The 67,734-nt window shown below is 42.4% G+C and overlaps 2 protein-coding genes and 1 pseudogene across 11 annotated transcripts in view; 1 reads left to right on the top strand and 2 right to left on the bottom strand.

Moving 5' to 3' along the window:
- Positions 1-15,950: 15,950 nt before the first annotated feature.
- On the top strand, positions 15,951-60,724 carry AFG3L2 (AFG3 like matrix AAA peptidase subunit 2). 5 transcript variants are annotated; one of them, XM_021683040.1, is made up of 17 exons: positions 15,951-16,226; positions 20,589-20,688; positions 21,284-21,359; positions 24,398-24,506; positions 24,645-24,797; positions 27,475-27,549; positions 30,823-30,947; positions 32,737-33,010; positions 34,206-34,343; positions 37,136-37,289; positions 44,734-44,841; positions 44,942-45,067; positions 47,427-47,537; positions 50,254-50,369; positions 53,875-54,075; positions 56,041-56,235; positions 57,306-58,221. In XM_021683040.1, exons 1-17 carry the CDS (start codon positions 16,110-16,112, stop codon positions 57,327-57,329), a joined length of 2,202 nt encoding a protein of 733 aa, XP_021538715.1. In that variant the 5' UTR covers positions 15,951-16,109; the 3' UTR covers positions 57,330-58,221. The 5 variants fall into 5 exon arrangements, with proteins under 5 accessions (XP_021538715.1, XP_044776832.1, XP_021538713.1 ...); XM_044920897.1 differs by lacking the exon at positions 57,306-58,221 and adding an exon at positions 59,893-60,724 and having other exon boundaries at positions 15,952-16,226; positions 21,284-21,382; positions 24,400-24,506; XM_021683038.1 differs by lacking the exon at positions 57,306-58,221 and adding an exon at positions 59,893-60,724 and having other exon boundaries at positions 15,952-16,226.
- LOC110574354 lies at positions 37,905-39,747 on the bottom strand (annotated as a pseudogene).
- Positions 60,725-63,436: 2,712 nt separating the features above from the next.
- The window catches only part of TUBB6 (tubulin beta 6 class V), a 16,834-nt gene continuing 12,536 nt past the window's right edge, over positions 63,437-67,734 (bottom strand). For all 6 annotated transcript variants that reach the window (XM_021683006.2, XM_021683008.2, XM_044921303.1 and 3 more), the window contains one exon: positions 63,437-64,938. In XM_021683006.2, the coding sequence (XP_021538681.2) occupies positions 63,875-64,938 (1,064 nt within the window). In that variant the 3' untranslated portion in view covers positions 63,437-63,874. The remainder of the gene's footprint in view (positions 64,939-67,734) is intronic.

Raw genomic sequence — 67,734 nt, forward strand, 5'->3', positions numbered from 1 at the left:
CATGGCCAAAGGCAAGGGAAGCAAGGGCAAAAATGAACTATTGGGACTTCATCAAGATAAAAAGCTTTTGCACAGCAAAGGAAACAGTCTACAAAACCATAAGACAACAGACAGAATGGGAGAAGATATTTGCAAATGACATATCAGATAAAGGGCTAGTATCCAAAATCTATAAAGAACTTATCAAACTCAACATCCAAAGAACAAATAATCCAATCAAGAAATGGGCAGAAGACATGAACAGACATTTTTCCAAAGAAGACATCCAAATGGCCAACAGACACATGAAAATGTGCTCAACATCGCTTGGCATCAGGGGAATCCAAATCAAAACCTCAATGAGATACCACCTCACACCAGTCAGAATGGCTAAAATTAAGAAGTCAGGAAACAACAGATGTTGGCGAGGATATGGAGAAATGGGAACCCTCCTACACTGTTGGGAATGCAAGCTGGTGCAGCCACTCTGGAAAACAGTATGAAGGTTCCTCAAAAAGTTGAAAATAGAGCTACCGTATGACCCAGCAATTGCACTACTGGGTATTTACCCCAAATATACGAATGTAGTGATCCAAAGGGGTCTTGCACCCCAATGTTTATAGCAGCAATGTCCACAATAGCCAAACTATGGAAAGAGCCAAGATGTCCATCAACAGATGAATGGATAAAGAAGATGCGGTATACATATATATACATATACATATACGTATCTGTATATATACATATATATACGTATATGTATATGTATATATATGTATATATATATACAATGGAATATTATGCAGCCATCAAAAAAGAAGAAAAAAAAAACAGCAAAATCTTGCCATTTGCCACAACGTGGATGGAACTAGAGCGTATTATGCTAAGCGAAATAAGGCAATCAGAGAAAGACATGTATCATATGATCTCACTGATATGAGGAATTCTTAATCTCAGGAAACAAACTGAGGGTTGCTGGAGTGGTGGGGGTTGGGAGGGATGGTGTGGCTGGGTGATAGACATTGGGGAGGGTATGTGCTATGGTGAGCGTTGTGAATTGTATAAGACTGATGAGTCAAATACTTGTACCTCTGAAACAAATAATACATTATATGTTTAAAATAAAATAAATAATATATTATATGTTAAAAAAAAGATAGTAGGAAGGGAAAAATGAAGGGGGATTCGGAGGGGGAGAAAAACCATAAGAGACTATGGACTCTGAGAAACAAACTGAAGGTTCTAGAGGGGACGGGGGTGGGGGGATGGGTTAGCCTGGTGATGTGTATTAAAGAGGGCTCGTATTGAATGGAGCACTGGGTGTTATACTCAAACAATGAATCATGGAACACTACATCAAAAACTAATGATGTAATGTATGGAGATTAACATAACAGAATAAATTTTTTAAAAAACTGAAAAAAAAAGAAAGGATAAGAACCATAGGATCTTGTCAATAGATGCAGAAAAAGCACTTGACAAAATACAGCATCGTTTCTTGATAATAACCCTCAACAAAATAGAGATAGATGGAACTTACCTCAACATCATAAAGGCCATATATGAAAGAGCCATAGCTAATATCATTCTCAATGGGGAAAACTGAGAGCCTTTCCCCTATGGTCAGGAAGAAGAAAAGAATATCCACTCTCGGGCGCCTGGGTTGGTTGGCTCAGTTGGTTAAGCGACTGCCTTTGGCTCAGGTCATGATCCTGGAGTTCCCAGGTTCGAGTCCCGCATTGGGCTCCCTGCTCAGCAGGGAGTCTGCTTCTCCCTCTGACCTTCCCCCCTCTCATGCTCTCTCTATCTCATTCTCTCTCTCAAATAAATAACATCTTAAAAAAAAAAAAGAATATCCACTCTCATCATTGCTATTTAACATCGTACTGGAAGACTTAGCCTCACCAATCAGATAACAAAAAGAAATAAAAGGCATCCAAATTGGCAAGGAAGAAGTCAAACTTTCACTATTTCCAGATGGCATGATACTCTATGTAGAAAACCCAAAAGACACCTCCAAAAAAATGCTAGAACTAATACATGAATTCAGCAAAGTTGCAGGACATAAAATCAATGTGCAGAAATATGTTGCATTTCTTTTTTTTTTAATTTTTATTTATTTATTTGACAGAGAGAGACACAGAGAGAGAGGGAACACAAGCAGGGGGAGTGAGAGAGGGAGAAGCAGGCTTCCCGCGGAGCAGGGAGCCCGATGCGGGACTCAATCCCAGGACCCTGGGATCATGACCTGAGCCGAAGGCAGACACTTAAGGACTGAGCCACCCAAGCGCCCCCGCATTTCTATACACAAATAATGAAGCAGCAGAAAAAGAAATCAAAGAATTTATCCCATTTGTAATTGCACCAAAAACAGTAAGATACTTAGGAATAAACCTAAGGAGATAAAATATCTGTACTCTGAAAACTATAGATCGCTTATGAAAGAAATTGAAGAGGATACAAAGAAATGGAAAAGCATTCCGTGCTTATGGATTGGAAAAACAAACATTGTTAAAATGTCTATACTACCCAAAGCAATCTACACGTTTAATGCAATCCCTATCAAAATACCACCAGCAGTTTTCACAGAGCTAGAACAAACAATCCTAAAATTTGTATGGAACCACCAAAGATCCCAAGCAGCCAAAGCAATTCTGAAAAAGAAAAACAAAATTGGAAGCATCACAATTCCAGATGTCAAGCTCTATTACAAAGCTATAGTCCTCACGACAGTGTGGTACTGGCACAAAAACAGACACATAGATCAATGGAATAGAATAGAGACCTGAGAAATGAACCCACAACTATATGGTCAACTCATCTTTGACAAAGCAGGAAAGACTATCCAGTGGAAAACAGACAGTCTCTTCAACAAATGGCATTGGGAAGACTGGACAGTAACATGCAGAATAATGAAACTGGATCACTTTCTTACACCATACACAAAAATAGACTCAAAATGGATGAAAGACCTAAATATGAGGCAGGAAACTGTCAAAATCCTAGAGGAGAACACAGGCAGAAACCATTTTGACTTCAAGCCATAGCAACTTCTTACGAGATACAACACTGCAGGCAAGGGAAACTAAAGCAAAAATGAACTATTGGGACTTCATCAAGATAGAAATCTTCTGCACAGCAAAGGAAATAATCAACAAAACTAAAAGGCAGCCTACAGAATGGGAGAAGATATTTGCAAACGACATATCTGATAAAGGGCTAGTATCCAAGATCTATAAAGAACTTATCAAACTCAACACCCAAAAAACAAATAATCCAGTTAAGAAATGGGCAGAAGACATGAATAGACACTTTTCCAAAGAAGACATCCAGATGGCTAACAGACACATGAAAAGATGCTCATCACTCATCATCAGGAAATTACAAATCAAAATCATGATGAGATACCACCTCACACCTGTCAGAATGGCTAAAATTAACATAAGAAACAAAGTTGTTGGTGAGGATGCAGAGAAAGAGGAAGCCTCTTGCACTGTTGTGGGAATGCAAACTGGTGCAGCTGCTCTGAAGAAGAGTATGAAGTTTCCTCAAAAAGTTAAAAATAGAGCTACCCTATGATCCAGCAATTGCACTACTGGGTATTAACCCAAATGTCCATCGACTGATAAATGGATGAAGAAGATGTGGTATACATATACAATGGAATATTACTCAGCCATCAAAAAAATGAAATCTTGCCATTTGCAATGACGTGGATAGAGTAGAGTATATTATGCTAAGTGGAATAAGTCAGTCAGAGAAAGACAAATACCACCTGATCTCACTCATGTGGAATTTAAGAAACAAAACAGATGAACATATGGGAAGGGGGAAAAGAAAAAAAGGAGGGAGGGAAGCAAACCATAAGAGAATCTTCTTTTTTTCAAGATTTATTTATTGGAGAAAGAGCAGAGGCACTAGGAGAGAGAGAATCCTCAAGCACACTCCTTACTGAGCGCAGAGTCCAACACAAGGCTCCATGAGGAGATGGAGATCATGACCCTGAGATCATGACCTGAGCTGAAATCAGGAGTCAGATGCTTAACTGACAGAGCCACCCAGGCGCCCCCAAAAGAGACTCTTAATGATAGAGGACAAACTGAGGGTTGATGGAGGGAAGTGGGTAGGGTGATGAGTATTAAAGAGGGCACATGTGATGAGCACTGGGTGTTGTATGTAAGTGATGAATTCCTGAATTCTACTCCAGAAACCAATACTGCATATTGTATATTCAAAATTTAAATTAAAAAAAAAAGAAAAAGGGGTACCTGGATGGCTCAGTCGTTAAGCATCTGACTTGATTTCATTTCAGGTCATGATCTTAGGGTCATGAAATCGAGCCCCACATAGGTCTCCACACTCAGTGGGGAGTCTAACTGAGATTCTCTCTCTCCCTCTCCCTTGGCCCCTCCCCCCCACTGTCTCTCTCTCTCTCTCTCTTTCTCTTTCTCTCAAATAAATAAATAAATCTTAAATAAATAAATAAATAAATAAAGGACAAATAAATAAAGTCTTTGTCTAGTAAGTCCAATGTCTGGGTTCCTTTTTTCTTTTTTTTTAAGTAGGCTTCACACTGGGTGTGGCCCAATGTGGGGCCTGAACTCACAACCCTGAGATCAAGACCAGAACTGATATCAAGAGTCAGACACTCAAACAACGGAGCCAACCAGATGCCCCCAACATCTGGGCTTCTTAAGGAATGGTTTCTGTTAGGTGATTTGCTAATATTTTCTCCTGGTACATGCCTTGTCTTCTCATTCTTTTAATGATCCATTCATTCTTTCAAAGATCCAAAGTTCTCAATATTGATGAAGGCCAATTTATTAAATTTTCTTTTTTGGATCATGTTTTTGATGTTGTACCCAGGAAATCTTTGCCTAATCCAACATTACAAAGATTCAAAATGTATTTTCTGCTACAAGTTCTATAATTTGGGGTTTTAGATCTATGATCCATTTTGAGTCAAGTTTTCATTATGTTGTAAGTTATGATTCAAATTCCATTCATTTTGCATGTGGATATCCAAATTTTCCAGGACCATTTATTGAAAAGTCTGTTCTTTTTCCACTGAATTAGCTTTATACCTTTATCGAAAATCAGCTTAGCATGCATGTGTGGATTTCTGAACTCTATCTCATCCCATTGATCTATTTGTCTATATTGTCACCAGTACCCACCATTGTGACTACTGTACCCTTAAAATAAATCTTGAAGTTAAGTAGTATTAGTTCCCCAACTTTGTTCTCTTTCAAAGTTTTTCTAATTTAGGCCTTTTGCCTTTCTAATTAATTTTAGAGTTAGTTTGTCAATTTGTAACCCTCCTGGGCATTTCTAATCCTGCAGGGATTTTGATTGGGTATGCATTGAACAGATACATTAATTTGGGGTAGAATTGACATCTTAACAATATTGAGTTTCCCAATCCATGAACGTGCTATATATTTCCGTTTATTTAGGTCTTTAATGTTTCTTAGCAATGTTTAGCAGCTTTCAGTGTTCAGGTTTTAGTCAAGTTGGGCTGCCATAAAAAATACCACAGATTGTGTGGCTGAAATTAATTTTCTCAGTGTTCTAGAGGCTGGAAAGCCTAAGAAGAAAGACCTGGAAGATTTAATTCCTGATGAGAATTCTCTTCTCGGCTTGTGAATGACCACCTTCTTGCTGTGTCCTCACATAGTGGAAAGAGAAAATTCTGGTGTCTCTTCCTCTTCTTGTAAGGGCACCAGCCCTATTAGATTAGGGCCTCACCCTTACGACCTAATTTAACCTTTATCATCTTCTATCTCCAAATACAGTTATATTGGAAGTTGGGGCTTCAAATATGAATGTTGGGGGAACACAGTTCAGTCCACAGTGAAGTCTTTTACATATTGCTATATTTATCCCTATTTCACATGTTTTTCTGATATTGTAATGGAATTACTTTTGAATTTCAATTTTCAAGTGTTTGTTGGTAGTAGATAGAAGTACAATTGATTTTTACAGGTTGCTATTGTATCCTGCAACCTTGCTAAACTCAATTATTCTAGTAGCTTCTGTAGCTACTAGTAGCTTCAATCAGATTTTCTATATAGAAGATCATGTCTTTATAAGGGATAAAAATAGTTTTATGCCTTCCTTTCCAATCTGCCTTATTTTCTTTTCTTTCCTCAATGCACTGGCTAGAACTGCAAGTACAACATTGAACAAAAGTGTTAGGAATGGACATCCTTTTTTTTTGTCCCTAATCTTAGGGGGGAACATTCAATCTTTCTCTGTTAATTATGATGATAGCTGTTAAGTTTTTCATAGCTTTTTTTTTTTCTATCAGTTTGGAGTTTCCTTCCATTTTCAGTATGCTGAGAAGTTTGTTTTGTTTGTTTGATTTTAATCAGGAATAGATATTGGATTTTGTCAAATGTTTTTGTTCTGCATCTATTCAGATGACTATATGGTATTCTTGTATATTAGCTTTACTATGGTGAATTACACGAATGATTTGAATGTTAAAACAACCTTTCATTCCTAGGATAAACCCCACTTGGTCATAATGTATTATGCTCTTTCTATATTGTTGGACTCAATTTGTCAAGATTTGATTAGGAATTTTTTTATCTATGTTCATGAGGGATATTAGTACCTAGTTTTCTTTTCAGGAATGTCTTTGGTTTTGATATCAGGATAATGTTGGCTTCATAGAAAGAATTAGGAAGTATTTCCTCATTTGAATTTTCTGTAGAACTGGTATTATTTCCTCCTTAAATGTTTGGTAGAATTTCCTAATCGAACCATCTAACATGGACTGTTCTTTGTGGAAGGTTTTTAACTAACAAATCAATTCTTTTAATAAATATATAGTTTTTAAGTTATCTGAAAAGTGAGCTTTGGTAACTCGTATCCTTTTTTTTTTTTTTAAGATTTTATTTAGTTGAGAGAGAGAGAGACAGAAATAGTGACAGAGAGTATGAGTGGGAAGGAGAGGGAGAAGCAGACTCCCCGCTGAGCAGGGAGCCTGACGCGGGGCTTGATCCCAGGACCCTGAGATCATGACCTGAGCTGAAGGCAGACACTTAACTGACTGAGCCACCCAGGTGCCCTGGTAACTTGTATCTTGTAAGAATTTGTCCAGTTCATCTAATTTGTCAAATTTATTGGCCTACAGTTGTTCATAGTATTCCATTATTATAATTTTAATGTATATAGAAACTAAAGTGATGTCAACTCTCTATTCCTGATATTGATAATTTATGTCTTTTTCCTGATAACTCTGGCTATTGATTTTCTCAAAGAAACAGCTTTTAGTTTCATTCATCATTCATTCTCTCCCTGCTCTCCCACCCTATTTTCAATTTCATTGATTTTTACTCTGTCTTATCCTTTCTTTTTTCTTCTTCGGCCTTATTTCCTCTCCTTTGTCTAGTTTCTTTTTTTTTTTTTTTTTTTTAAAGATTTTATTTATTTATTTGAGACAGAATGAGAGAGAGAGAGAGCTCATGAGAGGGGGGAGGGTCAGAGGGAGAAGCAGGTTCTCCGCCGAGCAGGGAGCCCGATGTGGGACTCGATCCCGGGACTCCAGGACCATGACCTGAGCCGAAGGCAGTCGCTTAACCGACTGAGCCACCCAGGCGCCCTCCTTTGTCTAGTTTCTTAAGGTAGAAGCTGAGATCATTGATCTGAGAACTTTTTCTTTTCTAATACAAGCATTTAGGACAATAAAAATCCATCTACCTACTGCTTTAGATTTATCCCACAGGTTTTGATGTACTTTAATTTTTATTCAATTTTTAAAATGTTATAACTTCCCTTTTGATTTCTTCTTTGACCTCTGTGTTATTAAAAGTATGTCTGAGTTTCCAAGTATTTTCCTGATATATTTCCAGATATATTTCCTGATACTGATTTCCAATTTAATTCCATTGTGGTCAGAGAATACACTTTGTATGACTTGATCCCTTTTAATTTATTTTTTTTGGCCCAGAATATGGTTTAACTTAATAAATGCTCCATGTGCACTTCAAAATAATGTGTATCCTGCTGTTGTTGAGGGCTGTTTCCTATAAATGTCAAATAGATTAAAATGGTTCATCATATTGTTCTAGTCGTCTCTATACTTAACTGATTTTCTGTCTAATTGTTCTGTTAATTATTGAAAGAAGGATTTTTTTTTAAGATTTTATTTATTTATTTGACAGCGAGAGAGAGAGACAGCAAGAGAGGGAATATAAGCAGGGGGAGTGGGAGAGGGAGAAGCAGACTTCCTGCTGAGCTGGGAGCCTGATGCAGGGCTCTATCCCAGGACCCTGGGATCATGACCTGAGCTGAAGGCAGACGCTTAACGACTGAGCCACTGAGGCATCCCTGAAAGAAGGATTTGAAGGCTCCAAATATAATTAAGTTGTAGTTCTGTCAGTCTTTGTTCCATGCATTCTAAGGCTCTCTTAATGGGTGCAAAGATGTTTAGGATTATTATGTCTTCTTGATGAATTCACCTCTTTATCTTACAAAATGATACTCTTTATAAATCCCTGGTAATATTACTTGCTCTGAAATTGACTTTTTCCTTTCTTTCTTTTTTTTAAAAAATTTTTTATTTATTTATTTGACAGAGAGAGTAGCAGGCAGAGTAGCAGGTAGCGGGAGAGGGGGAAACAGGCTTCCCGCTGAGCAAGGAGCCCGATGCGGGGCTTGATCCCAGGACCCTGGGACCATGACCCTAGCCAAAAGCAGTTGCTTGACCAACTAGCCACCCCAACGCCCCTATATTTCTTTTTTTTTTTTTTTAAGATTTTATTTGAGAGAGAGAGAGAGAGCAAGAGAGAGCACAAGACGGGGGAGGGTCAGAGGGAGAAGCAGACTCTCCTCTGAGCAGGGAGCCTGATGTGGGCCTCCATTCCGGGACTCCAGGATTATGACCTGAGCCAAAGGGAGTCGCTTCACCAGCTGAGCCACCCAGGCACCCTGTCCTTTATTTCTTTTCTTTGAAATCTACTTTGTCTATTCAGTTTTCTTTTGATTAGTGTGAACATGGTATATCTTTTTCTATTCTTTCATTTTTCACCTATTTGTCTTTATATTTAAAGTGGGTTTCTACATGCAGATATGGTTTTTGTTTGTTTGGTTTTGGGGTTTTTTTAGCCATTCTGAAAATCTCTGCCTTTAAATTAGGCTATACAATCTACATTTAATGTGATTATTGATATGATTAATTTTAAATTTACCGTCTTGCAATTTGCTTTCTCTTTGTTTCAACTGTTCTTTGTTCTCTTTCTCACCTTTCTTCACTCTTCTTTTGGATTAATTGAGTATTCTTTTATTCTATTCTTTTTAGCTATAACTCCGTGTTGTGTTATTTTAGTGGTTATTTTAGGTTTTACAGTATACATCTCTAACTTACCACAATATAATATCGTGATAATATACCTCTCTGCATATAGTATTAGAACATTACAACATTATATGACCATTTTTCACCTCCTGGCCATTCTGCTTTTGTGGCCATACGTTTTACTTCTATGTATGTTATACAACCCAGAATACATTCTTACTATGTTTACTTTAACAATAGACTATCTTTTAAAAAGGTTTAAATAATAAGAAAAAACCCCTCTTTTATTTAACTACATAGTTACCCTCCCCTGTGCTCTTCATTCTTTTGTGTAGATCTAGATTTCCATCTGAGAACACCTTTCCTTCTGCTCAAAGGACTTTTATTATTTGTTTTAGTAGATCTTATGATGAATTCTTTCAGCTATTGTTTGCCTGAAATAGTCCTTAATTTGCCTTTGATTCTTTTTTTTTTTTAAGATTTTATTTATTTGACAGAGAGAGACATGGCGAGAGAGGGAACAGGGGGAGTGGGAGAGGGAGAAGCAGGCTTCTCACTTAGCAGGGAGCCCGATGCGGAGCTCAAACCCAGGACCCTGGGATCATGACCTGAGCCGAAGGCAGACGCCTAACGACTGAGCTACTCAGGTGCCCCAATTTGCCTTTCTTAAAGATATTTTCACTAGATAAAGAGTTTTCAGTTGACAATAAAAAAAACCATACTTCAACATGTTGTTCTTTGATGTCTCTTGGCTTTTATTGTTCCCCACAAGCTATCATCCTTATATTTGTTCCTCTGTACCTGTTTTCCTTCTATGGATGATTTTAAGATCTTTTTTTTTTTTTAAAGATTTTATTTATTTATTTGACAGAGAGAGACACAGCGAGAGAGGGAACACAAGCAGGGGGAGTGGGAGAGGGAGAAGCAGGCTCCCCGTGGAGCAGGGAGCCCCATGCGGGGCTCGATCCCAGGACCCTGGGATTATGACCTGAGCCGAAGGCAGACGCTTAATGAATGAGCCACCCAGGCACCCCTGTTCAATTTAATTTTTATATTTCTGAGCTCCAAGTGTCTATTTAATATGTTCAATCTTTCCTCTTATTTCTTGCAGATGTAGCAAGAAACATAAAATTATAACAAAAAAATAGTTATAATAACTCTTTTATGTGTCCTTGTCTACCAATTCTATCACCTGTGTCATTTTGGGGTTAATTTTCTTTGCTTAGTTTTTCTCCTCATTATGGGTCTTCCCAGGTTCCTAGATCCATATCTTCAACTCAGAAAGACCACTGGGCTCTGCCTGTTTCCCCTCTGTGCTTCATTGCCTGGAGACTGTCTTCTGTAATAAGGTGGGGTAATCCTAGGGCTCACCTTGTTTGTCCCCTATCTCTCAGTGATTACTGTCTTTCATTGCCTGATGTTCAATGTCTTAAAAATTGTATTTCATATATTTTGCTTTCCTCCCCACCAGTTGTTTCAGGCTCTATTGCTCCTTCTTGTAAGGGAGCAGAAGTTTCTCTCACTTAAAAAAATTGCTGCTATATCAAACATCTTTTTACCCACCATAACGGTATGAAACTAGAAATCAATTACAAGAAGAAAACTGGAAAAACCACAAACACATGAACACTAAATAACATGTTACTGAACAACAAATGGGTCAATGAATAAATGAAAGAGGAAACCAAAAAAATACTTTAAGACAAATGAAAACGGAAACACAACTTTCCAAAATCTATGGGATGCAGCAAAAACAGTTCTAAGAGGGAAGTTCATAGTGATACAGGCCTACCACAGGAAACAAGAAAAATCCCAAATAAACAATCTAAGCTTACAGCTAAAGGAACTATAAGAAGAACAAACAAAGCCCAAAATTAGTGGAAGGAAGGAAATAATAAAGCCCAGATCAGAAATAAATATTTTTAAAAACAATAGAAAAGATCAATGAAACTAAACCTGGTCCATTGAAAAGATAAACAAAATTGGTAATACTCTAGCCAGATTTATCAAGAAAAAAAAAAGAGAGGAACCAAATAAATAAAATTGGAAATGAAAGAGGTGAAATTATAATGGACACCACAGAAATACAAAGAATTATAAGAGACTACAATGAAAAATTATATGCCAACAAATTAGACAATCAAAAAGAAATGGTAAATTCCTAGAAACACTCAATCTCCCAAGACTGAATCATGAAGAAATAAAAAATCTGAATAGTAATGACAATTACAAGTAATGACATTGAAGCAGTAATTTAAAAACTCCTGAAAAACAGAAGTCCAGGACCAGACAGCTTCAGATGAATTCTGCTAAACGTTAAGAAAAGCATTAGTAGTTATTCTTCTCAAATTACTCCAAAATATTGAAGAGGAAGCAAGGCTTCTAAACTCAATTTTATGAGGCCAGCATTACCCTGATACCCAACACTAAGACACCATGCAAAAAAAGAGAACTACCGGCCAATATCCCTGATGAACATAAATGCAAAAATCCTCAACAAAATATTAGCACGCTGAATTCAACAATACATTAAAAGAAGCAGACGCCATGATCAAGTGGGATTTATTCCAGGGATGTAAGGTGGTTCAACATGTACAAATCAATCAATGTGATATACCACATTAAAAAAAATGAAGGATACAAATCATATGATTATCTCAATGAATGCAGAAAAACAGCAAAATTAAACATCAATTTATGATAAAGTGGGTATACAAGAAATGTACCTCAACATAATGGGTATGGAAGAAACAAAGTGGGTATAGAAGAAATGAATCTCAATGTAATAAAGGCCATGGATGACAAACCTACAGCTAACATCATACTCAATGGGGAAAAGCTAAAAAAGCTTTTTCTCTAAGATGAAGAACAAGACAGGAATACTGCTCTCACTGCTTTTATTCAACATAGTATTGGAAGTCTTAGCCACAACAATTAGGGGAAAAAATAAAATAGAAGGCAACAAAATTGGAAGGGAAGAAGTAAAACTGCTATTTAGAGATTACATGATATATACATAGAAAACTTTAAAGACTTCACCAAAAAAACTATTAGAACTAATAAATGAGTTCAGTAAAGTCTCAGGATACAAAAATAACATACAGAAATTGGTTGCATTTATATATACTAATAATGAGCTATCAGAAAGAGAAATTAAGAAAACAATCTCATTTTAAATTGCACCAAAAAGAGTAAAGTACATAGGAATAAATTTAACCAAGGAAGTGAAACAAAACACCTGTACTCTGAAAACTATAATACATTGACAAAAGAAACTGAAGATGACACAAATGGAAAGATATTTCATGCTCATGGATTAGAAGAATTAATATTGTTAAAATGTCCATACTATGTGGGGGGATGGATGAAATAGGTGATGGGGATTAAGGAGTGCACTTGCTGTGATGAGCACTGGGTGATGTATGGATGTGTTTAATCACTATATTGTACACCTGAAACAAATATAACACTGCATGTTAACTATACTGAAGTTAACATATAAAAAAAAAGAAAAAATGTCCATACTACCCAAAGTAATCTACAGATTCAATGTAATCCCCATCAAAATACCAATAGCATTTTGAACAAAGAATAACTAATCCTAAAATTTGTATAGAACCGCAAAGACCCCAAATAGCCAAAACAATCTTGAGAAAGCAGAACAAAGCTGTAGGTATCACAATCCCTGATTTCAAAGTATACTACAAAACTATAATAATCAAAACAGCTTGGTACTGGCACAAAAACAGACATAGATCAATGGAATAGAACAAAGAGCCCCCCCCAAAAAACAACTCAAGAAGACAAGAATATACAGTAGGGAAAAGACAGTCTCTTCACTAAATGGTGGTGGGAAAACTGGACAGCTACATGCAAAAGAATGAAATTGGATTACTATTTTACACTATATACAAAAATAAATTCAAAATGGATTAAAGACTTGAATGTAAGACCTAAAACCATGAAACTCCTAGAAGAAACCAGAGGCAGTAAGCTCTTTGACATAAGCCTCAGCAATAACTTTTTGGACCTGTCCCTTTAGGCAAAAGGGCAACAAAAGCTAAAATAAATAAATGGGATTACATTAAACTAAAATGCACAGTGAAGGAAACCATCAACAAAATGAAAAGGTAATCTACTCAATGGAAGAAGATATTTGCAAGTCATGTATCTGATGAGGGGTTAATATCCAAAAGATATAAGGAACTTACCCAACTTAATATTTAAAAAGCCCAAATAACCTGATTTAAAAATGAGCAGAAGACATAAATAGACATTTCTTCAAAGAAGACATACAGATGGCCAACAGGCACATGAAAAGATGTTCAATATCGCTAATCGTCAGGGAAACGAAAATCAAAACCACAATGAGATGTCATCTCACACCTGTCAGATTGGTTATTATCAAAAAAACAAAAAATAATATGTGTTGGTGAGGATGGGCAGAAAAAGGAACTCTTGTACACTGTTGGTGGGAATGTGAACTGGTGCAGCCGCTGTGGAAAATGGTGTGGAGTTCCTCAAAAATTAAAAATGGAGGGACTCCTGCGTGGCTTAGTCGGCTAAGTGTCTGCCTTTGGCTCAGGTCATAATCCCACGGTCCTGGGATTGAGCCCTGCTCAGCAGGGAGCCTGCTTCTCCCTCTGCCTGCCACTACCCCTGCTTGGGTGCGCTCTCTCTCTCTGACAAATGAATAAATAAAATCTTTAAAAAAAATAAAAATTTTAAAAATTTTTAAAAAATGGAAATGCCATATGATCCAGCAATTCTACTTCTAGGTATTATCAAAAGAAAGCAAAACACCAACCAGAAGAGATATATGCACCCCTATATTCATTGCAGCATTATTTATGATAGCTAAGATATAGAAGCAAATTAAGTGTCCATTGATAGATGAATGGATAAAGATGTGGTATATATATGTATATGAATATTATTCGGCTATAAGAAAGAATGAAATTTCACCATTTGCAACAACATGGATGGACTTAGAGGGTATTATGCCAAGTAAAATAAGGCAGACAGGGAAGATTTCACTTATATGTGGAATCAAAAGAAGAAAACAAACAAAACAAAACAGACACGGACTCATGTACAGGAAGCAAACTGTTGGTTACCAGAAAGGGAAGGGTTGAGGGGTGGGTGAAATAGGTGAAGGGGATTAAGAGGTACAAACTTCCAGTTATAAAATAAGTCATGGAAATATAATGTACTGCATAGATCATATAGTCAGTAATATTGTAATAACTTTGTATGGTGATAGATGGTAATGAGATTAATGGGGATCACTTCATAATGTATAAAAATATTGACCATCATGTACACCTGAAACTCACAGGATACTGTGTTAATAATACTTCAATAAAAAAATTTTAATAATGGTATGAATTTACCATTGTTTTAAACAGTCCCCTATAGATGAATATTTGAGTTATTTCCAATAATTGTGACTACAAACAATGCTGTAATTATTACCCTTGTGCTCACAGCATTTTATATGTGTGCAAGCTCGTCTTTAGGGTTCATTTCCATAAATGGAATATCCGGGTTAAAGAACGCATGCATTTGACATTTAGGCAGACATTGCCAAATTCCCTTCTATACACTGTCATTCTTGTGCCCACCAGTTATTTCTGAGAATGCCTGCCAGTAGAGTGAGTTGTCAATATTTTGGATTTTGCCCCTGTGACAGGTAAGAAATTTCATTACCATTTTAGTGTCTGTTCTTCCAGTTTTTTCGTATCTGTATATGTGCATATGTCAATAAATTTCTGATGCTACCTTTGTACCCCTCCTCAGGCTCATCTCCTGCCTTTCCTTTTCCTCCCCATCCATAACATCAGCTACCTTTTATATCATACATACTACTGGCAAAGCTATTAGAAAACAGAGCGAGATGTAAAACTTGGCTCCAAAGTCCTCTCTCTACTCCACAGTCACGGTGTGCGAAACAGCGTGCAGTTCCATTGAGTTCATATGAGAATCATTTCTCTTTGAAATGGTTCCCGATGGGCCCAAGCTAGATGTCACAGTCTCAGCACTTTTATTATTGCATTTAGCTCACTGATTCATGATTATTTCCATTGCTCTCCTAAGGTTGGGGTATGTGTTTTAGCATCTCCAGAGCCTTGGACGATGCCGCCACTGATTAGTCGCTCAATAAAATATTTCACGAGTGACACACCGAGGGTGAACGCCTAAAATGTAGAAAATGGCCTCGTGCCCAACCCAAACAGGGAAAGGTCCATTTATCTTGGCCCCCAGCAGCCTTTGCGGCTCTCCCCCCAGCAGGTCCCGGCTGGCCCCGCCCTCCAGCCCGACCTCGGCTCGCCCTCCTTCCCTTCGGCCTCGCCTCTAGCTCCGCCCCGGCGCTCCTCTCCTGCCCCGCCCGCCAACCTCACGCTCCTCCCTCTAGGCCCATCTTCACGCCCGCCCCCCGCACGCTTCCCTTAAGCCCCGCCTCCAACCCTGCACCTCCAGCGTTTTCCCTTCTGCCCCGCCCACCGCCGTTCCTCGCCCTCCACGCTCCTCCTCCTTCGACCCCGCTTCCAGTGGAGCGAGGACGCTTCGGAGCCGTAGGAGCGGCCCTCGACCCAAGCGCCCGCTGTACGGCTGACGTCAGCACGCCGGGGGGTGGGGCCGGAAGAAGACGCGCGCGTCGAGAGCGTGAGCTCGCCTGTGAGTCGGAGACCCGCAGCGCGGTTCGTTGACTCTGTTCCGAGCCGTCTCCCGCGGCCCGAGGCCGTCCGTCGCCGCCTGCCCGCCCGCCGGCCGCAGAGCCGCGCCTGCGCAGCGTCCCCGGCCCGAGCAGGCGGCGCCGGCGGCCATGGCGCACCGCTGCCTGCGGCTTTGGGGCCGGGGAGGCTGCTGGCCCCGCGGCCTGCCCCCACTGCTCGTGCCTGGGGGCCGCATGGGCCCCACCGACCGTTCCTGCCTTCGGACGGTGAGTCCCGGGGGCCCAGCGTCCTCCGCCCCCGGCCCGGCCCGACCCTCGGGCCTGCTTCCGGCCCGGGAGAGCAGGGTGTCAAGGTCACCGGCCCCCGGGCGCCCTGGCGCCTGTCCGGGCGTCCGGGGCGGGTTCGTGAGGCCGCGTGCGCTGCGTGTTAAATGCTGTGTCGCCCCAGCGTTTCAAATCATTTATCCCGTAAGCACGCTGTGCGTGGCAAACCCTGGGTATAAAATTGGATTTTTGAAAACAGAATCAGATACTTGTGCGTCAGGAAGCTTCAAAAAGATCATTTGGGAGGGTCCTCTGACTTCATTAAGGACGAACCCATTTTACAGATAGAGCAGCTGAGTGCTCGCTTCGGCAGCACATATACAGATAGTGCAGCTGAGACCTAGAAACGTTAAGGAACTTGTCTGTCATATCACCAGTATAGGTTGCCTTTCTTTCACCTGCTTTCATGGTACTGGAAAATAGCAGCTGTCGTGCATGTGTTTTAAGGGTTGGCAACGTGAGCATGATTTAATGAAAGCACAGGTTTTGGAGGTAAGCTACTCAACCTCTCTGAGCCTCCATTTCTCCATCTGTTGAATGGGGCTATTGCTGCCATTCTGGGTCTGGTACATAGTAGATAATACATACTAACTATGATTATTAACATCACCTCCTCAGAGTAGAGTGTGTGTTTTTTGTTGCATAAGAAGGCCTGTCTTCAGTAGGCGGCTATTTCTCTGTTGGTGGTAACGAGCAGATACAGGGCTCCAACGTGTGGGCTACGGTAGTACGTTTTTCTGAAGTGATGATAATGTGTTCTCACGGAACAGCGGCAGTAATCTGTCAAGTAAAGGTTCATGTAACGGGTGGGTAATCCATATCAGCTTTTTCAGCCACACGGTCTCTTGCTGTCTGCCGGTTTTTTAGAGACCAGCCTTGCATTGGTTTACTTAGGGGCATAGGGGCAAAAGAACATGGAACACAGGAATCTGTCACTTACTAGCCAGATGCCCTTGGGGAAATTATCTCAGCCTCTCCACTTAAAATGGGATATTAATGGCACCTGCATTCATGATTTTCTTTGAAAGTCTTGCCAATCTTGGAGTATCTTCATCTTTTTCTTACTTACTGCCCTGCACTAGGCCTAACATTTGCATTGCATCCGTGTTGCCATCTTACTTTGCCCTCTCCTTTTGTCCCTAGTGGATATTGGACTCAGACAAGAAACAGATAGGGATCTGCCTTGTGAGTTTGCAGTTACGATGTCAGGAATCTTACCTGAACCCCGTTTCTCTGTTGAGTGGCACTATTGTCCTGTGAGTCTTGGATGCTGAGGTATAAGGAAGTCTCCTGTGCCGATAGCAGTAGCTGATTGATTGGAGGGTCTGTGACACATTCCCTGGTGTTGCTTAGAAGATCTCTCTGGGGCTGTTAGGGCATTGCTGTGCTACCTGAAAGATTTGCCTTTAGGTTTGTGCTGCTGTTAAGGTCAGACACAGAAGTATGATTCTCACAGTTTTTCTGGGGAAAAGATTTTGGTATGAGATGTCATTCTCAGGTTTTATGCTCAGAGGAATAAGGACTGATGAAAAAGCAGCTAAAAAGTGCTCATACTGTCAAACATAAAAGCTAATCCTTTAATATGAGGTACTCTAAACTTAAATTTTGTGAGTTGATACTTTTTATCTTATCCTTTGAGTGGGTTTGGACTAGATAAGCAGAGAAAAGTTTCATTGATGGTGCCCTTAGAGAAAATAACCTCAGAGTTAAAAGCAGTTACAGGATTATTGCTAGAGGTATTCCAGGTCAACACAATTTGAAAATAGAAGGAGGTTTATCGGTCAATAAATGTTTATGGAGTACATATCTTGGGCCCGATTCTATACTTTACGGTGACATAAGGACTTACTTTATAGGGTGATGTAAAGAACCCTTACTCTCCAGTGGCTTTCAGAATAATTGGGAGTGGTAATTTAAATCTAGGTATCACTGTACGATTTTAACAGTGCTTTTACATACATTATTACATTTGATCCTCATGGTGGCATCCCTGGGAACTAGTTGTTTTCTCCCGTTACAGATGTGTAACTGAAGTTCCTAATATGAGATGTGTCATTCAAAAAATTCAGATTTATAGCTTTAACAAAATTAAAAGTTCTGACACCGTCTGCCTAGTGACTAGAGGTCCTTCAAATCCCAGGCCTAGATGTTGCTTTTCTTAAAACATCCGTAGGTCCCTTGAACATGTGATCACTTCCTCTGTGCTACCTCTGTTGCATATACTTAGACGTTTTGTATTGCTCTGTGTATTATACCATCCTGTAATAGGTTTGTTCTCAGGACTCTCTCCCTTGCACTTCTGAGTTTCTTAGAGGTAGGGATTGGTTCGGACTTCCAGACCCCCACCACTTACCAGTGTGTGGCCTGGATAGATGGCTCAGTGGATCAGTGTGACTTGTTATCTTATCCACCTTGACTAACAGGTCATTTTAATCCGTACCCTTTATGGATTTGGTATTGGAAAAGCTTTATTCACTTACGATACATTCTTATTTATTATCAGTGGTGGTTTCATAGGCCAAGTGTTCCCAGGGGTCAGGGAGGGCCTAACACAACAGAAGCTCCAAATTCTGTCAGACCAGCATTGCTGTCAACCAAGATCAGTGTCAGTGTTTCTGTCCTATTTTGCTGTGTAGAATTGTATATTAATTTGAAGTTAAATCAGCTCATGCTTTATCCTTTATTGACTTTTTTATTCACATCCCGTAAAATTAATCATTTTTATTGTACAATTCAGTGCTTTTTAGTATATTCACATGGTTATACAACCGTACTACTATCTATGTCCAGAACATTTCATCACCCCAGAAAGAAGCCTATAATCAAATTAGAGTCACTCCCCATTTCTCTACAACCAGTCCTCTAGCCCTAGGCAACTGCTAATCTACAGTCTCTGGATCTGCCTGTTTCGGACATTTCATAATGGTGGAATCATATAACGTGGCCTTTTGTGTCCGGTTTCTTTAATTTAGCATAATGTTTTTAAGGTTTATCCATGTGGTAGCATGTATCAGCGCTTCATTCATTTTTACGGCTGAGTAATATTCCATTGTTTGAGTATACCACATTTATCTCTTCATCATCACTTGATGGACGTTTGGGTTGTTTCCACTTTTTGGCTCTTGTGAATAATGCTGTTATGAACATTCATGTACAGCGTTTTGTGTGGACATGTTTTCCATTTCCTTGAGTAGGAGTGGACTGACTGGATCACATGGTAACTCTGCATTTAACTTTTTCAAAGTGGCTGCACTGCTTCCCATTCCCGCCAACAGTGCCCCAGGGCTCCGCTTTGTCCACAGTCTTCACATTCTCACCAGCGCTTTTTATTGTCTTTTGATTATAGTCATCCTGACAGATGTGGTTTTGTGATGTTCTCTTTTCCTCATCAGACCATAAATGGGGCAATGCTGGTGGATACTAATACAGATGAACTTCTCTTTAAACATTCTCATCTGTATTTAAAAGTTTGTTCTCCCCAGAAATGGTGATGATTTTTCACTTTGCCAAGGGATAGGATAACTTGAAGTTTTTCACTGCCAAATTCGGATGTATCCCCTCAGTGCACCTTGCTTTTAATTGTGAACCTAAAAATTTAATAGGGAGCTTGTTCAGTTTGTTTATGTTATACTTCAATTTACCTAGACTGTATTTAAAAAATAACTTTATAGCAACATACGTTACTTAAAGCAGAGATGTGTCTGTAATGGGACTTGAATAACCTGCACTCTCACCAGAATGACAATATATCAAATACCTTTAGCAAATGTTACTAGTGTAAGGATTTTTTTTTAAGGATTATCAGTGATGTCGGACCATAACTTCCTTATCCTGGAACTAAGATGAATTTAGTATTATGTTTGCAAGGTTTGCAAGCAGTGCTGTTGTAATTTCAGGTGAATAGTCTTGTAGTTTTATAGACCCTGCAAACCAAGACAGCATAAAGGAGCAGATTTTCTGTGTCAGTTTGTCTTTTGAATGCTACAAATTGATAAACAATGCCAAAGTGAATGTGTTGGTGGAGAATAGTAATTGGGCCACAGTTCTAACCTAGGCAGGATTTTGAAGTATTCTTGTCTTCTGGATCATAATTTATGTCTCCTGGTTCGGTTGCTGGATTAGAGTGGCACCGTCCTGGGCAACTGGAGGCCTCCCTTTTAAAGGGGGGAATCCCCTATGCTAGTGTGTAACCACCTGTTGAGGGGAGAAACATGTCATTCACTTTGAGATATTAGGAGAAGAAGTCCTCTTAAATGTTTTATCTTGATATAATTTTTATGCTTTTATTTATATGTCATGTTGCAGCTTTATCGATACGCTACAACTCAGGCAACAACCAGCAGAAATTCTCTTCTGACAGATGTAATTGCTGCTTATCAAAGATTCTGTTCTCGACCTCCAAAAGGTAAGCACACTCAGTGTGATCATAATGTTATATATTCTTGTTAAAGATGTACCAGGAGCACCGTGCCTGGGTGGCTCAGTTGGTTGAGCAGCTGCCTTGGGCTCAGGTCATGGTCCTGGGGTCCTGGAATCAAGCCCCGCATCGGGCTCCCTGCTCAATGGGGAGTCTGCTTCTCCCTCTCTCTCTGCCCCTCCTCCTGCTAGTGCTCTCTCACTCTCTCTCAAATAAATGAAATCTTAAAAATAAAAAATGTACCAGGAGCAGGTGTTTACTAATAGATGCATAGCTGTTGTTTCAGGTTGACTCAACTTCTGTCTCCTGTAAACCACCCCCTACCTACTTCTATCTGATTGCAGTGATGAAAATGTATCCCCTTCAATTATAACACTTTTGTAGGTAATGAAATTGGCATGCAAATGAGGCTTTTTTCTTTAACACCTCTGGTTATTTAAGCGTTGAATTACTTCTACACAAGAAATGCTATACTTTGAGCATAAGCGTTTTAATGAGGTATCAGCTTCAAAAATGAACATACAGACATAAAACCTAATGAATTTTAGTTTGAGGGTGTGTATTTTTTTTCTTTTTCTAACAGGATTTGAAAAATACTTTCCTAATGGAAAAAATGGGAAAAAAGCTAGTGAACCTAAAGAAGTTACCGGAGAAAAAAAAAGGTACCTTTTAAAAAGATTGTGTTTGAACTTACTACTTTCCTCTAGTATATGATGTTGCCGATCGTTTTCGCTGAACAAAGGAAGTGTTCTCTTAAGGCAGTTCTGAAGTGGAAGGTTACAAGTACATGCAAAGTTCTACAGACCCTGTGTTTCATTTCACCTAATTTTTCTGTTCATATTTTCTTGTCATTTTTCAAATTGAATTAAGTTCACCTTAGAGATGACCAGTCATATTTAACTCCAAATTTGGTCAATGTATTTTACACATCTGAATCGTTAAGAAAAATCTTAGAAACCTAATACATGCATTTTTATCTGGCATATATTTTGATATAGTGCAGTGTTTTTCAAATTGTTCCTCAGAGCCTGTCTTAGCTTAGGGTTTCAGATAGGGTTTCTTAGAGCTTGGTGGCTGGGAGGACTGTGTAGGCCCTGAGTCTCCTGTCCCCCTTTCACACGTGTGATAACATTTAGCACAATGCCCGGCACATTTTAGTTGGCATCTTTGTTTTTAGGGAAATGTAAGGAAAACTATAATACAGCCCTTGTTTTTTAAATGAACTTGGATCTAGTCGGAGAGACAAATACATGCTCAGAGAATGCAGGGAGTGAAAGCAAGGCTAGGGGCTAAGAGAAGGGAGAAGCGCTAGTGTGGCCTGCCTAGAGACATGGGCAGTTTGTACAGGGTTTCCCAGGGACACGGTGGCTCGTCTTTTTATCTTGGTTTAGGGGCAGATTAAGGGTAATAGGTCCATTTTTAAAATACAGCCTGTTGCATACTTTTTGCATATGTGTTACTTTGTCCTGTCCCAGTAGTAGGGAGTCTTGTCAAACAACTTTAGAAATGCGCTGTACTTTGTTTCCCAGCCCTGCGCCTCATTTCAGGTAGGGCTCGCCTCTCTCAGACCCTGCCTCACCTAAGACAGGGGTGCAGAAGCTCCTTGTGTGCATCATGGTGGGGTGAACACGTCAGGAACTCCGTGCTAGGTAGCTGCAGTCTCTCATCCTGCACGGTAGAGGGGTTGCTTCACCGTAGTTGAAGATGTTAGAGTAGTATTTGTGATTCTGTCAGAGGGGAGAAAAGTGGGGGGGTGGAGGGTGTTAATGGCATATTGGTTTCCCAGGGCTGCTGTAACAAAGCTCCACACCTGGGCGTCCTAAGCAGCACAAACATGCATCTCACAATTCTGGAGGCCGGAGGTCCAAGATCAGTGTGTTGGCAGGGTTGGTTTCTTCTGAGGGTCACCAGGGAAGGCTCTGTTTCAGACCTTTCTCCTTCGCTTACAGGTGACTGTCTTCTCCCTTGCCTCCTTCTCTCTGTGCATTTCTGTGTCCAAATTTACTCTTTTTATAAGAATGCCAATTATATTGGACTAGGATCTACCCATATGACCTCATTTTAAACTTGATTATTTTTCTCTAAAGACCCTATTTCCAAATAAGATCACAGTGGGCAAGGACTCAACATACGAATTTGGGGGAGGACACATATCAACCTGTAACAGTGACAAATTTTCAGATTCTTACAAACTAATTTTATGTGGGTAAGATTTTTTGGTTGTTGGGGTTTTTTGTTTTGTTTTGGTTTTTTGGTAGTCCATTATCAAAATCATGCCTCGCTTACAGAAGAAACTGTTACAGTATTCACTTCATGGGAGTGGGAAAGGGGAGCACCTCCTTTTTACCTTCAAGTGGGCATTCAGGAATTCGTTTACCTTCACCTCAAACACAACTCTGTCACTGTCTCAATGTCACTTAACACTGCAACCAGTTATTTACGAAGTTTCTTAAGCTACACCATTTTATCTGTAAAATGAGTATACTAGCATACTTGCCAGGTTGTTGGCGTATTGTGCAGGTATCACGGGATAGTGTGTGTAAAGTGCTGGCAAGCTCCCTCAAATGCTAACTCTCTGTTAGTCTCCTTTCTCATAGCAGACTGATGAGTTGCCATAAGCTCTTTCACAAGAAGACCTTTTTTTTGGATTTGTATAATGTTTTGATTTTTTTCAAAGACTGGAACTTCCCTCTCATTTTTGATACGACCCTGTAAAATAGGGAAGATGGCTTTATTCACATGTTGTTGTTCCTACTTGTCAAGAGCACAAAGAGATTAAGTAAAATCTCAAGGTGTCAAGGTAATTTGAAGAAAAACTGGATTCCAATCCTAGATATGCTTCTGATTCCTCAGTCAAGGTCAAAACTTGTTCTAAAGCCACAGTAACAACAAAATTGATGCTTCTGTCTCCCAGGAGGATAGCTGTTCTGTGCTCAGTGACTTTTATACTTGGTTTAAATCTTGTTGTACAGGATTGGATTGCCTTACAAAGACCCGATGTAACTATCAAATAACGAAGCTAACATTTAGTGTGTGCCTGATGAAACTCTGCCTCCTTATTTTATAGTAACATCAAAGACGTGTATGTGAGTTATAACAGAGTGAAACAGTATTTCCTTCAAAGTCATCCAAACTTTGAATACTGAGTATTGTCACGACACTGTAACACACAGGCTGATTCCCAGAATTGCTGGTTGATGAGTAGCTGAGACAAGGGGCGCTGAAGGGTTTCCTATTCCTGATTCCCAGAAATAAAAGGCCTACATTTATTTCTTTTTTTTTTTTTTTTTTTTTTTTTTTTTTTTAAAGATTTTATTTATTTATTTGAGACAGAGAGAATGAGCGACAGAGAGCATGAGAGGGAGGAGGGTCAGAGGGAGAAGCAGACTCCCTGCCGAGCAGGGAGCCCGATGCGGGACTCGATCCCGGGACTCCAGGATCATGACCTGAGCCGAAGGCAGTCGCTTAACCAACTGAGCCACCCAGGCGCCCGGCCTACATTTATTTCTAAGCATATAATACAACAAAGAGGTCACAGCTATTAATAGTTGGCTCTGGATATATCTTAATGAAAAAAGATTAACAAGTTATTGTGAGAGCTTTTGTAGTAAGTCATTTATTAAACCATAGTAATGAGAACTTTGTTGAGAGAGTTGAAATTCTGCGGTGCTGCTCTGTGTGCTCTCTGTTGATGAACAGACTCAAAGCCAGCTGCTACCCCACGCCCTTCTGGAGGAGGAGTTGGTGGCGGTGGAAAACGAGGTGGCAAGAAAGATGATTCTCACTGGTGGTCCAGATTCCAGAAGGTGTGATTCCAGGCTGTGTATTAATTTGGAGGGTCTGGGGTGGCCCCAGGAGAGGTTGGGAGGGATTTGTGTCCAATATAGCCTAGATCATACTGTGACATTCCGTTCTTGACAGAGACTGTCTCCTTCTTTGCCCAGGGTGACTTTCCATGGGATGACAAGGAATTCAGGATGTACTTTCTCTGGACTGCTCTATTTTGGGGTGGAGTCATGTTTTACTTCCTGTTCAGGAGCTCCGGGAGAGAAATCACATGGAAGGACTTTGTCAATAACTATCTTTCCAAAGGAGTAGTAAGTATTTTACGGGATGGGTGGTTTATAGTGGTTCCAAAGGTGAAATTCGGTAGATTGCACCAATAAAGTAACAGTCAACTAGTTACCGAGCTTCTCCTGTTGATTTTTTTTTTTTTTAAAGATTTTATTTATTTATTTGACAGAGAGAGACACAGCGAGAGAGGGAACACAAGCAGGGGGAGTGGGAGAGGGAGAAGCAGGCTTCCCACGGAGCAGGGACCCCGATGCGGGGCTTGATCCCAGGACCCTGGGACCATGACCTGAGCTGAAGGCAGACACTTAACGACTGAGCCACCCAGGCGCCCCTCATCTTGAATTTTTTTAATGTTGGAGAAAGTACTTGCAACCAAGAACCCTGTTTGTTTTGGCCCGGCTGTCCCCACATTTACCGCAAAATCCTTTTCTTTCACTTCTACTAGAACCTAGCTTTTGACTTGCTCCCGCCATCCTCCATCTAGTTTCATCATTTTATCATTTTCCTATGCTTCTTGGTCACCTCTTCCCCCTTGCTGGAGTGTGCCACCCTCTCCGGCTCCTTTATGCCTCCAGGGCTCTTAATCTCCCAGGGGCTTGGAATTGGTAAATAAGTGATAAATGTTGAAAGTGAGAGCAGATGGGCTCTCAGTGGGGGCCCAGGCAGGGCTGCCTAGGAGCCTTTGTCACTACCAGCAGGTCTTTACCCAGTGAGCCTCTACTCCAGTATCTTTTAGATGCTGTGGACTGTAAGACTTGTTATTTTATGTATTCCTCAGAAAAATTTAGTAAGCTGCCAATGAAACTATAAAGTAATACCAACTGTCAAACATATCCTAATTTCTCAGAAGTTAAAATATGAAAAATGTCCACCTTAGAATTGATGAAGTGAAGTGATAGTGAGAGAACCAAGCTGCTCTGTCACTGTGGGGAAACTATTTAACCGCTCAGTACGGGGCTTTTCATCATTGAAATGGATAAAATAAAGGTGAGATGGTAATACTTACTGGTAGCATAAAGAATCAAAAGTTATTTTTATTTTTTATTTTTATTTTTTTTAAAGGTTTTATTTATTTATTAGAGAGAGTGTGCAGGGGGAGGAGCAGAGGGAGAGGGACAAGCAGACTCAGCACTGAGCACAGAGCCCAACCCAGGGCTGGATCCCAGGACCCTGAGATCATGCCCTGAGCTGAAATCAAGAGTCAGAGGTTTAACTGACTAAGCCACCCAGGTGCCCCTCAAAAGTTATTTTTAAAGGTTGTACAGTAAGGTGAGGATGGAAAAAATGGAATCGATTATTTACTCGGATTTTTGAGGCAAATGTTTCTTGTGGAAGCCAAGATACTTATGTATGTATCCCAGTTGTTGGGAGAGCCTTCTTTCTAAGAAGTAACTTGTGTCCGTGTATGGAGGGGGCCGTAGCCATCCTTTGAGTGTGGTGACAGGGCTTTGAGGAAGATTCTCCAGAGAAGCATCTCCTTTTGGACCCACTGGTTCTTTGAAATCAGGCTCCTCCTGGAATTACCCAGGGCTCCCTCACTTTCCAGTTTTGACTTGTACCTTTCAGACTTCTGCCAAAACAGACTGAATGACAGCAGGAAACAAGCCTCTTCCAAAGGGCTCATGCTCCAAGTCAACTCAGAACTTTGGAATGAGGTTTTTAGTGTTCTTAAAAACCCTGTATAATTAGGACATTAAAAAAATAAGTTTATATCATTTTATACCCATAAAATGGCAAAAATTAAAGTCTTCTAATAGCAAGTGAGGATGTAGACCAATAGGAATATTTTGTTGTGCAGTGTGAATTGGAGAGCCACTTTGGAGAGTAGTTTCACAGTGTCTAGTAAAGTACGTATATCTTGCAGCCCAAGCCTTACTGTATCTACAGGTACATGTCCAGAGAAATTTTTGAAGATGTGCCCAAGAGGATATATGCGGCAGGACTGTTCATAACAGTATTGTTAGTGGTAGCCAATGTTTTGAAACAGCCTAAGTGTCTGTTAACAGGAGAATGGATAAATAACTTGGGGTGTGCTCATAAAGTGGAATACTATGCAGAACTGACATGTCAGCAAGGATGAACCTCACAAATAGGATAGGAAGGGGGAAAAAAGTTATAGAAGAATATATACCAAGCAGGACCATTTTTAAAGTCCTAAAAACAGATGAACCATGAGAGACTATGGACCTGAGAAACAAACAGTGTTTTAGAGGGGACGGGGGAGGGGGGATTGGTTAGCCCGGTGATGGGTATTAAGGAGGGCACGTACTGCATGGAGCACTGGGTGTTATATGAAAACAATGGATCGTGGATCACCACATCAAAAACCAATGATGTATGGTGACTAACATAACATAATAAAATTAAAAACTACAAAAAAAATAAAGTCCTAAAAACAGGCAACAGTGAGTGTATGTTTAGGGTTACGTCTGTGCATGGCATAAGCACCAGGACATGCTTTGGGACAGTCAGTACCTAATGCCGAGAATGGCCACCTCTAGGAAGAGGACATGACTGGGGGCTTCAAAGTGTTTGTGACATTTTTATTTTTCACCCCAGAGAGGGGAGCATGGGTCCTCCCTATGTTGTCATTCTTCTTTGTGTGTCTAAAATACCATGTGCAGTTTTAATGTGCTTGAGAGAGTATCTCAAGTCTTTCTGTAAATTTATGTCTAAATATTTAACTTTTTAAAATTCCAGGTAGACAGACTGGAAGTCGTCAACAAGCGTTTTGTTCGAGTGACTTTTACACCAGGAAAAACTCCTGTTGATGGGGTAAATGATTTATTACTTGATGTGGATTAGCTATAAAGTAACTTCAGATTTAGAGTTGAAAAGCAAGCATTCCTCACATTGCAGTAGGTCTGTGCACTGGGGATACCAGAATTAGGCAGCACAGCACTTGCAAATTTCACTAACATGGGTGAGAATGTGAACGCTGTGTATGTAGTTGTGTTACGAAGACTAGGTCAGTTTTGGTTTGGTTTTTGGTAATCATTTGGCTGTACATTTAGGAAACCGTGAAATCCCAGTTTTCAGTGTTCCGGTATCGTCTATGATTTTTCAAGACAGAAAACGATTGTTTGGTTAGGGAAAGACTGTTAAATCTGCATTGCTATGTTTTGCAGTAGCTTTTTTCAAGTTGGTTTAAGAAGCATTCTGATCATCTCTCTCCCAGCTGTTATGTGATATTGGATTATTTTAATTTACATTTCTTTTCCCATTTCAAAAATAATTTGTGTATCCGGTCCAACCAGTTTGAACCCTATTCCAGATACCCTAGACCGGATTGAGGGGATTGTGGGGGAGGGCAGCAGAGGGGCAAATGAGGTTCCCAGGGGATCCCCAGCCTTTCCCAGGCCTGCCCCCGAGGACTGTCCCTAATCCCTTGGTGTCCTACTGTCTTACCACCCTCCCCCAGGGCCAGACCTTTTTACCAGGTTGCATCCCTCCTTCCAGATGATTTTGCTTAACGGTTTCCTAGTCATCCTACCTGGATGGGGTAGTATTTAAGGAAAACTAGAACTGATGGTGACCACCTCTGTCTGAAGCACATCAGTAAATAAGGAGTATCTGTAAAGCTGTGTGGCTCTGGTATTTCAGTCACTTGTAGGAGTAAGTTCTTTTACCTGCCTTCATTTCTGCCCCCCTCCCCACTCTCTTTACCTTATGATGAAATGTTCATTAATAACCACGCTACTTTTTTTTTTCCCAGAACTATTCCTCAGAGTTTTAGTGCTGGAAATTAAATTGGCACTCCCTTTCAAGAGGACAATTTGGCAGTGTATATCAGCAGTTTTGAAAGTACGCACACAGTAATGTTGCTTCTAGGACTGTATGCTAGGGAAATAGTTAAGGGTGCATGTAAAGGTGTCTATACCAGGATGTCCTCCAAACATTGTTTCTAGAGCGGAAAATTGGAAATCGATAAATGTCCACCGTAGGCACCTGGTTAATGTTAGGGGCTCCTCATTTCCCTTGCTTTAACCTCGTCGATAGAGTAGTGGCTCAGCGGGGCAGTCCTCTTCCCTAGAGGGCAGTTTTTGCATCTAGTATTGGCGTGCACACACGTTTATGTATCGAAATTCATACTATTTTATTATAAATTGCTTTCTTTTTGTTTCTCCTTTATATTGCAGTTAAGGTTTTATATCAACTTCAAAATTGTGCGTGTGTTTCAAGATTGTAAAGGGGATATTATGAAATCTTGAAGGAATGGCATCAAAATTGCTAATAGTGTGTGTCCCTGGGTGTTGAGGTTATAGGTGCTTATTTTCTTTATATTTCCTTAGTTTTCTACAGAGGGCATGTTTGATAAAAAGCTTTATTTGAGCTCTCAGAAACAGAAGAGTTTCAGGGTCCTGCTTATAGAGTAGCAATGTTAGTTGTTGCCTTGTATAAGCACCAGCGTTGGAGTCTGACAGACCCCGCTTCAGATCAGTTCTGCTATTTACTACCTCTATGGCCTAAGTCCCCTCAGCCTGGATGTCTTTATAGCTAAGATCAGAACAGCAGTAACAACTCTTCAGGGTTTAGTGCTAAATGAGATCATGAACCTCAGTGGGGGTTTTCGAACGTCAGTATGTCTAAGAATCACTTGGAGAGCTAGGACCCACCCTCAGAGGCTCTTAACTAGATCTGGTCCCCAGATCTGCTGCTGGGCCTTTATCTGCCCCAAATCTCTAACGTGAGTCCTACAGCTAGCACAGGGTCCAGCTGATAGTAGGTGCTAAGTAAGGGAATGCTCAGTCACATGGGGTTAACCTATTATTGACTTGTTTGGGGGCTTGTAACCACAGGAATTTTGTAGCTTTGACAGTGAACAACTCAGCAAGGACTGTTGTTATATAATATAAAACTTAAGAAGAAGTACATGTATTATAAAACTTACTCTCCATCTTTTGTTTTGAGATACTTGGAGAGAAATACCGGAGTGATATCCTCCATTCAGTAGCACCAGTTGGTGGGAGGAATATGGGATGACATGTTACTCTCTTCTGTGAATTGTCTGAAGTTTTATATCCTAGATTTATTGTTTTGATTAAAAAAAAAATCCTTTAAAAGCGATTGCAGGTTTAAGGAGGAACAGGGTCTTTTTGTGCTATAAAATGCAACTACTCGCTGAGTGCTTAGAGTGTATATTAGAAACTCTGTAAGTGTGAGTTGTTGTGGTAAGTATGTGTGTGGTGGTAGAAGAGAGGCAGTGTGACGTGCCAGTTACGGTCGCTGGCTCAGGACTGCTTAGGTTCGGATCCAGCCTCTTACCAGATTTGTAATCATGGGCAAGTGAAGTCACCCCTGTAGTTTTCTCATCTGTGGGGTGATGGGGACGGTAAGAGGGCTGATGTTCGCCCAGTAAAGAGCTAGAGCAACGGGAATACTTAGGTACTAGAGCTGGTGGGTGAGTAGCCGTTGACTCAAACCCTTCAGCTGTTCCTCCCTAGGGCCTCGGTAACTCACCAAATCAGGTGAATAGAAGAGTAATGTCTGGCACAGCGAGGAATGCTTCTGTTGTCATTGGGTGGTGGGATGCCTTCCTAATGTTCAGATTTTGAATGTGACTTCTGGTGACAGTACGTACTTCTTAGGGTGGTTCTGAAGATTGAAAGAGTTCATGTCTATAAAGGACTAAGAATGATGCCTGACAGTAAGTGCTCAGTAAACTTTAGCTGTTGTTACTGTGTCACATTAGTTTTTAGTTTGGAAATAGGCAGCTGAGAAATATGTGGGAAATGAAGAAGAGGAAAAGGACACATATTTACGAAAAGGATTGTCTTTTTAAATAGATTTTTCATTTGTTTGAGTTTATAGTTGTAGAACCACTAAGGAATATTGCTTAATAAATGCTTATTTGCAAGGATTGCCAAGTGTTCTCATTGAGTGAAACTTAATTGCTGCATCATTAAAACCAGTTTTTTATTATTGTTGGGGTTTTTTTTTCAATTTCTGAATTTTCAGTATTTCTGAGAAATTCTTTAAAAGTTGAACCTCCCAGTAAATTAAACTTTGCTTTCATTCTTAGGATATTTTGTTTTTGTGTTTTTATAGCAATACGTCTGGTTTAATATTGGCAGTGTGGACACCTTTGAGCGGAATCTGGAAACCTTACAGCAGGAATTGGGCATAGAAGGGGAGAATCGGGTTCCTGTTGTCTACATTGCTGAAAGTGACGGGTAAGAAGACTGTTGACTGTGTCCTGCACGGCTCACTGTGTGTTCTGTCACCAGGTGGCAGGTTACAGACCACATTCTCAAACAGGCCTTTCTCGGTGTAGCCAGACTTCTTGTAAATCATTGGTAATTTACTGGGTTTTGCTCATGACTGATTTTTCTACATATTTATATTTATCTTTGATTAAGCAATAAATTGGGGTATGACCATCCTTTAGTAGGATTTTAGCATCAAGAGCCCCGTTGTGTGAAAGAGTGACATTTTGGTCTTTTAACCATCGTTTACATTTATGTTTCAGAGTTTCCCAAGAATTTTAAGTAACTCTTCCTTTCTTGTCAGAACTTGCTTCTTCTCTTAGGGGTTATTTGTCTTTAATAAGACCACTTACAAGTCTGAGTCTTTCAAGAAGGGCCCATTGATTTCAAGAGTCTCTTGTCTTTCAGTTCTGTGGGGATTATATTGTCTTTGGGTACTCACCCGCATACTACACTGGGGTAGATTTCCTCACAGTCACTCCATTCGAATCGAAGTGTACCTCACTGTAGAGTTACCAGCTCAAGAGCAAAAGTAGAAAGAAATCTTAAATTTTCTGACTATGTAAAAGAGCAGAAAAGCAGATTGCTAGTGTGCTAATCGAGCTGGTAGTGTTACTCTGTTTTAGAGACTTTTTTGCATCTCAGTTTGTGTAGACCTACAGTCTCCCTCCATATTTAGATCCAGAGAGCTATCGAGGTGGTTTCACATAACGCTATGTCCCTCGGCCCCCGGGGCTGTCATATAATCGGTTAACTTTGCTGCTGAAACATTACAGAAATTTTTGTTGCACCATTCCTTGAACTTTTACTGTCGGTGTCTATTTTTTTCTCTCCAGAAATAAACTAAAGGTAAAGTTCTCACAGTTCTTACTGCCTGCTGTAGGGGCATTTAAAATATTGTAAAAGATGAAAACTTAGAAAGTTGATCCTGGTTTTGTTTTTTGTTTTGTTTTTTGAGCTAACCTGTCCACAAGGTTTTGATTCAAATTTCTTAGGGTAAGTTCAGCTAAATTGCATTATATTAACCAATGCGAGTATATCCATACTCATGATTGTATTGAAATTTACTAAGACAGGCAAAAGGTATCCCCCGGCTTTACGTCCTATCTGAGCAGTGTCCTCCAGAGCAGGCACGAGTTTGAAGGGTAAATGATTGCTCCCCTGGGAGTCAGTCTCTTAAGTCTGCACAAGCTGCACAGAGCGGCCTGTGCAGTGCTTACCAAGAGATAGCTGTCCCCATTGTACACGGGACTCTGGAAGCTGATCTGCTGTTAACTTAGCAAGGATTTGATATTTGGAAGACATCTCTTTAGAATAAGTCAGTGCATTCCAGTAAGAGAACTGGAATTTCTTCCCAGGCTAACACCAGATCATGTTAAAAATGTTAAAAATTTTAAGTGAGTAATTCAAAAGAAATTTCTTTGAACTGCAGATATAGTGATAGTAAATTACAGTTGGGTCTGTATTGTGCATAAGTGGTAATTATGGGGATAGAGAGAAAATCTCAGTAGACTGCGCATAAAGAACAGTTTTTTCTTTGGTCTCATCTTCTGCAATTCTATGTCAGTGATATCGAGGCACTGAGATTCTCTTTGTGCCTCAGACAAAATATTAGAATGTTCCGGTTTTCTAAAAATAGAATATCTATACAGTTATATCCTAAGTAGTTACGAAAAAGTATATCTTGCAAAACGTTTACAAAGCCAAAGGTTAACAGACTTAAAAACATGTCAGTATTGTCTGTGGTTTCCTTTAGCTCGTTTCTCCTGAGCATGTTGCCCACGGTGCTCATCATCGCTTTCTTACTCTACACCATCCGGAGAGGGCCTGCCGGGATTGGTCGGACAGGCCGGGGGATGGGTGGACTCTTCAGTGTTGGAGAAACCACTGCCAAAGTCTTGAAGGATGAGATAGATGTGAAGTTCAAAGATGTGGCTGGCTGTGAGGAGGCCAAACTAGAGATAATGGAATTTGTGAATTTCTTGAAAAACCCAAAGCAATATCAAGATCTAGGAGCAAAAATCCCAAAGGTAAAGTGAATTTTCAGAAGATTATTTTCAACTGATTAACCCAAAAATCTTTTGAATTACTTCTTGATCTCTAAAGTTATAATTTTAATGAAGTTTGATTACTTAGGATAAAGTATTTTTCTCCTTCTATCTTACCAGTCTGCTTTTTACTCCAGGGTTTTTTCAGGTCATTTATTCTGTAGGAATGTTTCTGCTTGCATATAGTGTGTATATTCCTGGAAAGATTGTGTTCTCTCCCCTTGGAAGCCTTCCCTCATTTGCCTTTCTTCTCCCTTCAGTCGGATCTAGATAACCCATTTCTCAGCAGGTGTGCACCAGAGCATATTGCCCCCTGCTGTCACCCAGTTATTCCTCCCTGAGCAAATTTGAGCAGACTCTGCCTGTACCTGGGACTCAGACTCATGGCACAGGATTTGGTGGAGAAGAGATAGACAACACTAATTCTGGCCTCCCCCCCCCGCCAAGGAGACATCCCCATGCCCACTGCTGGCGATGGGCTGGCCTTACTTATCTTTGTATTCTGAGGGCCAGGCTCAGTCATTAAGTAAATGAATCAAGAATGCTTAATTATTTAAAAAATCCATTAATAAAGTTTACTTTAAAGGAATCCTTTGTAAAGGAAATCATCATTTCCTTGATTTCCATGTCCTGACTGTATGGATAAAAAGTCGTATTTGATAATTTTATAATTTGCTGTTTGCACATAATGCCTAAGCATTTCCACAGCTTAAGTAATTATACTGTTTGAGCAAGCACATTTTCTCTTTTTAACTATGTTCACAATTGGTCATTAGATTTTTACTTCATTTGTGAAATTTTAAAGGGAAGAAAGTAAGCAAAGTGTAATTTGGGAGTATGTTGTTCTGTGTCTCCTTGACTTATTTAAGTAAACCTCGGTTGGTTTATTAGTAGATATTCAGCTTAAGTCTAAAGGTCTGAAAAGCAACACTAAAAATCTTGTTAAATAAGTGAAGTATTTAAGATTTCACATTCTTACTAAATTTTTAAAACCAGCCTCTAATAATCCTTTTCTTACTAATACAAAAATGTTTTGCCGTATTTCAGATGTTTAAGGAACATTTAGTATATGTCAGTAGAGTTTTAGACAGGTTTCTATCTCAGAATTGTTTATGGATATGCAATTTACTTTTCTGAAATTCTAGTTAAAGATACTTTTCCTGTTTTATATCTGAAGGGTGCCATTCTCACTGGTCCTCCAGGCACTGGGAAGACACTGCTGGCTAAGGCCACAGCTGGAGAAGCCAACGTCCCTTTCATCACCGTTAGTGGATCTGAGTTTTTGGAGATGTTTGTTGGTGTGGGTCCAGCTAGAGTAAGTCTTTTGTTCTGTTAGGATGGCACAGCTTCCATCCTCTCCCCCTGAGCTTCCCCCCAAATATGGAGTTGCTAAAGATGGCCCTGGCCCAGACTAGTGTAGTCTGTTAATCGGATTGTCCTTTTGTCATTGAGTTGTGAGAGTTCTTTGTATATTCTGAATACTAAATCCTGATCAGATACATTATTTGCAAATAATTTCTCCCATTCTGTGGTTTGCTTTTTCTCTTTCTTGATAGTGAAGCACAAAGGATTTAATCTTGTTGAAGACCAGTGTATCCATTTTTTTTTGCCGTTGCTTGGACTTTGGTATGCTATCTAAGAATCTCACCAAATCCAAGGTCATAAATACTTACTCCCATGTTTTCGTCTAAGGGTTTTATAGTTTTAGCTCTTACATTTAGGTCTGTGATCCATTTGGAGTTAATATGGCATAAGGTAAGGGTCCATCTTTACTCTTTCACATGTGTGTATCCAGTTCTCCCAGCACCATTTGTTAGAAAGACGATTTTCCCATTGAATGGTCTTGGCACCTTTGACCATAGATAGATACACGGGTTTATTTCTGGACTCTCAATTCTATCCTGTTGACCTGTACGTCTGCCTTTTTTTTTTCTTTTTTTTTAAGATTTTATTTATTTATTTGACAGAGAGAGACACCGTGAGAGAGGGAACACAAGCAGGGGGAGTGGGAGAGGGAGAAGCAGGCTTCCCGCGGAGCAGAGAGCCTGATGCGGGGCTCGATCCCAGGACTCTGGGACCATGACCCGAGCCAAAGGCAGACGCTTAACCAACTGAGCCACCCAGGCGCACCTATATGTCTGTCTTTATACCAGTACTGCAGTCTTGATTACTGTTGCTTTGTAGTAAGTTTTGAAATCAGGAAGTGAGAATATGGATTAGTTTTTAAAGCAGCACTTAAATTTTTACTCTTGTGTATTTCATTAAATGTTGACTTTTTTTTTTTTAACACCTCAGAGAGGTAAAGTGCTATCACAGTTGCTTTTCCAAACATCAGGGTATAGCATATAATCAATGACTAGGTGTTGTGCCATCAACTGGCAGCGTTTTTTTTTTTTGTCAGTGGCAAATGTATTAATGATGCGTCATACCACTGATGGCATCTTAGGTAGAGTAGGTGGTTTCATACGAGTCTTGTCAGGCAGCTAGGGGAGTCTGAAGGAGTTAATGACGGACTGTGGAATCTAATATGGGCAGGAGCAGTGGGGGTGACTGAAGACAGGAGAGGGGCTGTGGGTCGTGGGAAGCAGTGAATCTAATGGGGTGGAGACCTAAGAGGAGCCAGCTGTCAGAGAGGCTTGAGCCCATGAGTAGGCCAGATCGATAGGAGGGGGTCAGAGTAGACTGGGAAGCTGGTTATGTAGGGAAACCTTGGCAGAGAGGAACAGAAGGTGATTGAAATAGGTGCTTCAGGGGACCGACCGACCAGGAACCACTAAGAAAATAGTGTCCAGTGGGGGTGGGGTGGAAGAGTGGGAAATCAGGCCCAAGGAGTACTGCAACAAGGAAGGTGATGTGTCTGCCCCACGATGAGAGCCTCCACGAGCAGGGGTTTTTCAGCAGAATTATTTTGGCAGTAGTCATGGCATGTGAGATAGACTTCAACTCCCATGGACCCTGAGGGAAAGACAAAAACCCCTTCTAGTTGAGAGCTTTGCAGGGACAGACAAATTTGAGTTCAGGCAAGAGGGTGAAGGAGGTATTTAGGGAAGAGTGTGAGAGGGTGGGGGTCCGTTGATCACAGATCTGGAGTTCAGAGGGGGAGACCCTAAACGGACATGAGTTACCCTAGAGGATGTGTTCAGAGAAGTATAGCAATGAAAACCTGGAAGTCCAGGCAGGAAAGGTGACAGGGAGACTTGGACTTTGGTGAGTGAGGTGAAGAGGGATGTGAGTCATAGGAGATTGTTTCTGGATCTCTTAGTGTGAGACTCTGAACTCTTTGCTGGTGGCGAGGTATGGGGACGGCCAGTCCTTCAACCCACCTGAACTAGTGGCCTGAGGGGACATGTTTATTAGGACAGAATATAGGTATGGGGGCCTCCTGTAGCAGCAGGGCTGAAGGCAGGGCACTGTCTATCATATGCTCTGGGGTGATCACTGTGGGGGCGTGGGTAAGTCACTACTTTTGCTGTGTGTGTATGTACTGCCTACATCTTTTAGTAAGTGTCTGCTTGTTAACAGCTGCTGCCTTGGGCATGAAATGCAAACCCCAGAGTAGTTTGAACTTCTAAACTGAATATAAAGTTTACAGTTCTACAGTGTTATCTTTTTGTAGGGCAAAAATGTGTAGCATTAATAAGTTGCTATAAAAAAATAGTGGATATTGTTAGTCTTATGATATTATAGAAATAATGTTTGCTCACCTTAAATCAGTTACCCATCAACTTCATTTGCCACCTCCTTGCTTATAACATTTTAAATATGTGCTGTACAGTACGGTATGTAACAAAAAGATTTCCTATTGGATGGAAGCATGATGCTTATTTTATTTTATTTTTTTTTGAAGATTTTATTTATTTATTTGACAGAGAGAGACACAGCGAGAGAGGGAACACAAGCAGGGGGAATGGGAGAGGGAGAAGCAGGCTTCCCGCGGAGCAGGGAGCCCGATGTGGGGCTCGATCCCAGGACCCTGGGATCATGACCTGAGCCGAAGGCAGACGCTTAAGGACTGAGCCACCCAGGCGCCCCGCATGATGCTTATTTTAGTAGGAGGAAAATAATATTCACTTGTCAAGTGACTCTAATGTATATATTTTTATCCAGGTCCGAGACTTATTTGCCCTTGCTCGCAAGAACGCCCCCTGCATTCTCTTCATTGACGAAATAGATGCTGTGGGAAGGAAAAGAGGAAGAGGCAACTTTGGGGGACAGAGTGAGCAGGAGAATACACTCAATCAGCTGCTTGTGGAAATGGATGGTGAATATTCAAGTCTTTTGTATTTTATTTTTTTTCTTGGTGTAGAACATTTAGTCCATGAAATACTCAAAGTTTAGGTCGGTGGGAAATAATTTTAATCAAAGGATTGTACATTTTTTTCCCACATATCTTACTTTGTATTAGTAAATGACATTGTGATCCACTTCACTAATGGATTGCAAAAATACTTGGAAGAAAATACTAAAATAACTCAAACACAAAAGGCAAGATGGGGTAAAATAAACTTTTTTTTTTTCAGAAATCTCTACTCCAGTGCCCACTGTACACAAGAAGAGAATCAAAACAAATAAATAACAAAGATCCCCCCACCCCCGATCACAGGTTTCCAAATAATTGGAGAAGGGGGAATAAAGGGGGTGAAAATGGTGGTATGAAAGGGAATGGATGTTAGCAGCACTGCTTCAATAACCAGTCTATTCTGAATGAAGTAATCCTCTCTTAGATGCAATAAATTCTGAACAAGGCTTAAACTTTAGGATATTCCTTGAACTGAAATTTAAAAATACCTTGACAGTGAAAGCCGCTCCTTCACTAAATTTAGTAAGAGCCTCTTTCCCCACGAACCACTGATGCGAACAGAAACCTGCTGTGGCATTAAAAACTGTTGCAGGATCTCTTCCATCCCTTCGTGAAAGCTTCAGAAACATCATGCTTAGTCTGCACTGAGACGGGAACAGATGGACCAGATTTGGGAGCTGCTTTGGCTAGAGGCACAGCAGAATCATCCTCTTTCTTTGGGGAGCAGCAGTGGCCCCTTTATCCTCCCGATGTACCCTCAACGCAGTGGGCATGAATCGAGTAATCTCTGCCTTGGGATTAGTGACCTATGGCTTGGCACTGATGGTTGTCATGGCTTTCTTCTCAGTGGGGGCTGCGCTTGTATCATCCGCCTTGGGTCGCTGAATCGTCAGTAGAGAACTTAACACCCCTTGGGGTCAGCAAGGGAGCTGGTGGGGAAAAGTAGGGCAGGTCCAGGTGGAGGCACCAAAGGTGGGCACTTCTGCCGGGACGAGGTGGAGGGATACCCGGAGGTGCAGGGGGAGGTAGCCTTGGTGAGGGTCCCCGAGGAGGAGGAGGGCCAGGAGGCCGGCCTGGAGGTGGACCTGGGGGAGGGCCAGGGGGTTGGTCTGGTGGTGGGCCTGGGGGAGGGCCTTCAGGCAGAAGTCAGGGTGAAGGTCCTCGCAGTCCCGGCATTCCAGGTGGTCTCAGGAAGGTAGGAGCCCCTGGAGGTGGTCCTGGTGTGGGAGGTGCTTGGATCTGAGAAAGAGGAACAGACTTGGGGGGCGGGGGGAGATGCTTGCTGCTGTGAAGAAGCAGTAGATGTGCCATCAGAAAGAGATTCCTCTTTCTGCCATTTTTGTGATTGCTTTTCTGCGTCAGAATCATCAGAATCCTCTTTGTCATCATCCTCTGAAAATTCTATTTCTCGTCCCTCCTCAGGGATTTCCTGACCTGCCATTCGAAGCATCATGGCTTGAAGAGGGGGGAGTCAGCTCCTTCATGTTCTTTTTCTTCCTTGATTTTCCAGCCGTATCTGTAAATCTTACACTCAGACCTGACTTTTTTTCTTCCTTATTGTCTCTCTTGTGATCATCATGGTGCACGAATTCACCCCCTTCACTCTCTGCATCTGATCTGTCAGTGTCACTGTCATCAGTATGGTCATCATGCTTATCTTGATGCAGTCATCTTCACTTGTGCTGGAAACATCATCATCAGGAACCCGTTGAGCATTCCGGGCTATATAACATCTCTTCATCCTGCCTACAAGGGGGAAGCTCTAGGGCAGAGCCCCCTTTACGGCATACATTTGCAAGACTTGAGGAGGTGGTAGACTGGGGGGGACAAGGAGGTTTTCTGCCAGGGGGCAAACGTGGCACACCATGTCCAAGAAGAGGAAGTATAGAAACTGCCTGTGTTGGAGGCCCATAGGCTGAGGTCTTTTTTAAGGATGAAGGGTGACTGGGACAGGAGAGGAGAAGTGGAATGTCCCAGATCTAGATGTTGGAAAGAGCCTGTGGCGTCCCTGGTGGGGAATACTCTCCGCTTCCACAGGCTGAGCATTCTGGACAGCGTCAGAATATTGGCTAAGTTGAGCCCTCTTCTACTCATACTCTGCTTCCAGCTTTCTCAATTCTTGGTAAATATCCGGATTCTTATTTTCGTAGAGTCGTAGAATAGTAAGTTCACAGGTCTCACGCAGCTTTTTACGCTTGTCTTTTAGCACTTTCGCATTTAACTGTGGTTGCTGCGCTGGGCTAAAACCCATTTTAGCCAGTTTCTCCATGTCCTGAATAATCTCTTTGGGATCCTTCATCTTCAAAACTGCAGCTCGTACCATCATGCAGTTCTTTGTTCTTTAACTCTCTCTTTGGGCTTGGTCTGCGGGGTTCATAAATTTTCCACTCTTGGTGGATGATGTAGATCTCCATCCCATGTTGACAACTTGTATGGTTTACTTGTTCATTAAAACAAAAAAACAACACTTCTACTGGGCCCCTGGGACTGCGAGAAGTGGGGAGGGGACGATTCTTGGCCTCTTCTACCTCGTAGGGGCGTTCACCTCTCTCTGCCATTCAGCCACCCAGCCACTGCCATCTTGAAGGTCTTTTCATATTTTAAACTACACTTTCTAATTGTTTTCCATATTCTAAAGTAAGAATCCTTATGCTGAGAGTATAAATTTTTAAAAAGCGTTCTCTAAAACAGCCCTTTTTCAAGGCTCTTCTGTACCAGTACAGAGAATAGCAAAATATTCTTACTTAGCAGCCTGCCATAACTTAATATTGGTGTTAAGGTGGTGTTTTTACCTGGTATTGAATAAGGGAAAAATTGGGGAAATGATCTACAAAAGAATTATAGTCTCATTCTTTTTTTCTTTTTTTTTTTAAGATTTTATCTATTTGAGAGAGAGAGAGCAGGGGGAGGGGCGGAGAAAATCTCAAGCAGACTCTGAGCTGAGCACAGAGCCCAACATGGAGCGCAATCTCACGACCCTGAGATCATGACCTGAGTGGAAACCAAGAGTCACATGCTTAACCGACTGAACCAGCCCAGCGCCCCTCTTTTTTTTTTTTTTTTTTTTAAGATTTATTTATTTTAGCACATGAGCACAAAGTTGGGGGAAGGACAGGGAGATGGAGAGAGAGAGACAGTCTCAAGCAGACTCCCTGCTGAGCAGGGAGCCCGACACGGGGCTTGATCTCACAACCCTGAATGACCTGAGCCGAAATCAAGAGTCAGACGCTTAACCAGCTGAGCCACCCAGGCGCCCCAAGTCTCATTCTTAAAACCATTTATCATTCTGAAGCATCAGGAAAACCCATACACAACCAAGTGTGAATTTGGCAGATTTTGAATACTCCTACTAAGAGAGTAGCAATCTTTCCACATTAGTCAGCTTTTTCTTTTATTAGGAAAGCCAGTTTGTAGCATATAAGAATGCTGCTTGCTGTAAGATACATGGATGCTGTTGTGTGCTCAGAGAGGGTAGTACAGTGCTGAGTATTGAACTGCTTTATGTGACTGAGCTGGGCATTGTACAGGCACTCCTTGGAGATACTGAGCCTTCCATTCCAGACCACCGCTGTAAAGTGAATATCATAATAAAGCGAGTTAAATGAATGTTTTGGTTTCCCAGGGCATATAAAAGTTATGTTTACACTATATTGTAGTCTAGTAAGTGCAGTATGTGTCTTTAAAAAATGTACATACTTTAATTAAACAATGCTTTATAGCTGAAAAATGCTGACGATCATCTGAACTTGCAGGGATTTGTAATCTTTTTGCTGGTGGAGGGTCTTGCCTCAGTGTTGACAGCTGCTGACTGATTAGGGTGGTGGCTCCTGAAGGCCAGGTGGCTGTGGCAATTTTTAAAAATTTGAGAGAAAAAGTACAAGTGGGGCAGGAGGAGAGGCAGAGGGAGAAGCAGACTCCCTGTGGAGCGGTGAGCCCCACACGGACTTGATCCCAGGACCCTGGGATCATGACCTGAGCTGAAGGCAGATGCTTAACCGACTGAGCCATCCAGGCGCCCCCTCCCTCCCCCCTTTTTTTAAAGATCTTATTTTTCAGTAATCTCTGCTCCCATCGTGGGGCTCGAACTCATAACCCCAGAATCAGGAGCTACATGCTCCACCAACTGAGCCAGCCAGGTGCCCTACTTTACTGTAATTTCAACAGTCTTCACAGCAACTTTCCCAGGAATAGATTCCATCTCAAGAAACCACTTTCTTTGCTCATCCATAAGCAGCTCCTCATCCATGAGGGTTTGATCATGAGATCACAGCCATTTAGTCACCTCTTCAGGCTCCACTTCTAATACTGGTTCTCTTGCTGTTCTACCACATCTGCAGTTACCACCTCCACTGAAGTCCTGATCCCCTCAGAGTCATCCATGAGGGTTGGAATCAACTTCTTCCAAACACCTGGCAATGTTGGTATTTTGACCTCTTCCCATGCATCACAAATGTTCTTCATGGGGAGTCCTTCCTACTATCTATGGCAGCTACAGCCCTGCAAAATTTATTTCTTAAAAAATAAGACTTAAAAGTCCAAATTACTCCTTGATGCATGCACTACAGAATGGCTGTTATGTTTGCAGGCACGAAACAACGTTAATCTCAGCGTCTTCATCAGAGCTCTTGGGTGGCCAGGGCATTGTCTGTGAGCAGTAATATTGGGAAGGAATATTTTTCTGAGCAGCTATCTCAACCCTGGGCTTAAAATATTCAGTAAACTATGTTGTAAAAAGATATGCTGTCATCAGGCTTTGTTTTTCCATTTCTAGAGAACAGGCAGAGAGATTTAGCATAATTCTTTAGAATTTTCAGAATGGTAAATGAGCACTGGCTTCAATTTAAAATCACCAGCTGCATTAGCAACGAACGAGAGAGTCAGCCTGTCCTTTGAAGCTTTGTAGGGAGGCATTGACTTCTCCTCTCTAGCTATGAAAGTCTTAGATGACATCTTCTTCCAATACAAGGCGGTTTTATCTACATCAGAAGGTGTTTAGTATAGCCACTCTAAACTATCTCAGCTAGACTTTCTGGATCACTTGCTGCAGCTTCTACATCAGCACTTGCTTCTCATCTTGCACTTTTATGTCAGCTTCTTTACATAAACCTCAGGAACCACCCTGTGGCAGCTTCCAACTTTGCTTCTGCAGCTTCCTCACCTCTCTCAGCCTTCACAGAATTGAAGAGACTTAGGGCCTCGCTCTGGATTAGGCTTTGGCTCAAGGGAACGTTGTTGCTGGTTTGATCTTCTATCCAGACCACTCAAACTTTCTCTGTATCAGTAGTAAGGCTGTTTTGCTTTTTATCATTATGTATCCACTGGAGTAGCATTTTAATTTTCTTCAGGAACTTTCTCCCTTTGCATTCACTCCTTGGCTAACTGCTTAGCACAAGAGGCCTAGCTTTCAGTCTACAGTCTTATCTCAGTTTCCAACGTGCTTTCCTTACTGAGCTTAATCATTTCTAGCTTTTGATTTAAAGTGAGAGACATGCGACTCTTCCTTTCACTTGAACACTTAGAGGGCCCTGTAGGGCTGTTAATTGGCCTAATGTCAGTATCGTGTCTCAGGGAATAGGGATGCCCAAGGAGAGGGAGAGAGACAGGGAACGCTTGGTCACTGGAGCAGTCAGAACACACATAGTATTTATCAATTAAGTTCACTTATATGGGTGCAGTTTGTGGTGCCCTAAAACGAACACTATAATAACATTAAAGATTACTGATCACAGGTCACCACAACAAATACAATAATGAAAATGGGGTTGCCTGGGTGGCTCAGTTGGTTAAATATCTGCCTTCAGCTCCTGGGTTCGAGCCCCAAGTCTGCTTCTCCCCCTCCCCCCCCCTCCACCGCCTATGCATGCTCTCTCTTACATTCTCTCTCTCAAATAAATAAATAAAATCTTTAAAAAAATAACAACTAAGGGGGTGCCTGGGTGGCTCAGTCACTTAAGCATGTGTCTTCAGCTCAGGTCATGATTTCAGGTCCTGGGTTCGAACCCCGCATAGGGCTCCCTGCTTAGCAGGGAGTCTGCCTCTCCCCCTGGCTTGTGCTCTCTCTCTCGCTCTCTTTCAAATAAATCTTTTAAATAATAATGATAATGAAAATGTTGAGGTATTGTAATTATAATGAAATAAAGTATTGTAATAATAATGAAAATGTTGAAGTATTGCACCAAAATGTGATAGAGACACAAAGTGAGCAAATGCTGTTGGAAAAATGGCACTGATAGGTTTGCTCAACATAGGGTTGCCACAAACCTTCAATTTGTAAAAAACACAGTTTGTATGAAGTTCAGTAAAGCAGAGAGCAGTAAAACGAGGTCTGCCTATATCCAGATTAAGAAGGTAGAGCTCTTCCCTCACTCTGTGCTGGTCAGTCCATGTAGAGCCATCTTTGTGGGGTCCCAGTACCAGAGCTCTTCTGGGGCCAGGGTCCTGAGGGGCGATGCTCTATATATAGCCAAGGCACTGACATTTGAGAAGTGGCGAGTAGCACCAAGCAAGCTGAGCCTGGCTAAGAGGTTGGAGGTGGAGTTTGATACTTGTCATCAAATATTCAGTGGGTTGTCCTGTGACCTAGGGAGGTTAGACACATTGTTTGCAAATTTAATCTCATTGGTTTTATTTTTATTTTTTTAAAGATTTTATTTATTTGTGAGAGAGAGCCAGCAAGCTTGAGCTGGAGGAGGGACAGAGGGAGAGAATCTCAAGCAGACTTTGCACTGAGCGCAGAGCCCAACCTGGGACTCCATCCCAGGACCCTGAGATCATGACCTGAGCTGAAATCAAGAGTCTGATGCTCAACCGACTGAGCCACCCAGGCTCCTCTAATCTCACTGGTTTTAGAACATTTTAAAAATGAAGGCACCTGGGTGGCTCAGTCAGTTAAGCGTCTGCCTTCGGCTCGGGTCGTGGTCCCGGGGTCCTGAGATCAAGCCCCACCCTGGGCTCCCTGCTCAGTGGGGAGTCTGCTTCTCCCTCTCCTTCCGTCCCTCCCCCCACTCACGCACTCTCACTCTTTCATGTGTGCTCTCTCTCTCAAATAAGTCTTTAAAAAAATTTTTTTAGGCATTTAAAAAATGGGCAACATATTTTCAACTTATAGTTACATAAATTAAAATCTCTGGTATTTGTGTTTAGAAAAATGATGCTTGGGCTCCTGGGTGGCTCAGTCGTTGAGCATCTGCCTTCGGCTCAGGTCATGATCTCAGGGTCCTGGGATCAAGTCCCGCATCGGGCTCCCTGATGAGCGGGAAGCCTGCTTCTCCCTCTCCCACTGCCCTGCTTGTGTTCCCTCTCTCGCTGTCTCTCTCTCTGTTTAAAAAAAAAAAAAAAAAAAAAAATCTTAAAAAAATGCTTTATTAAAGCTTTAAGTCTTGCATTTTTGTTATTGTCTCTTTAGGTTTTAACACAACAACAAACGTCGTCATTTTGGCAGGCACCAATCGACCAGATATTCTAGATCCAGCACTGATGCGGCCAGGGCGCTTTGATAGGCAAATCTTTATTGGTGAGATGATCTTCATTGGGTTCAGTCCAGTTCTTTTGAGGAGAGATGTAACTGTTTCACTGTGATTTTTTTTTTCCCCTCTTAAAAATAATTTCTCAAGGACCACCTGACATAAAAGGAAGAGCCTCTATTTTCAAAGTTCATCTCAGACCACTAAAACTGGACAGTGCCCTGGAAAAGGAGAAACTGGCAAGAAAACTTGCATCCTTGACTCCAGGGTTTTCAGGTGAGTGGAACAGAGCCTGCTCTCTCTGTTAGAAGTCCTTTAGGTCAGTGACATTTGCCAGGTACCAGTTTACTTTTACCTCTCACCTTGGGGCCTCTTCAGTGTATATTTTTACCTTTGTATTGTAGGAAATTTCACACATCTGCAGAAGTTAAGAAAATAGTATAATGAACCCCTCTGCATGCATCACCTAGCTTCAGGAACAATTACTAGTTCATGTTGAACCTTCGTATATACCCTACCCTTTTCCTCCTGCCTCTTGGTTATTTGTATGTGGGTTTTAGTTGTTTGTTTTTTTAAGGTTCATTTATTTGTTTGAGAGAGAGTGCACATAAGCCCTTGGTTGAGCGGGCAGGGGGCAGGCAGAGGGAAGAGAGAATCTCAGGCAGGCTCTTCAAAGAACACAGAACCTGCCATGGGGCTGGATCTCATTGCCCTGAGATCACGACCTGAGCTGAAATCAAGAGTTGGACACTCAACCAACTGAGCCACCCAGGTGCCTCTTGAAGTTTTTTTTAAACAACTCTATTGAGACAAAATTCAAATACCATAAAATTCATCTGTGAATTGTACAAGTGTACGATTCAGTGGTTTTCAGTATATTTACAGGGTTACACTGTAACTACTGTAGTCTAATTTTAGATCATTTTCATCACCCCAGAAGAATCCATTAAAAGCCATTCCCTCCACCCCTAGCCCTGGGCAACCCCTCACCTACTTTCTGTTTCTATAGGTTTTCCTATGCTGGACATTTCATATAAAAAGAATTATGTAACGTGATCTTTTCTGCCTGGTTTCTTTCACTTAACATAGTGGTTTCAGAGTTCACCCATGTTGCAGAATGTGTCATCACTTTATTCCTTTTTCTGGCTGGATAATGTTCCATTGTGTGGATAGACCACATCTTTATCCATCATTTGGGTTGTTTCCATCTTTTGGCTATTAGAGATAATGCTGCTATGAACGTCTGTGTATAGATTTTCGTGTGGACATACGTTTCATTTCTCTGGTTATATACCTAGGAGTAGTGCTACTGAATCACTTTTTGAAAAAGTGATTTTCCAAAGTGGCTGCGCCATTTTACTTTCTCTCCAGCAGTGTATGCGGGTTCCAGTTTTCCACATTCTTGCCAATGCTTGTCGTCGCCTGTCTTTGTGATTGTAGCCACCCTGGTGGTATCTCATGGTTTTGATTTTCATTTCTCTAATGACTAATGATGTTGAGCATCTCTGCATATGCTTATTCCAAGAGTTTTTAAATGTAAAATGTGAGCCTTTCTTAAAAAGGAATTCTATACATAAGTGTATGGTTAGAAGAAGATAGGCATCTTAAATGTCCCAGGGTCCTAACTTTACTTGTTTTTTATCTTTAAACTTTGGAATTTATAACATTTCAGTGTTTATTGAGTTACCATATACTTGATCTGAAAAGTGATTTTGAAGAGACTTATGGGGGTGCCTGGGTGGCTCAGTCGGTTAAGCATCTGCCTTCGGCTCAGGTCATGATCCTAGGGTCCTGGGATCCAGCCCCACGTCTGAGTCTCCCTGCTCAGTGGAGAGTCTGCTTTTCCCTCTTCAGCCTACCTCCGACTCCCGGTTGTGCTCTCTCTCTCTCTCTCTCTCAGATAAATAAATAACTAAATCTTAAAAAAAAAAAAAAAAGACTTATGGATCTAGAAACCATTTGGCAAGCTTCACATATTTAACTTTTGTTATTTAACCGAATGCACTGAGTTATTTTAATGCTTATGTTTTTCATTATATTTCAGCATGTTACCTAATATCCGCATTAGTCACTCTCCCAGCAGAGCTCATAGAACTAAGTTAATTAATGGTCTTTTTTTTTTTTTAAAGATTTTTTTTATTTATTTATTTGAGACAGAGAGAATGAGAGACAGAGAGCATGAGAGGGAGGAGGGTCAGAGGGAGAAGCAGACTCCCCGCCGAGCAGGGAGCCCGATGCGGGACTCGATCCCGGGACTCCAGGATCATGACCTGAGCCGAAGGTAGTCGCTTAACCAACTGAGCCACCCAGGTGTCCCTTAATGGTCATTTTTAAAGACTATCTTAGTTCACTGTTACATGAACCATATTGCCTATAAAGGTAGCTGCCCATAATTATCTTCTTACTACTAATAATATTTGCATCTTAGTTCAAAGGGCCAGGATTGTACCAGGTTGCTACTGAATGCTAGAACAGCTTAGTGTTAACATGAATCAAACTGAATTATATTATACTAAACCCTTATTCAGTCTACTGCTGGTTGAGAAACTGACTGTGGATATGGTCATCCATAATGTGTGACTAATCAGTTCGAGTATATTTGGTGGGTAAGCTGTTCTGTACATTGATTTTGTAGGAGCTGATGTTGCTAATGTCTGTAATGAAGCAGCCCTCATTGCTGCGAGACACCTTTCAGATTCCATAAATCAGAAACACTTCGAACAAGCTATTGAGCGAGTGATTGGTGGTAAGCAAACTGAATGTAACTCAAGTCAAAAGGCTGATAAAATGAGTTTGAGGCCATGGGTTTCTCTGTTTTGGCAAGATGTAGACACAAAGAGAAGTCTATCTACCCAGCCTGGGGTTGCCATGCACCTGCTGTGTTCCCTCAGTGCTGTGAGGGTGCCCCCCACCCCCCTCAGCCACAGTCTTGTGGAGATGGATGCTGTTGATTTGGGTGAGTCTGAGACAGACAGCATCCCACACCATGCCTCACTCACATGGGCAGCAAGCAGCAAGGTGTCTTGCCCTGAATTATACCAGTCCAGTGTTTTGAAAATGCTCACAACCTTCCTGTTTCCAAAAATTGTATTGAATGAATTAAATGTGCTCTCTGCTAGGTAGAGGTGATGGATAAACAGCTATAACACCTGGTTAGCCAGGAAATGCTCACCCCACAAGCAAGGATGGGGAAATACATAACATGTTTTCCAGGGAGCTTATAATTTAACACCCATAAAAAGATAACTAGAAATTCCAGAATTTGGGCATTCAAAGACGGGAAGGGCGCTGTGGTCAGGCAGGGCTCTACAGAAGAGGCGGGACTTAAACTGGGCTCAATTGAAAGAGGAGGTTGGTGTCAGAGTGGCAGGAGCAGAAGGTGCTTGGTAGCAGTGTTAACACCCTGTGTTTCAGGGAGGGAAAGTAAACCAGTCAGATTCAAGTTCCTTTGGGAAGTAAGGCAAAGCTGGAAATAATTGCTTAAGTCTAGATTTTAGAAAGCCTTGAATGTTAAGCTCAAGGGCTTTTTAAACTGTTGTCCTGTGGCCAGTATTGAACTAACGTGGGATTTTTCTTGAGTCATCGAGTAGCATGATAATCAGTGATATTTTAATAAAAGGAATCTGACACTGAAGAAGACGGAAGCATCAGAAGGCAGAGAACTTTGTAGTTATTAATGTGAGATAGTGGATTTTAGCTTAAGTAGTCCCCGTGGTAATAGGCAAAACAAAAATAAAACAAAATGGACAGCCTTACAGGCCTTGGGAAGAACAGGGTGTTTCAAGAAGCAGCTGGCTGGGCAGAATTTGAGACAGGGCGAGCTATCCACGTGGAACTCTGCAGCACCACCGTGCCACAGGCTGTGGTTCCTGTGGTGTGGAGGTGGGTGAGAGGGCTCCGGGGGCCGGGCCTACAGGGTAAACACCGCCTGCAGTGGTAGCAGAGGGGAGAAGAGTGAGCCAGCGGAGTCGCCACAGGCCCGCAAGGTGCATCAGCGAGTAAGACAAGGAATAGATGCCACTAAAGGGAACCCAGGAGGTTACCAGAGATGGAGGATAAGGGCAAAGACACGTTTATAAAGCACTCGTCAGCAGGATCAAGTGATGCTAGAGGCTAGTATAGCAATGTGTTTAACCTGGATTAGGTGCTACATCAATAACCCATGAATGAATGAACAGACTACTTATTCTAGAAATTTGTTACTGAAAGGAAAAAATCTAAGATGATAGAGTTGTAAGTGGGATTAAAGCAATTCACTGTAGAGGCAGGTGAAAGCTGCATATCTGTCTCTGCCTTTTAGGTGGGGCAACAGTCAGTGCTCAGTGTGAAAGACATCAGGGTGGCACATCCAGGAGGGGTCCTCGCTCTGAGGTACACAGACACTTACCTGCTCACAGCTCAGCTACTATAAACCAGCCATGAGCAGTTGGTCTGTAGTAAGCATACTGGGAAATGAAAACTTCCAGGGATCAAGCAGGGGGGAGGGGGGTCAGGATTCTTGTTTTCTCATATAAGCAAGAACTGCTCAACTCTTCTTAGTAACTCACCCGCTGTAAATCTCCACCCTTCCAGCTCTATTATTGTCTTGGGTTATGTCATTGGGAACATAGCACTCTTTTTTTTTTTTTTTAATCTTTCAGACTCATTAATATGTTACCATTTGAGAAATTCTCTCAGATGGGTTACCTTGAACACAACAATTTGTCACAGTGTGACGATTTGTATTAGTACAAACTATGTCGTCTGTTTCTGTGGTACAAAGGGGCAGAGGAGGTTTAGTGTCCACCTTGATCCAGGCCAGAGAAGACTCGTACTTGGACTAGGAGTCCCCCAGCTTGTAGTCAACACATGGGCCCAACACAGGGGCGTCTCTTGGGTTTATTTTCTCAGGTCTACCCTGCTGCTAGCTCTTGGAACCCCCTGGGCCAGTTGATTAGTGTGCCGGGTGCTGTAGCATTGGCCTCGCCAACTCGCTGGCGAGGTATTTTCGATCTTCACACAGCTCGGTTCTCCTCTCTCGTGTGCTTTCCATCAGGAACAGACAGCAGGCAGTTTCATGCATGTTTGTTTACCCAGTGCTTGAGAATTCCAGGTACCTGGATTAAAAAGGAGATCATTCCACACCTCTTTGTCTTTTCTGAATTTTATGTTTTAAACTGACCTAAGTGCTGAATTTTATTTTGTATTTCTCTTTCCCAAAACAAGATATATGGCTCAAAAGAGTGGGAGAGTTAGAGAGTTAGTGGACCTGGGGGTAATGAATGCATTTTGCAAGTAGCTGGGTATATTTTGGAGTTGGTCCTTTACTTTTAGTCTGACTGTGTTTGGGAATTTCCAAATTATAGGCAGCTTAGTCTCTAAGTCACCTTTTAGATAAGGCGTGTATAGATTGTATAACTGTCTTTTTATGTCGGTGCCACTGAGGCAGTGATTTTGACTTTAACTTGTTATTATTTTGTCAGGCTTAGAGAAAAAAACCCAGGTTCTGCATCCCGAGGAGAAAAAGACTGTGGCTTACCATGAAGCAGGTCATGCAGTTGCCGGGTGGTATCTGGAACATGCAGACCCACTTTTAAAGGTAAAGCAGTTTGTGTTGAACAGTAGGCAAGCCAACTGATCCTGTGAGCAATTACTTAAGGAGAAAATTGCATTCCCACAAAGGACAGGTACATAAAATTTGGTCAAGAAGTGTGGTAATGATGGTGGGATGAAGAGGTTATGCAAACCCTCCTGCAAAGAAGTTACAAAGTTTAGAAAGAAAACTGCTATTTAAAGGGACCGAACAGTGTCCAAAGCAGACCAAAGCTGGAGAATTTCCTTTTGAAAAGGAGTAGCTGCAATGGGTTAGAATTGGGAGCTCGTGGCTTCCTTGCCTGAAGGTTTTTTCCTGTGGCCACAGTGATGGAAAAGGCTGGTCTATCATATTGAGGTGGCAGAGGAAAGAATTCGGGATTTGAAGAATATTGGAAATTTAACAGGAAAATGCTGGAAGCAAGAAAGCTACAGAGGAATTGAGACCCAAGTCCAAGTAGAAACTCCTCGGCTCCGTGGCTGACCACTAAACTATGCCTGCACAGGAAGACCCCAGAGAGCCTGGCAAAAAAGAAAGAGATCAAAGGGAAATCTCCTGAAAGATGGGTGCATCAAGTGAGATTGGTAAATTTTTGCTTTTTCAACTGAGTGCAGTCCCCATACTGGTGCAGCACGAACAACAGGAAGCCGCAATCTGATTTGCAATGTCAGGGGACCACTGGAAATGGAGGGGGAGCCCCTGAAGCAAGGGAACCACAGAAAAGGTAACATAAAGTGTGCAGAAAACATCCCAGATAGGGGTGCCTGGCTGGCTCAGTCGGTAGAGGGTACCACTCTTGTTGATCTTGGGGTCATGAGTTCAGGCCCCGCGTTGGGGTAGAGTTTAGAAAATAAATAAATAAATAAAAAACCACCCTAGATAATCTACAGAGAAGCCACTAGAACCAGTAGGTGAAATTAGCAAGGTTACAGAATTCAGGATCCATATACAAAAATCAATTGTATTTCTGTAAATTAGCAATGAACAATTAGAAAATAAAATTTTAAAAATTCAATTTCATTTACAACAGCATCCAAAAACATGAAACATGTAAGGGTACGTTTATTGAAGTACTTGTAGGATCTGTATACTGAACGAAACAAGACCTAAATAAAAATAGAGATACAGGGACCCCTGGGTGGCTCAGTCGGTTAAGTGTCTGCTTTCGGCTCAGGTCATGATCCCAGGGTCCTGGGATCGAGTCCCGCATCGGGCTCCCTGCTCAGTGGCGAGTCTGCTTCTCCCTCTGCCCCTCACCCTGCTCTCGTGCTCTAACTCTCTGTCTCTCTCTCAAACAAATAAAATCTTTAAAAAAAAAAAAAAGAGATATACCGTGTCCCTGCAATGTTATGATCATCGTTCTCCCCAGATTCATGTATAATTTCAGTGCAATCTCTGTGGTAAACATAGCCGACTTGTTCTGTAGAAATTGATAAGCAGATCTAAAATTTATATCGAAATCAGGTCAACTAGAATAGCCAAAACAGTGAAGTTTGAAGGGGTTACACTGCCAATTTTAATACCTTGTATATAGCTAAGTAATGAAGACTAATATTGCAGAAGGGACTAAACAGATCAGTGGGATGGAATGGAGCCCAGAAATAGACCCTCACACATAACTGATTAATTGATTTTCAGCAGAGGTGCCAAAGTAATTCAAGGTGGGGAGGATTGTCTTACCAGCAGATGATTCTGGCAACTCAGTGTCATGGGGGAAAAAAGCCAACCTTAACTCTCAGATCATATGTAAAAAATTAATTTGAAATAGACTGTAAAAGCTAAAACACAATAAACTTTTAGAGGAAAACAGGTCAAAATCTTTGTAACCTTAGATAGGCAAAAATGTCTTAGTACGCAAAAAGGATGAACCACAGAAGAAAAAGTTGATAAATGGGATCTCATCAAAATTGAAAATGTTTTGTCTTTGAAAGACACTGTTAAGAAAATGAAAAGCAAGCCACATATTTTGAAAAATCTTTCAGTATATATATGACAAAGGACTTGAATCTAGAATACGTTAAAAAAAACTAAAACTCAAAAATAAGCAACCCAGTGAAATCATGGGCAAAAGATCTGAAGGTATACAAATGGACATTAAGCACATGAAGATACTCAATTTCATTAGTCATCAGAAAGTGCAAATTAAACTGCAATGAAATACCACCACATACCCACTGGAATGGTTGAAATTAAAAAGTCAGTCCTGAGTGTTGGTGAATGTCAGTCTAGCTGGAGCTTCCATCCGTTGATGATGGGAATGTGAAATGGTATAACCATTTTGAAGAACAGTTTGGTAGTTTCTTATAAAGGTAAACAAATGCTTCCGTACAACCAAACAATCTCACTCTTATATAATCACCCAAGAGAAATAAAAATATGTCCACACAAAGACTTTTACTGCTTGATTCATAATAGCAGTAAACTGGAGACAGTCCTGATGTCCCTCAAGAATGAAGTGGATGTTTGGTATGTTTATACAATGGAATGCTACCCAGCAGTAAAAATGAATGAACTATTAATACACATAGCAGTGTGGGCGAATCTCAGAAACAGTGAAAGAAACCAGACAAAATAAAGTACATACTGTATGATTCCATTTATATGCAGTTCCAGAAATTGTGACTAAGTCCCTATGGATTGGTCACATATCTCCAGCTGGGGCTGGAGTGAAGGGGTTGGGGGGACGGGTAGGTAAGACTGACCAGAAAGGGATACAAAAGAACTTTGCATGGGGCGCCTGGGTGGCTCAGTTGGTTAAGCGACTGCCTTCGGCTCAGGTCATGATCCCAGGGTCCTGGGATCGAGTCCCACATCGGGCTCCCGGCTCAGCAGGAAGCCTGCTTCTCCCTCTCCCACTCCCCCTGCTTGTGTTCCTGCTCTCGCTGTCTCTGTCTCTGTCAAATAAATAAATAAAATCTTTAAAAAAAAAAAAAAAAAGAACTTTGCAGGACGAAGAAAAGATTTTCTGTCTCTGTTGTGGTAGGAGGTTGTGTTTGTCAAAACTCATTGGACTTGTACACTTAACATGGTGTATTTACTGAATATAAACTATCCCTCAATAAAGTTGATTTTTTAAAAATTTAAGGAATTTACTCCATTGCAAAAAGCACTAGGAAAGAAAATGAAGGTTGCTGAGCATCTAGGTCTGCCTTCCCCTTCGTCCTGTAGAGGAGGATGTGGCTGGGACTCTGAAGTTGAATGGCAACTAGGCCATGTTTGAGCTGCCAGAAGGAGTCCTCACTCACCACCTGTCCTTTAGTCAAGATAAATAATTTCAAGTGTGTATCACAAAAAGACAAGAAATACTTCATAGAACTCTAAGGTGAAGTTATTCTAAGAGAAAATACTCCCTCTGAACAGTCAACTGCTAGATCTCATCTTGCCAAGGCTGACGGGTTGCCCAGCTGCTATGCTTATGTTTCGGCAGTGAGCTTATCTATGTATAGGTAAACCTCGTGGTCAACATTTGGTGGCAGGATACTCAACATGTTGTATGTTTTCTGCTTGCCAGGTCTCCATCATCCCACGGGGCAAAGGACTAGGTTATGCTCAGTATTTACCCAAAGAACAATACCTGTACACCAAAGAGCAGCTCTTGGATAGGATGTGCATGACCCTGGGTGGCCGGGTGTCGGAAGAAATCTTCTTCGGGAGGATTACAACCGGCGCTCAAGACGACTTGAGGAAAGTGACTCAGAGTGCCTATGCTCAAGTGAGTGTATGAAATGGAGGGTTTCTTCCTTGCTCTCTCACATCTGTACCAGAAATGGGCGTTTGTGGTTGGCCCTGAAGCAGCAGACTGGCTATTGTTGTGTTGTGTTTGACTGGCTTAGACTTTTCAGGCAAGAAGTAATTCCTAAAAGGAACTTTTTTTTTTTTTTGGTAGTATAATATTTAAAGTTTACAGATTTCAGGGCACCTGGGTGGCTCAGTCGGTTAAGCGTCTGCCTTCGGCTCAGGTCACGATCTCAGGGTCCTGGGATTGAGCCCCGCATCGAGCTCTCTGCTCAGCGGGAAGCCTGCTTCTCCCTCTCCCGCTCCCCCTGCTTGTGTTCCCTTTCTCGTTGTGTGTGTCTGTCAAATAAGTAAAATCTTTTAAGAAATAAAAAAAATAAAGTTTACAGATTTCTCCTGCTATCTGAAAGTCGAGCATTCCTGTGAAACAGTTTGGAAGCTGAAATGGCTCAAAGCAAAGAAGCACTTACTGTTAATTGATATGGGAAAATTTCTGAAAGTTCCCAGACCCCAAAACTGACGTCTGGTAGACTGCTTTACCTTGGGACACATCTTGTAATGGAGGCTGCAGTGCCGCTCACTGCCCCGGGGGGTGGGCTACCTCTGTACCAGCTTGCTGCAGAACACATGCGGAGTGCTCTTCTCACCTCTTTTCATAAAAAAAAGTCCTCTTTCAGTTTCTTTTCGGTTAGCGAAAGCATGTACTGCTGTAGGTCTTTCATAAAAGCAAAGTGACACAAGATGAAAGGCAGGGGATACCTATATTACTAAGAGTCTATAAAGTGGGGCGCCTGGGTGGCTCAGTTGGTTGGGCGACTGCCTTCGGCTCAGGTCATGATCCTGGAGTCCCGGGATCGAGTCCCGCATCGGGCTCCCTGCTCAGCAGGAAGTCTTCTCCCTCTGACCCTCCCCCCTCTCATGCTCTCTCTATCTCATTCTCTCTCTCAAATAAATAAATAAAATCTTTAAAAAAAAAAAAGAGTCTATAAAGTGGGTATGCAGAGTTTAAAGTTCTGTTAGAAGCCTCTGTGATCCCACAGTGCAACACTGCTTGTACTCTGGGCTGTCCCTAAGAGCATCCCTTCTTGGTCCCCTCCCTTCCTGACAGACCAGCCACTCTCCTGACTTGTTACTGTCATACCCACATTTTCCTTGTTTATCCCTGGTGCATACATCCCCAAACAATAGAGTTTTGCTGTCTCGGAACTTCATATAAATGACTTTCTCTGGAAACTCCTATAACCCGTATGTCAGCTCTTCTTCTGGTCTGTCACCTTTTTTATTTGTTTATTTTTATTTATTTTATTTTTAATATTTTATTTATTTGAGGGAGCGAGTGAGAGAGCACGAGTGGTGGGGGGGGCAGAGGGTGAGGGAGAAGCAGACTGGCCGCTGAGCAGGGAGCCTGATGTGGGGCTTGATCCCAGGACCCTGAGATCATGACCTGAGCCGGAGGCAGACGCTCAACGGACTGAGCCACCCAGGTGCCCCTTAAAAAAAAAAAAAAAAAAGTCTTTAAGAAAGACTTGAGGGGCAGACCCCGTGGCTTGAGGGAACAGGAAAATGCAAACTCCCTTCTAGGTTGGCACACTGCCCTTTCCAGGAAGAGCCTGGAGGGCATGGGTTTTATCCTCTTGGGTCTGTCAGATCCTTCTTGCTTCTCTGCTTCCCCTCGCGCAGGGAGAAGTATCTTGCGGGTCTCATAGATGTTGTCCATGGGCTTCTTGTCTTGTGTCCCTAATTGAGTATTGCTGCACTGTCTACATAGAACACCCTTGTCCATTCAGCCAACCCAAGGCTGCCATGTAGATTTTGCCAGGTTAAAGAGTGGTAGTACAATGAAATGTGTGGAGTTAATGCCATTATAAAGACTTACTGCCATTTTTTAAGTCAGCCTGTCAGCAAAACCGATGCCCACTACTAATCATGTATTCTTTTCCAGATTGTTCAGTTTGGCATGAATGAAAAGGTTGGGCAAATCTCCTTTGATCTCCCACGTCAGGGTGATATGGTTTTAGAGAAGCCTTACAGCGAAGCCACCGCAAGACTGATAGATGACGAAGTACGAATACTTATTAATGATGCTTATAAAAGGACAGTGGCTCTCCTCACAGAGAAGAAAGCTGATGTGGAGAAGGTAGGTGCTAGTCGTATGAATAATTCTCTACATGGTTTTGCCAAAAAAAAAGAAAGGTTAAAGTGATGGATTGACTGGGTTAGTTTATAGACTTGAGCATTTCCTGTAGCGGGCTAACTCATTCTGATTCTGTGTCTGCTCTGTCTCTGAGGGGTGGGAGTGCAGTAGTGAGCAACAGTAGGACACAGTCCTGGCTCTTGGGGCTGTTAGCAGTGTGAGTGCAGGATTCATGGAATCTGCAAATAACCACAAAATATGCAACTGAGGCCTCCCTCCCCGCTTCCGTGTGTTTTACCCGTACTCCTCAGTAAGGAGCACAGCGGACTGACAGGGATTTACCGTTGTCTTTCACCTCTGGCATAAACAGGTAGTGATGAAAGTGCAAATAAGAGCTAGCCCACATGAAATTGGCACATGAAAATTACCTTTGGCTTAATTATGAGCTTTGCAAATAAACATGCTCTGTGTTTTCTGTCCTACTTCATATGATAGCACCTACCAAAGGGAGGGTTTCCTTCTGAATTCGGTGGATTTCTTGCATCCATTAAACTCAATTATTCAGAATCCATGCAACCAAAATTAGAATTTTTTGTTCTTTGAACATTCCGCACTCCTAGAGCACAAATGAGAAAGCCTTTTAGGAGGGATTGACACGGATAAAAGAACATTCCAAGATGTGCTGTTCCATCAGTAAGGCAATCCAGAAGTATCTGTGATGTCTCTTCACGGAAGTGCCCAATGCAGGCGGAGAGAGCTGGCGCCCCACACACAGGAGCTCTGAGAAAGGAAGATCAGAGTGGTCAGCGAAGGCTTCGTATAGAAGATAGAACTTAGGTTTTATGTAGAAGGGTAGTCACGTTACAGTGAACAAGTTGGGGGGGGGAGCAGAGGGCGGTGTGGAGGCCTGGTGAGCAGGAGGTGTGTGGGGAGCAGGGCAGGGTTGAGCAGATAGTTGGGGGGAGGGAGCTGCAGTACCCAGGTTCTCAAAAGCTAGCTAGGAAGTTTAGAAACACAGTTTTAGAAATAAGAGTGACCTTCAAAATGATCTGATCCAGCCCTTTGTTTTATAGCAAGGAGTCCTTAAAGAGTGTTGAAATGAAGAAGCTCATCATTTGCGGGAGTGTGGCAGCCCAGGGAGTGGCAGAGACTGGCTCAGGGGCTGGTGCCGGTCGCTCAGTCGGACACAGTGCCGGGGCTAGCACTGGAAGTAGGGCAAAGGCAGATCTGAAACAAACTGAGATTTATTGGTTAAATGCACGGAGTGAACGAGAAGAAAGCCCTTGAGATGATGACTCCTGGTGGCAAACACAGAGGGTGGGGATCAGTCTTGAACCCAAGAGAACACGAGCAGTGGGCATTTGCGAATGAAATGTGGACAGCAAGTCCAGGCTGGAGATAGGATCTGTTGGTGGTCCCCCGCATAGCCAGATGTAGAAAAGAAGGACCTGAGCCATGGAGGACCGTGGAGGAGCTCACTCGAGACCCCTAGCTGCAGGAGGACAGTGTGCATTCATGGATTCAAGAGGAAGCTTCCACATGCACACCATAGATGCCAAACAGGTCCAGGGAGTTGGACCCAGTTATCTAGCCTTCTGAACGTACAGTGCATATACTGACAGTGGTAACAAAGACGTGTGTGGGAAAGGGAATGGATTCAGCGGAGTGAGGATCTGGAAACACTGCGGAGTCCTGAAGTACTGTTTGGCCCATTTGAGAAAATTAAATCTGTAAAGAGTAATGTTGAGCCAGCCAGGAGATGGGGAGCCATCAAGAGGAGAGGTGGCTGGAGACTTTCCTGCTAGGACTAGTGTCCTCCAAATTCTGGGCCTCAGTTGACTCCTCTGCTGGACAGGATAATACATCAGGGCTAAGCTTTAGGAGAATAAGAGTAACCGGCTAGCATCCACCTATCATCCACCCGGTGTACTGGGTACCGCTTAAGATGCATGAACTTCTCTAAAGCTCCCTGCAGCCTTAGGAGGTGGAAACACTATCATCCCATTTTACAAAAGAAGAAACTAGTACAGGGAGAGATTAAGTAACTTTGCTTAAGGTCATACAGTTGGTAAGCAGCAAGACCAGGATTTGGACCCCGTGTCCTGTCTGCAGAGCCCTTCCCGTTAACCTCCGACCAAGCCTGTGCTGTTGAATGTGGTTAGTCCCAAGTGAAGTGTGCTCTGAGCACACTGGGTTTTAAAGGCTTGCTATGAAAAAAGGAAGGTAAAATATCTCCGTAATTGTTTATATCATTACATGTTGGAACGATACTGTGTTTGGGGGCACCTGGGTGGTTCAGTCAGTTGAGTGTCCGACTCTTAATTTCAGCTCAGGTCATGATCGCAGGGTCATGAGATCGGGCCCCACGTTGAGCTCTGCACTCAGGCTCAGTCTGCTTGAGATTCTCTCTCTCCTCTCTCTCTCTCTCTGCCCCCCCCCCCACCTTCTCACTCTCTAAAATAAATAAATCTTTGTGAAAAATGATACTGCATTTGATATATTGGGTTAAATAAAACGTATTATTGCAATGTAAGTGGTTATGCACAATGTGTAAATAGACAAATTGAGAGTTAATGGTGGTCTAAGAAGACAACCTGGTTATGTTTTTAAGAATTTTTATCTCTTAGAAATAGAGACAAAAATATATATGGATAAAATATGACAGCTGGTATTTTCTTCAGGGTAATCTAGGGAGTAGATGAGGCAAAAATGGCTCTAAGTTGAGGACTGTCAGTAGTGGCTACATGGGGATTTGTTATCCATTTTCTGCTTTTGTGCATATTTGCAGTATTCCATAAACTGATAAAACAGAATAAAATTGACTTATTTTTTGGTATCTTTAAAAACAGGGTATCTAGTGTAAAAGTGCAGATAAGTCAAATTTCTAAGTAGGGAGTTACCTTAGAAACTAAATCTATTTTATGAGATCAGTTGATATTTTAACCTGCTTTGCTGTCTTTGTAATGGTCAGATGCTCTAATAGCCATTGTCCTGCTCCAACCTGACACCCTCACTCACCTCCATACACATAGTTGGTCAGCTTTCCCAGTGTCCTGTTAAGATGTGTACTGTCAAATTTGTGGTTCAAGCATAGAAATGACTAGAACTTCAAGATACATGTTTTCGTATAAACCTTCCTGGCTTCCTTTTGTATCTCTGCCCTTGTCTTTATTTTTTCAACTAACTTTTTAAAAATTTCTTGCTTACCTCTTTCTCCCCTTTCCCCCAGCTTGCCCTCCCAGCCACTTTTCTAAGTTTGTAATGTATCCTTCCAGAACTTCTTTGTGTACATGTAAGCACATAAAAAGATTTATATTCCTCTCCTTTTAAAGGCAAATGTAGCATACCATAAAGGGTGTGCATCTTGCTTTTCTCACTGAATATGTTTCTCCAAGATGTATATATAACAGATTCTTCATTACAGGTGCATAATTGTTCATTGTGTGAATGTATCCAAATGTATTTAGCCCCTCCCTTAACTGGTGGACATTTGTTTTTTCCAATATTTTATTTTACTCTAAAATCCTGGGATCTTGTCTATATCTTTTCAGTGGTCTTAAATCCTATTTTGGAATGGGGTTAGCTATAAATAAAAAAATCATTAGCTTTGCAAAGACTTTGCTAAGAAACTGTGTTTAATGGAAATTGTTCATATTTCAGGTTGCTCTTCTATTATTAGAAAAAGAAGTGTTAGATAAGAATGATATGGTTGAACTTTTGGGCCCCAGGCCATTTGTGGAAAAGTCTACCTATGAAGAATTTGTAGAAGGCACTGGCAGCTTGGATGAGGACACTTCGCTTCCAGAGGGCCTTAAGGACTGGAACAAAGAACGGGAGAAGGAGAAAGAGGAGCTCCGGGATGAGAAAATCACCAACCAGATCCGAGAAGGGAGACCATTTTAGCTTGTGCCTCTGTCAAGGTCGACTCTGGCTTTCTCAGAGGAATAAGGACACTGCAGGGTTGATCATAACCATCTGCTGACCTGGTTGAGATGGTGGGAAGAGGAGTCCTTAGTCCTAAGCCTCTGGAGTCAGCCTGGGTGGCAGGGTGACTTTCTGAAGGCCCAGGAGAATGTTTCCCGAGCCCGCCAGCCTCTCAGACAGCGGCCGGGAGCATGGAGAGGGCACCCAGCGCTGCTCCTCCACCATCTGTGGTGCCAGCTGATGTGTGGCGGGGACCGACCGACCATCCGTGGAGACTTGCTGGTGTGGAAGAGGTGTGTTGTTCTCGTCCCATCACCCACTCTTCATTCCTGCTTCCCTTCAGAGTTTCCCTCTGTGGATGAGCTGTGAAATTACATTGGAGTCCTGATAAGAATATTTTAATTTGGCTTAATACTTCAAAGATTGAATCCAGATCACATGTTGCTGTTTTAATGGAATGGTTTTCTACAGAGAGCTGTAACAGATCTACAGATATGAATGTATTATGTAAATACGGCTTCTTTACATCAAAAATAAAGTGTACGGTACTTTTTTCCTTCTGAACTCAACAAAGGGTCACTGTTTTATGCTTGGGGTATTTTATTTTTTTAGAGATTTTATTTATTTGACAGAGACACAGCAAGAGAGGGAACACAAGCATGGGGAGTGGGAGAGGGAGAAGCAGGCTCCTGGCTGAGCAGGGAGCCTGATGTGGGGCTCGATCTCAGGACCCTGGGATCATGACCTGAGCCGAAGGCAGACGCTTAACGACTGAGCCACTCAGGTGCCCCTTGGGGTATTTTCTTTTAGCAAACATAATGGGAAAGGAATTAAGTGTTCTAACTTTGGAGAGAGGAATCCTTTAAAACCTCACTCCTGCTGGTTCTTACCATCTCCCACAAGAGGCTTGCGAACTTCTGGAGTTGTACATTCTGGAATGATGAACTCTGGATATAAAGTACATTGATACAAAGTCAGTGCAAGAATCTGATGATGGCATCAGTTTACATCCTCACCAGGCTGGTCGTGACCAGACATTGGTCCTGGCATCTGGGTCTAGAAGTCATTGTGATCATAGGTCCGGCAGGCTGCCCCAAACCATCACATTGGATCTCAGTTATTTCAGCTTGCCTTGTGTGTTCTTGATGCAGTTAAGTATGTTGTAGAACAACCACTTCTCAGACTTCAGACATAGATTCAGATGGCATCCCTGGAACAGCACTGGACCGATGAGGAGGGAGGTGGTATGGGCAGGCTGCTCTGACCCTGGACCACTCCTCCAGGTGGCCCAGAGATGCCGAGCTCCAGCTCACCGGACCACAGAACCATCTGCGTGGATGCCAGTAACTCAGTATTCCCAGGAGCATGGGAGCCTTCCTCAGCTCATCCTGCAGTCTCTCAGCTGCTCTGCCCAGTGACCTGCAGATGTAACAGATTTACTGCCTCCCTTCCTCAGAGGATGTTTGTGGGAGGTGATTCAGTGAAGAATTGTTTGAAGGCTGTATGATTCACTTGGCCATCGGGATGTCTGTGCTGTTCCCCACACGATCTGTAGACAATAAGACTGTACTTCCTTAACCACTGTGAGGAGGGGCGCCGGCAAGTGCGGAGGTTTGGTAGCCCTCTGCTGTGAGGCCTGCTGAGTGGAATGAAGTGGGTGGTGCCAAACATGAGTCAGGTTTGGTCAGTCAGAAAAGGGACAAAGCCGTGCGTGAGATGGTTGGTCAGATGGTAACTCACATCTGCGCTTCTAATTCAAGCTTGTGGAGTCTTGAGAAGGCAGCCAGCGTGGCCTGGAATAGCTACCACAGCCATCCTCGGGTTTCCTGACCTGCACAAGGAGGCCCACAGCATTGTGGTGACCAATGCTCATGCTGGCTCCCACATGGAGCCTGACTCAAACCAGGGGTTCACAGCACTCATCCTTTCTTCCAAGGTCAGTCAAACCTAGCATACTTCCAGGTTAGATGTGGATGGTAAGATACTTATTTTTACTGTAGTCTCACCAAGTGTAGTGCAGATTTCTGCAGAAATGGGGTCCGTTTTCACTGCAGTTCAAGTCATGCTGCTGTGTTTAGTGATTCCATCTACCCAAGGTTGGGGCTCGGCACAGGATAGTTACTGGGTGTAAGCCATGGCATCACAGAGCTCAGGCCTTCTGTCAGGTGGGGGAGCTAGGTTACACTGTGGGGTAACCCCAGAATGGCTCCAAATGACAGTCATTTCTTTCTCGCTCCTTGTCCAACAAAGGTCAGAGGGGGCTGTGCTCAGCAGTTACCGGGACCCAGACTGATGGAGGAATTCAGCAGAGGCAGAGGTGAGGGTTGAGCACTAGCATTTAGACCTTTCCACCTGGAAGTGACATGCTACTCACATTATTTTGGCTGAAGCAAAGTCATGTTCACAGTTAACTTCAAAGGGGCAGAAAGGAGAAATAAACCAGAAACACTGGTGAACGGCAATGTCTGCTAATTACTAGTAGGACTAGCCTGGTCATGTCCTATGGAGTTTGACTTTACAAGACCTCTTACGGAAGTTGTGTCAAGTTATAGAAACTGTAAAGTGATGATTTGCTATATAGAAAATAGCCCTCAACCTTGGCACTGAGCCTGAGTACTCCTGAAGGAAACACACAGCTCTCAGAGCTGACCCTGCCAGGTCCCTCCTCACCCACCAAGAGCTTGCATGTCCCCCTGGCTCTGGCTGGAAGCCTGGAGGTCGTTTTCTGTAGCTCCTCTGGCAAATCTTAGCCCAGCTGTCAGGGAAGGTTGGGACTAACTAGCCCAGGACGTGACACTGGAAGATGAAAGATTTTGTGGGAGGTCTAAGTGCTGGTTGCAAAAGGGGACGACAGGCTTTTATTTACATGTGTGCTACTCTGATGCTCAGGAGAATTCTGGCTGCCACTCTTTTTTTTTTTTTTTTAAGATTTTATTTATTTATTTGAGAGAGAATGAGAGAGAGCACATGAGAGGGGCGAGGGTCAGAGGGAGAAGCAGACTCCCTGCTGAGCAGGGAGCCCGATGCGGGACTCGATCCAGGGACTCCAGGATCATGACCTGAGCCGAAGGCAGTCGCTTAACCAACTGAGCCACCCAGGCGCCCTTCTGGCTGCTACTCTTAAGGTCTGCAGTTCAAGGAAAGCCTTTCCTCTGAGTTCATTCACTGAGTGGCAGGGGCAGTTCACCCCAGAAAGAGACAAGGTACCCAAGTAACCATTATAACAACGCAAATAAATCTATCAGGAAACAGGCTGGAAGAGGCAAAGGAATGGTTTTAGTGTTTTATTATGAATTGGTTGTTTTAAAGTTCCATATTGCATTTTCAATATAAGGCAACACTGCACAGCTTCAGGTTTCATCACAAAGGATGAAAAACACTGTTTCTAACTTCCTTGCTAATTCTCAGCATGGTTGAACACTTGACAGAAGGTGAGGTCAATTCATGTAGCTCTTCCTTGATGGCCCCTTTATTGTTTCAAGTCCTCCAGTAGAAGATCTGTCGTCTGATCTTTTGATTGGGTAGGACTGCCGATTCTCTGCTATTCCGATGTACTTTCTTCCTTCCAGATGACTGACAGTGCAATTTTGTTGCATTGGTGAGGGGCCTATACCCACATATTTAGAGCAGAGCACCATGTGGTGGCCAGCAGGGTCACGATGCTCCGGAGTTAAAGAAACAACATCTGATTTGTGGTATCTGAGACTGGGATGCGCTTCTATTCATTGATCTCCTCTTCATCGTCTTCAAAAGCTTCCTCGCCATCATTGGCCGTGGCTTCTTGATACTGCTGGTATTCCGACACCAGGTCGTTCATGTTGCTCTCGGCCTCGGTGAACTCCATCTCATCCATGCCCTCGCCCGTGAACCAGTGCAGGAAGGCCTTACGCCGGAACATGGCGGAAAACTGCTCCGAGATGCGCTTGAACAGCTCCTGGATGGCCGTGCTGTTGCCGATGAAGGTGGAGGCCATCTTGAGGCCGCGCGGCGGGATGTCGCACACGGCCACCTTGACGTTGTTGGGGATCCACTCGACGAAGTAGCTGCTGTTCTTGTTCTGGATGGCCAGCATCTGCTCGTCCACCTCCTTCATGGACATGGGGCCCCGGAAGACGGTGGCCACGGTCAGGTAGCGGCCGTGGCGCGGGTCGCACGCCGCCATCATGTTCTTGGCGTCGAACATCTGCTGCGTGAGCTCGGGCACGGTGAGCGCGCGGTACTGCTGGCTGCCGCGGGCCGTGAGCGGCGCGAAGCCGGGCATGAAGAAGTGCAGGCGCGGGAAGGGCACCATGTTCACGGCCAGCTTGCGCAGGTCGGCGTTGAGCTGGCCCGGGAAGCGCAGAGAGGTGGTGACGCCGCTCATGGTGGCCGACACCAGGTGGTTGAGGTCGCCGTAGGTGGGCGTGGTCAGCTTGAGCGTGCGGAAGCAGATGTCATACAGGGCCTCGTTGTCGATGCAGTACGTCTCGTCGGTGTTCTCCACCAGCTGGTGCACCGACAGCGTGGCGTTGTAGGGCTCCACCACCGTGTCCGACACCTTGGGCGACGGCATGACGCTGAAGGTGTTCATGATCCTGTCGGGGTACTCCTCGCGGATCTTGCTGATGAGCAGCGTGCCCATGCCTGAGCCCGTGCCCCCGCCCAGCGAGTGCGTGAGCTGGAAGCCCTGCAGGCAGTCGCAGTGCTCACACTCCTTCCTCACCACGTCGAGCACGGAATCCACCAGCTCGGCCCCTTCCGTGTAGTGCCCCTTTGCCCAGTTGTTGCCTGCGCCCGTTTGTCCTGGGACAAAGCACAAGAGAGTGGCACACAATTTCAGTAGGTCGGCACGGGGGTAGGGGGAAGAGGGAGCTCCCTCTTATTCATACTTTTAAGACGGTGATGAAAAAACACATCTTTCAGCGCCAGACTCAATTCTATGGAAAGCAGCACTGGAAACAACCTGAGTTGGCTCATTCTTCTGTTTCTGGGAGAAATCAAAAGGCTTTGCCACCAGGACTTACCAAATGTTGCCTCTTACTGAGAGGCACTTGTCGTAATCCAATAGACTTGGAAAGAGTTGGGAAAATGTAAATATTAATTCCAGTACAACTCTGCCAATATGATTTTTTAATTAAATGTTTTAAGTATGTTTTTACTGCAAAGAATTTTTAGGTTGAAGCTTAGTTTATTCAGGTTATAGAAAATGTAAGATATATACTCTAATTGGCAAAGACAGCCGTAATTATCAGAGCAATCCTCCAAACTGGACTTTCTTTTTAAAAAAAAAAAAGATTTTATTTATTTATTTGACAGAGAGAGAGCACAAGTAGGGGGAGGAGCCGAGGGAGAAGCAGACTCCCCGCTGAGCAGGGAGCCCGAGGAGGGGCTTGATCCCTGAACCCCAGGATCGTGACCCTAGTGCCAGGCAGACTCTTCACCGACTGAGCCACCCAGCCGCCCCTGGACTTATTTTCTGTCAGAAAAACATGATTTTTTCAATCCAAATCAATACGGTAATACACATTCCAAGGATTATTAGAAAAACCACTTAGAACTAAATTCTAGAGCACACTGTAGGGTAAATTATGAAAAGCAGTAAAGTCAATGCTCAGTGCTGACCTCTGCAAGCTCATGATGAACATGGTCCCCTTCCCCCACCTCCATGCCTGGTTGTGCCCCTCTGATGGCGAGAGATAATGTATCTATTTAGTAATAAACTATAAAACAAGACACTGCTGTTGCTCATGATTTTAACTGGTAGAAGGTAATGTAATATATAGCCAAAATTATAAGTTATTTAAGAAGCGAGGAAGATTATTAAAAGGCATTGTGTTTATTTAGTAAATTGGTATATATCAAATCTGGTTCTAAAAAGATTGTATAATTAAAGAATAAATTCATTAGCATCCCTATCAAACTTTCCCTACGTATCGGATGAAAAGGACCAGGACGCACCATAGGAGCTGGGCAAGTGACCTGAATGTGTCAAGTGGACAAAAAAAACAAGAGGAAGCAGAGATGCCAGGGTTGTTTGCTCTTCCACTCAGAGCTAAGACAGTGCTGGAATCCTACTGTGTGGACCTCTCTCCACTTATTCCAGAGATGTTCACTTGATTTTTGTCTACACTTAACTGGTGGCAACAATCCACAACCACCATCCAGCGACCAGCTTTTCTGCTCTGGGCAGGCAGTTCCATGCCCCACACGGGGCACATCAGTGGGAAGCTGAGCTGGAGACCACTGACACAGCTCCAATTGCCTCCCAACAGTGGCCCAGTGCTACACCAGGTAAGACAAGGGGATGCGAGGCCCTCGTGCGCTTCGGGCTGGGGCCCTCTTACTGAGCTCTGCTGCTGCCCCCCTGCCCCGGATTCTGTACTGTGGGTGTGGCTTCACACAAGGGCCTACTTTTGGAGGAATGTGTCTCATCTCAAATATCCTTGAGTCTTCCACAGCATTTATCAGTGCCAAACACTGTGGGTGTTAAGTGGAAATCTGTAAAACAAGAAAAACAGCCAAAATCCTGAGGCTCTTCAGTAAGTTTAAAATGTATTGGCTACTAGTGACTTGTATCACATACAAAGAAAGGTCTACCCTCCTTAAATACCTAAAGAAGTCCTACAAATGAGTAAGGAAAACAGTAACTTTTAGGAAAATGGGCAAAGGATATAAACAGTTCACAGGGAAGGAAATTCAAATAACTTAAATATTTGATGCATTCCTTATAAGAGAAATGTACACTAGAACAAGGAGATTCAGTTTCTCCCCTGTGAAACTGACAGAGATCAAAAAGCTGGCAAACCCTGTTGGCCAGAATTGGGGCTGCGGGGGAGGTTACATAACAAGGACCAGCCTCTATGGAGAACAATTCAGCATATCTATCAAAATTAGTCCTCTTAGGCTCAGCAATTTTACTTCTATAAATTTGCTTAGACATGTATATGTGCACGTGTGGAAAATGACGTAGACAAACATGTGCTGAGCAGTTTGTAATAATAGTAAAGAGAAAAGGAAAACAACCTAAACATCTCTTAACAGGGGACTGGTTAAATCAGTGATGGTTTCAATGCAAACGAACACACGAGCAGCCATCAGCTCTAGCACTAGTTACTCCAGTGAATAAAATCTCAGGGTCATCTGTACATACTCCCTTGTATGTCCATTTTTTTTTTTTTAAGATTTATCTGACAGAGAGAGACACAGCGAGAGAGGGAACACAAGCAGGGGGAGTGGGAGAGAGAGAAGCAGGCTTCCTGCGGAGCGAAGGCAGACGCTTAAAGACTGAGCCACCCAGGCGCCCGAGGAGGTTCCATTTTTATACTACATACTTGTGTGTTTGAAGAAAACGTGCAGTTTTAACTTTATGATGAAAACAGTAAACACATTTAAATATTCAATAGTGACACGTCCAGGAGGGCAGAACTGCCCATCGGAATGAGACACAGCTGGCCCCTGCTCAGCTGTCTTAGCCCCACCTTGCAAGGGAGCTCAGCCCTCACTCCTGCTGTCTTTGTCCCATCTGCTCAAAGGCCCCAAGACGATGGGCATGGCAGCACTGCGGCTCCACGAGGGGCCCGGGCTGGGCAAGAGCAAGCT

The sequence above is a fragment of the Neomonachus schauinslandi genome, chromosome 14 (assembly GCF_002201575.2).
Source record: "Neomonachus schauinslandi chromosome 14, ASM220157v2, whole genome shotgun sequence".
Lineage (NCBI taxonomy): Eukaryota > Metazoa > Chordata > Mammalia > Carnivora > Phocidae > Neomonachus > Neomonachus schauinslandi.

What these genes read in the sequence shown, in the direction of transcription:
- AFG3L2 (XM_044920897.1), top strand. Translation starts at nt 16,110, where the DNA reads ATGGCGCACCGCTGCCTGCGGCTTTGGGGCCGGGGAGGCTGCTGGCCC. An exon ending in GAAAAACTCCTGTTGATGGG is followed by an intron (nt 27,550 to 30,822) that starts GTAAATGATTTA and finishes GTGTTTTTATAG; the next exon opens with CAATACGTCTGGTTTAATAT. An exon ending in TACATTGCTGAAAGTGACGG is followed by an intron (nt 30,948 to 32,736) that starts GTAAGAAGACTG and finishes GGTTTCCTTTAG; the next exon opens with CTCGTTTCTCCTGAGCATGT.